At 40.2% G+C, this 72,089-nt stretch overlaps 2 non-coding genes across 2 annotated transcripts; both read right to left on the bottom strand.

The window, feature by feature from the left end:
* Positions 1-27,969: 27,969 nt before the first annotated feature.
* LOC130978777 (small nucleolar RNA R71) lies at positions 27,970-28,077 on the bottom strand. Its single transcript, XR_009086392.1, has one exon. It is a non-coding gene; the product is annotated as a small nucleolar RNA R71 (small nucleolar RNA).
* A 36,975-nt stretch (positions 28,078-65,052) lies between these two features.
* Positions 65,053-65,160, bottom strand: LOC130978008 (small nucleolar RNA R71). The gene has a single exon (XR_009085672.1). It is a non-coding gene; the product is annotated as a small nucleolar RNA R71 (small nucleolar RNA).
* Positions 65,161-72,089: the final 6,929 nt, after the last annotated feature.

Raw genomic sequence — 72,089 nt, 5'->3', positions numbered from 1 at the left:
CTGTAAACCCTAGGTTACTAGTTCACTATTAATAGGATCTTTTGACATTGTATCTGTACCTCATGACACTTTACACGTTTCTTTGTGTACCTTCCACGCTATGAGTCTCTAAACCCCATGGTTGGGGGTGAGGAGCTCTGCTGTGTCTTGATGGATTAATGCAACTACTACTGTTTTTCATTTAATCATGCTTGCTTCTATTCCAAGATATTACTTGTTCTTAAACCGGATGAATGTGATGATCCGTGACACTCATCATCATTCTCAACTATGAACGTGTGCCTGACAACCACCTCCGTTCTACCTTAGATTAAGTAGATATCTCTTGGATTCTTTAATCAGAATCTTTGTGGTATAAGCTAGAACTGATGGCGGCATTCAAGAGAATCCGGAAGGTCTAAACCTTGTCTGTGGTATTTTGAGTAGGATTCAATGATTGAATGACTGTGACGAGCTTCAAACTCCTGAAGGCGGGGCGTTAGTGACAGACGCAAAAGAATCACTGGATTCTATTCCGGCCTGATTGAGAACCGACAGATGGATAGCCGTGCCGTGACAGGGTGCGTTGAACATTTCTACTGAGAGGATGGGAGGTAGCCATTGACAACGGTGAAACCCTACATACAGCTTGCCATGGAAGGAGCCTTGCGTGTTTGATGAAGAAGACAGTAGGAAAGCAGAGATTCAGAAGGCCGAGCATCTCCAAAGCCTCAACCTATTCTCCATTACTGCAAAACAAGTACGTATTTCATGTTCTTTTGCTTTTCACAATCAATCCTGATAATTTCTGATATCCTCACTAAGATTTACAAGATAACCATAGCTTGCTTCAAGCCGACAATCTCCGTAGGATCGACCCTTACTCACGTAAGGTATTACTTGGACGACCCAGTGCACTTGCTGGTTAGTTGTGCGGGATTGCAAAAGTGTGATTGCAATTTCGTGCACCAAGTTTTTGGCGCCGTTGCCGGGGATTGTTCGAGTTTGGACAACTGACGGCTTATCTTGTTGCTTAGATTAGGACTGTTTTATTTTTGTTGTTTTAGAGTCTTTTATTTGAGTCTAGTTTCATATTTTAAGTTTGGTGTCAATTGCATGCCTTTGTTCTCTTTTAATTTTTCGAATTTGCATGTTTTTAGTCCTTTCTTGTTCTTTAAAAATTCTAAGTTTGGTGTCTTCCTTGTGTTTTTCCTTTAAAATTTTCGAAAATTTGTGTTTGGTTTTCTAAAAATTTTAAGTTTGGTGTCATTTTGTTGTTTTTCTCTTTCCTCATTTAAAAAAAATCAAATCTTTTTCAAAATAATTTTCAATCATATCTTTTCAATTGCTGATTTCAAAATCTTTTTAATTAACTAATTGATTCAGTTTTCAATTTGCTTTGATTTTATTTTTTGTTAATTTTCGAAATTTTATTTTATTTTCTATTTATTTTATTTTATATTTTTTTCGGTCACTTTAAAAAAATAAATAAATAAATAAATAAATAATTAAATAAATAATCTACTTGCAATCCATATCATTTCCCTTTCTCCATCATGGACCTGAGTGGAATTGAGCAGTCCAGAAGGACTCTGGGGTCATATGCTAACCCCATTACAGCTGCATATGGGAGTAGCATCTGTATACCTCCCATTAAAGCAAGCAGCTTTGAGCTAAATCCTCAACTCATTATCATAGTGCAGCAAAATTGCCAGTATTCCGGTCTTCCACAGGAAGAACCTACTGAGTTTCTGGCACAGTTCTTACAAATTGCTGACACATTACATGATAAAGAGGTGGATCAGGATGTCTACAGACTATTACTGTTTCCATTTGCTGTAAAAGATCAAGCTAAAAGGTGGTTGAATAACCAACCTACAGCAAGCATAAAGACATGGAAACAGTTATCAGACAAATTCCTGAATCATTTTTACCCTCCAAAGAGGATGACACAGCTAAGGCTGGACATCCAAGGCTTTAAACAAGAGGATAATGAATCCCTTTATAATGCCTGGGAGAGGTATAGAGGCATGCTAAGAAAATGCCCCTCTGAAATGTTTTCAGAGTGGGTACAGTTAGACATCTTCTACTATGGGCTTACAGAAAAAGCTCAGATGTCTTTAGACCACTCAGCTGGTGGGTCTATACACATGAGGAAGACAATTGAAGAGGCTCAAGAGGTTATAGACACTGTTGCTAGAAACCAATACTTATACTCTAGCAATGAATTCTCTCCAAAAGAGGAAGTCATGGCAGTAGTCACTGATCCTAATCCTCAAGAACAGATAATTGAGCTTAATCAACAATTGCTCCTGATGACAGAACAGTTAGCAGAATTTAAAGAGATGCTCCAAGAAACTAAAATTGCTAACAAGAACATAGAATCACAGTTGAATCAGGCAAAACAGCAGTTATCTAAACAGATAATAGAAGAATGCCAAGCAGTTCAACTGAGGAGTGGGAAGACATTGAATAACATTGCTCAAAATAGCAAAAAGCCAATAAAGGAACAATTGACAGAGGATCACCAAACCACTGTCCAAAATCCCTCTGAGGACAGTAAGAGCCCAGAGAGGAATACTCTTGGCGTTCAAACGCCAGAAAGGGGGGGAAAGCTGGCGTTAAACGCCCATTCCCTGCCCAGTTCTGGCGTTCAAACGCCAGAAAAGGGAGAAAAGTTGGCGTTAAACGCCCAATGGGTAGCCAAGTCTGGTGTTCAAACGCCACAAAGGGGTCAAACACTTGCAAGTGCTGATAACAACCCCCTTAAGCAGGCTTCTCCAACCACTTCTGTAGGAAATAAACCTGCAGCAACTAAGGTTGAAGAATATAAAGCCAAGATGCCTTATCCTCAGAAACTCCGCCAAGCAGAACAGGATAAGCAATTTGCCCGCTTTGCAGACTATCTAAGGACTCTTGAAATAAAGATTCCGTTTGCAGAGGCACTTGAGCAAATACCCTCTTATGCTAAGTTCATGAAAGAGATCTTAAGTCATAAGAAGGATTGGAGAGAAACTGAAAAAGTTTTTCTCACTGAAGAATGCAGTGCAGTCATATTGAAAAGCTTACCAGAAAAGCTTCAAGATCCAGGAAGCTTTATGATACCATGCACATTAGAGGGTAGTTGTACCAAGAAAGCTCTATGTGATCTTGGGGCAAGTATCAACCTAATACCTGCATCCACTATCAGAAAGCTCGACTTGACTGAAGAGGTCAAACCAACCCGGATATGTCTTCAACTTGCTGATGGCTCCATTAAATACCCATCAGGCATAATTGAGGACATTGTTGTCAAGGTTGGGCCATTTGCCTTTCCCACTGACTTTGTAGTGCTGGAAATGGAGGAGCACAAGAGTGCAACTCTCATTCTAGGAAGACCTTTCCTAGCAACTGGACGAACTCTCATTGATGTACAAAAAGGGGAAATAACCCTGAGAGTCAATGAGGATGAGTTCAAGTTGAATGTTGTCAAAGCTATGCAGCATCCAGACACATCAAATGACTGCATGAGCACTGATATTATTGACTCTTTGGTGGAGGAGGTCAATATGACTGAAAGTCTTGAATCAGAGCTAGAGGACATCTTTAAAGATGTTCAGCCTGATCTGGAGGAACTAAAGGAAATAAAAGAAATTCTGAAAATTCCTCAAGAAGAAGATAAGCCTCCTAAACCGGAACTCAAGCCACTACCACCATCCCTGAAATATGCATTTCTGGGAGAAGGTGACACTTTTCCAGTGATCATAAGCTCTGCTTTAAATCCACAGGAAGAGGAAGCACTAATTCAAGTGCTAAGGACACACAAGACAGCTCTTGGGTGGTCCATAAATGATCTTAAGGGCATTAGCCCAGCAAGATGCATGCACAAGATCCTAATGGAGGATGATGCTAAACCAGTGGTTCAACCACAAAGGCGGCTAAATCCAGCCATGAAGGAGGTGGTGCAGAAAGAGGTCACTAAGTTACTAGAGGCTGGGATTATTTATCCTATTTCTGATAGCCCCTGGGTGAGCCCTGTCCATGTTGTCCCTAAGAAGGGAGGCATGACAGTGGTTCATAATGAAAAGAATGAACTGGTTCCTACAAGAACAGTTACAGAGTGGCGCATGTGTATTGATTACAGAAGGCTCAATACAGTCACCAGAAAGGATCATTTTCCTTTACCATTCATAGACCAGATGCTAGAGAGACTAGCAGGTCATGAATACTACTGCTTTTTGGACGGCTACTCAGGTTACAAACAAATTGCAGTAGATCCTCAGGACCAAGAGAAAACAGCATTTACATGCCCTTCTGGAGTATTTGCCTACAGAAGGATGCCTTTTGGTCTGTGCAATGCACCTGCAACCTTTCAGAGGTGCATGCTCTCTATCTTCTCAGATATGGTAGAGAAATTTCTGGAAGTCTTCATGGATGACTTTTCAGTGTTTGGAGACTCATTCAGCTCCTGCCTTAACCATCTAGCACTTGTTCTCAAAAGATGCCAAGAGACCAACCTAGTTTTAAACTGGGAAAAATGTCACTTTATGGTGACTGAAGGAATTGTCCTTGGGCATAAAATTTCAAACAAGGGAATAGAGGTGGATCAAGCTAAAGTTGAAGTAATTGAAAAATTACCACCACCTACCAATGTTAAGGCAATCAGAAGCTTTCTGGGGCATGCAGGATTCTACAGAAGGTTTATAAGGGATTTTTCAAAAATTGCCAAACCTCTGAGTAATCTGCTAGTTGCTGACACTCCATTTATTTTTGATAATGAGTGTCTGCAGGCGTTTGAGACTCTGAAAGCTAAGCTGGTCACAGCACCAGTCATCTCTGCACCAGACTGGACATTACCATTTGAACTAATGTGTGATGCCAGTGACCATGCCATTGGTGCAGTTTTGGGACAAAGGCATGGTAAGCTTCTGCACGTCATTTATTACGGCAGCCGTATTCTAAATGATGCACAGAAGAACTACACAACCACAGAAAAGGAGTTACTTGCAGTGGTTTATGCCCTTGACAAGTTCAGATCTTATTTAGTAGGATCAAAAGTGATTGTGTACACTGACCATGCTGCTCTTAAATATCTACTCACAAAGCAGGATTCAAAACCCAGGCTCATAAGATGGGTGTTGCTTCTGCAGGAGTTTGATATAGAAATAAGAGACAGAAAAGGGACAGAGAATCAAGTAGCTGATCACCTGTCCCGGATAGAACCAGTAGCAGGAGCATCTCTCCCTCCTACTGAGATCTCTGAAGCCTTTCCGGATGAGCAATTATTTGCTATTCAGGAAGCTCCGTGGCTTACAGACAATGCAAACTATAAGACTCAAGGTTCTCCTTCTGTAACCATGGAGTGGAAGCATAAAGATCTTCTCTCAAAGCAGAGTCAAATAGATCCTCCACAGTCAAACTCTAAGTTTGGTGTTGGGAGGTCACAACCAAACTCTAAGTTTGGTGTTGGATAGGTTCCAACATTGCTCTGAACATCTGTGAGGCTCCATGAGAGCCCACTGTCAAGCTACTGACATTAAAGAAGCGCTTGTTGGGAGGCAACCCAATGTTATATTTTATCTATTTTCTTTTGTTATTTTATGTTTTTTGTAGGTTGATGATCATAAGAAGTCACAAAATCAATTGAAAAAGCAAAAACAGAATGAAAAATAGGAAGAAAAACAGCACACCCTGGAGGAAGAACCTACTGGCATTTAAACGCCAGTAAGGCTAGCAGGTGGGCGTTTAACGCCCAGTCTGGCACCATTCTGGGCGTTTAACGCCAGAAAGGGGCACCAGACTGGCGTTAAACGCCAGGAAAGGGCAAGAACCTGGCGTTAAACACCAGAAATGGGCACCAGCCCGGCGTTTAACGCCAGATTTGGCTCAAAACGCATTTTTGCATGCCATTTGGTGCAGGGATGACTTTTCCTTGACACCTCAGGACCTGTGGACCCCACAGGATCCCCACATACCCCACCACCCTCTCTCTTCTTCTCTACCCACCAATCACCTCTACCACTTTTCCCCAAAAACCCCTCACCTATCAAATCCTACTATCCTCTTCACCACTCACATCTCTCCTTCATTTTCACACACCCTAAACACTACTTCTTCCCCCTTTGGCCGCAACATAAGCCTCCTACATATCCTCCATTTTCTTCTTCTTCTACTCTCTTCTTTCTTCTTTTGCTCAAGGACGAGCAAACCTTTTAAGTTTGGTATGGTAAAAGAATTGCTTTTTGTTTTTCCATAACCATTTATGGTATCCAAGGCCGGAGAAACCTCTAGAAAGAGGAAAGGGAAGGCAAAAGCTTCTACCTCCGAGTCATGAGAGACGGAGAGATTCATCTCAAGGGATGCACTTTCCTCCACAAAACTATTGGGAGCAAATCAACACCTCCCTAGGAGAATTGAGTTCCAACATGGGACAACTAAGGATGGAGCACCAAGAACACTCCATTCTCCTCCATGAAATTAGAAAAGATCAAAGAATCATGAGAGAGGAGAAACAAAGACAAGGAAGAGACATTGAGGAGCTCAAGCACTCCATAGGATCTTCAAGAGGAAGAACAAGCCGCCATCACTAAGGTGGACCCGTTCTTTAATTTCCTTGTTCTTTGTTTTTCTGTTTTTCGAAATTTTCATGCTTATGTTTGTCTATGTTTGTGTCTTATGATCATTAGTGTCTTAGTGTCTATGCCTTAAAGCTATGAATGTCTTATGAATCCATCACCTTTCTTAAAAGAAAACTATTTTTATCACAAAAGAACAAGAAGTACAAGATTTCAAATTCATCTTTAAAACTAGCTTAATTAGTTTGATGTGGTGACAATACTTTTTGTTTTCTGAATGTATGTTTGAACAGTGCATATGTCTTTTGAATTTGTTGTTCATGAATGTTAAAATTGTTGGCTCTTGAAAGAATGATGAGAAAGGAGACATGTTGCTGAGGATCTGAAAAATCATAAAAATGATTCTTGAAGCAAGAAAAAGTAGTGAATATAAAAAAAACGAAAAAAAAGAAGAAGGAAAAAGAGAAAAAGAAAGAAATAAAGTGTGATCCAAGGCAAAAAGAGTGTGCTTAAGAACCCTGGACACCTCTAATTGGGGACTCTAGCAAAGCTGAGTCACAATCTGAAAAGGTTCACCCAATTATGTGTCTGTGGCATGTATGTATCCGGTGGTAATACTGGAAGACAGAGTGCTTTGGGCCACGGCCAAGACTCAATAAGTAGCTGTGTTCAAGAATCATCATACTTAACTAGGAGAATCAATGACACTATCTGGATTCTGAGTTCCTAAAAGAAGCCAATCATTCTGAATTTCAAAGGATAGAGTGAGATGCCAAAACTGTTCGGAGGCAAAAAGCTACTAGTCCCGCTCATCTAATTTGGAGCTAAGTTTCATTGATATTTTGGAGTCTATAGTATATTCTCTTCTTTTTATTCTATTTTGATTTTCAGTTGCTTGGGGACAAGCAACAATTTAAGTTTGGTATTGTGATGAGCGGATAAATTATACGCTTTTTGGCATTGTTTTTAGTATGTTTTCAGTATGATCTAGTTAGTTTTTAGTATATTTTTATTAGTTTTTAGTTAAAATTCACTTTTCTGGACTTTACTATGAGTTTGTGTGTTTTTCTGTGATTTCAGGTATTTTCTGGCTGAAATTGAGGGATATGAGCAAAAATCTGATTTAGAGGCTGAAAAGGACTGCAGATGCTGTTGGATTCTGACCTCCCTGCACTCGAAGTGGATTTTCTGGAGCTACAGAAGCCCAATTGGCGCGCTCTCAACGGCGTTGGAAAGTAGACATCCTGGGCTTTCCAGCAATATAAAATAGTCCATACTTTGCCCGAGATTTGATGGCCCAAACCGGCGTTGCAAATCAGCTTCAGAATTCCCAGCGTTTAACGCTGGAACTGGCATAAAACTTGGAGTTAAACGCCCAAACTGGCATAAAAGCTGGCGTTTAACTCCAGAAAGAGGCTCTACACGAAAATGCTTCAATGCTCAGCCCAGGCACACACCAAGTGGGCCCGGAAGTGGATTTTTCTGTCATTTACTCAATTCTGTAAACCCTAGGTTACTACACTACAAGAAAAAGGAACATTTGTAACAAAAAATTTGTATCAAAGTTAAAATTGTTACAAAAAAATGGTTTTTTGTAATAATAATTAATGATTGTTACAAAAGAATAATGTTTTGTAACAACATTACAAATTGTTACAAAACATGATAATATTTTGTAACAACCTATTTTATTTTGTTACAAATTATGTTAGTTTTTATAACGAGATGGTGTTTTGTTACAAAATATTGCAATATTTTGTAACAAAAAAAAAGAAGTTGCAAAAATTCGAAATATTTTGTAAAATTTTTTTTTTGTTTCAAAAACTCCAATTGTTTTGTAACAAAACAATTTTTTGTTTCAAAAACTCCAATTATTTTGTAACAAAAAATTAATTGATCACAAAATTCAATATTATTGGTAACAAATTATTTATTTGTCACAAAATCCAAGAATTTTGCTAACTAAAAAAATTAATTTAAAATATTAAATCTTTAAGATAAATTTATTTTGTTTTAAAAATTTAATTTTTTAAAATATTATTTATATTAATTAATTATTTTTTATTAAAAATTAAAGACTAAATGATGAATTTTTTAAAATGGTATATATTATTTTATATTTTTTTATAAAACTAATATATAATTTTTACTAATTATCAAGTCTTAAATGTTGATTAAAATTAATTTTTAAATTAAAAAATTAATTGTTAAACATAAATAAAAATAGTTAAAATTAAAAAATACAAACAAAAGTAAAAAATAAAAATCTTAATTCTAACCCTCATTTTCACTCTTCATTGTACTGTTCGCTACCTTCATCCACTCTCAAATTTTTTTATGACTTCACTTCTCACACTCAAGGTCACGCTATCTTATTGCAGAAGGTAAAATTGCTCACTGGATTACCCTCTTTCTTTTATTTAAAATAAATTTATAGAAAATATTATTTTTTGTTTCATTACCACTCTAAAATTTAACATATTTATATATTTAAATAAATTTTTAAAAAACTTCCTTAAAAATAAAATATAGAATTCTAATTTTTTCTTTTTCTCTACTAAAATCTTAAACCCACCATAATCCAACACTCATTATTAAGCTTGTAAAATTTCTGGTTGTTAACAAATAAATAATAAACTATTTGTGATTTATTATAGTTATTAATAATTTTATTTTTAAAAAATTAATTATCAAAAAATAATTAAATCAAAGTGATAAAATTTTAAGTTTAAAATTAATTAAAATCTATATAATTTGCATAAATATTTAATACTTTATACCCTAATTTAATTAAAATGACCAATTATTAATTTATCCAAAAGTCTCTAATTTTACATTTTCTTCCAAAACAAATACTAATTCTCAAATTAAAAATTTTAACGCTAATTTTATCCTAATCCTACCCACACACACTAACTCACCCTCACTCATCCTAACCCTAAACCCTCCCAGCCACCACACAACACAAAAACGCACAAATTCACAATTGCCCAATTACACACACACAACACAAAAACGCACACACACAGTACAGGGAAAGAAAGGAAAAGAAAGGGAGCAGCTGGAATCAAAGAGCAAGAGAATGAGAGGGGGAAGAGGGAGGACGGCGCCGGCGGGCATCACTGCCGCCGCGCCGTCGTGTCGCCGTCAGGAAGGGGGAGACGTTGAGCGAGAGGAAGAGCTGAGCGAGGAAGGAGTGCCGCTGTGCCTCCGTCACCGCCGTTAGTTCGCGTTCTGCTATCGCCGAGGGAAGCCGCCGCCTTCCTCGTCTTCATCGCAAGCGGATCATTGCTAGCTTCCACCGCGTCGCATCTCGCATCACGGGCGACGCTGAGGACGCGCAGGAGAGACAGATGCGTGGAGGGAGAAAGACTGAGGAAGAAGGAGGAGTCGCTGTTCACGCTGCTGCGCCCAGTATCCGTTCGTGGAGTCACCGTCGTCGCCGCTATTCAGGGTTGTGTAACTGAGCCCCTGTTGCCGGAAAATAGCACTGCCTCGCTGGGATCCACTTCCGGTAAGGGCGTTCTCCCCTCTGATTTTGATTTCCTTTCATTTCTAGGAATATTGTTGTCATTGATTTTCTTTTTATTTGTTTTATAACTAGTTAACTATAAATATTTGTTATGAGGTGATTATGTTTTTAGCTGTCAGTGGCAGGGTAGCTTTACGGAGCTTCCATAAAATTTAAAGTTGCTTTCATTTATAGCTACTGAATTGTATAGAATTAGGAGTGTGTTTTGTGTTGGTACTGGATTATTAGATTTGGAATTATCACTTCAAGTTAACTGCAATTGATTGTATTGTATCTTCCATCCTGGGGTTGGAATATTTACTATTGTATGATTGTATAATATCTAGTTTAGTATGTCTTGATATGATAAAATTTTTTGCTTCAATTGTAGGCATAGCAAAGTCAAATAAGTTACTTGATAACTTATATACGTTATTTGGTGTTTCATATCTCTATTTGGTAGTTGCTTTTTTATGTTGAAGATATTTTGTACTGGAAATTTTAACTATTATTATTATTTTATTTCAGTTTTAATTAATTATAAATTTATAAGTTGTTTTACTTTAACTTTAGACTTGAGAGCATGTAACTAAGCTACATTGTTTGTGAGTGAACCTAAGATGCTCGTGAGAGTCATGACTTAGTTATGTAAATAAAACTAGAGAAAGTTGATATGATGAATATGATTGAAATTTACATATAGGTGTTTATGTATTGTTGATGTTAGATTATTAGTTTGGCTTATCTGTGTTGGAGAATATATCTTTAAATAATGGCTTAGTGTTTAGTTATATTACATTGCATGAGGCCTGAGGGTATAGACTCGTAAGTAACGGTTTAGCCGATGATGTTAAAATTATTCTTGATTTCTTGAAAATCTGTTTCTTTTGTAGATACCCAAATTTTAAGATTATAAAGGAGCTAATCTATAAGAAGGGACACATGAAAATAGAGACGCAGAAAGTTCCATTGACAGATAATAACATTATTGAGCAGGTAATATATGGTATTCTTGGTTTAACTGTGATTTTTCCCTTAATTATACTTGCGATTCATATTCTTTTATTTGTAGGAATTAGGGAAGTATTTACTGTTTATTAATGAATAATTATACAAAAAAAAGTTCTGTATTTGTTCATGTAAATCATCTAACTGAATTATTTAAGTATGTGATAATTTAGATGAAGGTTGTCAAATTGGAGGAGACATTAACTTGTTTGGTAGATATAATAAACTGAATTTAATACATATTCATAGATGATTCATATATTATTAATATAGTTTAATTGTATATGGATCTATGTATTACATTTTACTTGTGTCATAGTTGATAAATGGCAAGTGTCCTATTATTTGGTTTGATAAATTTGGTTGTGTATTTGGAAAATCCTCTCACTCCAAATGAAGCTTTTCTACTTGTGAGAGGTGAGAAAAGTGATGCAAGTTATGACATAAAGGCTCCAAAGTCTAAGTTAAGGATTCAAGCACAATTTTAAGAGGCAATGCAAGACCGTGAGGAGCTAACAAAGGAAATAGATGTGCTCAAAGAAAAACTTGAAGAGCAACGAACACGGCAAGAGGAAGAATTAGCTCAATTGGAAGCTCAACAAGCTGTTGTGAACTCTCTCATAGCGCGCTTTGACAATGAAACAAAATAGACCCTAAAGGTACTCCTAAAGTTGCTTATGGTTTTAATACATTTTCGTAGATGATTCCCATTTTATATTAGTATACTTTAATTTGTATATGGATCTATTTATCACATTTTACTTATGTCATGGTTGAAAAATGACAAATGTCCTATTATTTGGTTTGATAAATTTGGTTGGGTATGGCTGAGACATAAGTTGTGAATTGGTTGTGTTTGTTGGAACCGTGGACGGTGGAAATATCCAAGTTTTAGGGGAGATTTTGCCGAAATTTTTCTAAACATTTTGGATAAAATTTAGTGAAAAAATTATAATTAGTGTTATATCTTGTTTCTAACTTTTTTGTTTCGATTTTTCTTGTTTACAGGAGTGCTGAAATAGTGACCATATGCTACCTTGAGGGCTCAAGAATGTTTTGATGCATAGAGACACTAATCTGTGTTAGAACTTTTATGTTAGAACTTTTATGTTTTGGTTGAACTAATCAATGTACTCACTAGTTAATGTTATTTTGTTTCAAGACAATTTTAGCTAAAAGGATCTTGTTTGACTTATGTATGTTTTTGCATATTATATACATGTAAACTTGCTTATTAAAAGCGTTAATATATTAGTTAATTTAAAAAATAATTTAGTAAATTATGCATGTAATTTGTAATAAAAAAAAAGTTGTTACAAAATAATTAATTTGCTTTCGTAACTGAAGAAAAAAAATGTTACCAAATCATGTTACATTTTGTAACAAATTTTTTTGATAGAAAAAAAATTGACTGTCACGAAAAATACCTTCAAGATCGAAATTTGTTACCACTTTTGTAACGGTTTCTGGTTTTTTGTATCAGAAAAAATTGTTACAAAATATGCTATTGAATTGTAACAGTTTCATTTTTCGTTACAAAAACTTTTTGTAACGGGACTTACTGCAATGGACCCTTTTTTTGTTACAAAAAACTTTTGTGTCAAAATATCGACGTTTTGTAACACTATTTTTTGTTACAAATGTGCCTTTTTCTTGTAGTGCTAGTTCACTATTAATAGGATCTTTTGACATTGTATCTGTACCTCATGACACTTTACACGTTTCTTTGTGTACCTTCCACGGCATGAGTCTCTAAACCCCATGGTTGGGGGTGAGGAGCTCTACTGTGTCTTGATGGATTAATGCAACTACTACTATTTTTCATTCAATCATGCTTGCTTCTATTCCAAGATATTACTTGTTCTTAAACCGGATGAATGTGATGATCCGTGACACTCATCATCATTCTCAACTATGAACGTGTGCCTGACAACCACCTCCGTTCTACCTTAGATTAAGTAGATATCTCTTGGATTCTTTAATCAGAATCTTCGTGGTATAAGCTAGAACTGATGGCGGCATTCAAGAGAATCCGGAAGGTCTAAACCTTGTCTGTGGTATTCTGAGTAGGATTCAATGATTGAATGACTGTGACGAGCTTCAAACTCCTGAAGGCGGGGCGTTAGTGACAGACGCAAAAGAATCACTGGATTCTATTCCGGCCTGATTGAGAACCGACAGATGGATAGCCATGCCGTGACAGGGTGCGTTGAACATTTCCACTGAGAGGATGGGAGGTAGCCATTGACAACGGTGAAACCCTACATACAGCTTGCCATGGAAGGAGCCTTGCGTGTTTGATGAAGAAGACAGTAGGAAAGCAGAGATTCAGAAGGCCGAGTATCTCCAAAGCCTCAACCTATTCTCCATTACTGCAAAACAAGTACTTATTTCATGTTCTTTTGCTTTTCACAATCAATCTTGATAATTTCTGATATCTTGACTAAGATTTACAAGATAACCATAGCTTGCTTCAAGCCGACAATCTCCGTGGGATCGACCCTTACTCACGTAAGGTATTACTTGGACGACCCAGTGCACTTGCTGGTTAGTTGTGCGGGATTGCAAAAGTGTGATTGCAATTTCGTGCACCAACTCTCCAAGAATTTTGTACTCTTGTTGCTATAAGTTCACCACTTTCGTTTTTGATTGTTGTCACCCTGGACTTCTTTGGCACTACTTGGACCGGGCTTACCCATTCGCTATCCGAGATAGGGTAGATGATGTCCGCTTCAAGTAGCTTAGTGACTTCTTTCTTTACTACCTCAAGAATAGTTGGATTAAGTCTCCTTTGAGGTTGTCGGACCGGTCTTGCTCCTTCCTCAAGAAATATGCGGTGCTCGCATACTTGTGGGCTTATTCCCACTAGATCCGCTAAATTCCATCCAATTGCCTTTTTGTTCTTCCTCAATACATTTAGCAATTTTTCTTCTTGTTGAGGAGTTAACTCTTGTGCAATTATTACGGGTAGCTTTTGGGCTTCATCAAGGTATGAATACCTTAAGTGAGGTGGTAGTGGCTTCAATTCCATCTTTTTGTCATTCTTTGAAGTTTGAGTTTCCAGATGGTTTGTATGATGTGTGGTGTTTAGTTCGCTCGAACTTCCATTTGCTTCTTCAACCATGTATTTCTCATTTAACTTTGCAAGGTGCACTTCGGCAACCATGTTATCAATTAGGTCACACCGGAATAGAGAGTGATTCTCCGGTGGATGTTTCATTGCTTCTTCTAGGCTAAAGCTCACAACTCTCCCATCTATTTCAAAAGAGTAGGTCCCCGAGTAGGCATCTAGCTTGAATCTAGAAGTTCTCAAAAATGGTCTTCCAAGGAGAATATATGATGCTCTCTCGGTTTCACTTGATGGCATTTCAAGGACATAAAAGTCAATCAGAAACACCAATCCTTTTATGTTCACCAATACGTCTTCCGCAACACCCATCACGGTTATTATGCTTTTATCCGCTAGGACAAATCTTGCCGTCGACCTTTTTAGTGGTGGCAACTTCAATACCCGGTAGACAGAGAGTGGCATGATGCTAACACATGCTCCTAGGTCACACATGCAATCTATAGATTGAACTCCATTAACGGTTGATGAGCGGATAATTTATACACTTTTTGGCATTGTTTTTAGTATGTTTTTGGTATGATCTAGTTAGTTTTTAGTATATTTTTATTAGTTTTTAGTTAAAAATCACTTTTCTGGACGTTAATATGAGTTTGTGTGTTTTTCTGTGATTTCAGGTATTTTCTGGCTGAAATTGAGGGACCTGAGCAAAAATCTGATTCAGAGACTGAAAAGGACTGCAGATGCTGTTGGATTATGACCTCCCTGCACTCGAAGTGGATTTTCTGGAGCTACAGAGGCCCAATTGGCGCGCTCTCAACGGCGTTGGAAAGTAGACATCCTGGGCTTTCCAGAAATATATGATAGTCCATACTTTGCCCAAGATTTGATGGCCCAAACCGGCGTTCAAAGTCACCCTCAGGAATTCCAGCGTTAAACGCTGGAACTGGCACCCAAATGGGAGTTAAACGCCCAAACTGGCATAAAAGCTGGCGTTTAACTCCAGGAAGAGTCTCTACACGAAAATGCTTCATTTCTCAGCCCAAGCACACACCAAGTGGGCCCGAAAGTGGATTTTTATGTCATTTACTCATCTCTGTACACCCTAGGCTACTAGTTTTCTATAAGTAGGACCTTTTACTATTGTATTGAGATATCTGGGTAGCTATCTTCGTGTTTTATGCTATCTTAGATCATTGGGAGGCTGGCCATTCGGCCATGCCTAGACCTTATGCTTATGTATTTTCAACGGTGGAGTTTCTACACACCATAGATTAAGGTGTGGAGCTCTGCTGTACCTCGAGTATTAATGCAATTACTATTGTTCTTCTATTCAATTCCGCTTGTTCTTTGTCCAAGATATCACTTGTTCTTCAACTTGATGAATGTGATGATCCGTGACACTCATCATAGTTCTCACCTATGAACAAGGTGACTGACAACCACTTCTGTTCTACAAGCACCCAAGGCTCTAGTGAATATCTCTTGGATTCTTTAACCGGAATCTTCGTGGTATAGGCGAGAACTGATGGCAGCATTCAAGAGAATCCGGAAGGTCTAACCTTGTCTGTGGTATTCTGAGTAGGATTCAATGATTGAATGACTGTGACGTGCTTCAAACTCCTAGCAGGCGGGGCGTTAGTGACAGACGCAAAAGAATCGATGGATTCTATTCCGGCCTGACCGAGAACCGACAGCTGAATTCCGCGTGCTGTGACAGAGCATATGCAATCGTTTTCACTGAGAGGATGGAAGGTAGCCATTGACAACGGTGAAACCCTACACAAGCTTGCCATGGAAGGGAATAAGAAGGATTGGATGAAGACAGTAGGAAAGCAGAGAGACGGAAGGGAAGGCATCTTCATGCGCTTATCTGAAGTTCCTACCAATGAATTACATAAGTATCTCTATCTTTATATTTTATGTTATTTTCGTTCATCACCATATCCATTTGAGTCTGCCTGACTAAGATTTACAAGATGACCATAGCTTGCTTCATACTAACTGTTCATACCCTGACCGAGGTCCTCCAACCCGGCAAATCCATAAGAGGTCCGACCTTGTCCTAAAGCTCACACCTAAAGGTCGGACCTCGGACAATAAACAAGGAAGGCCCATCAAAAAGGAACGAAGCCCAAAACCTAAAGGCCGAAAAGGCCTAGGAAAGGCGGTTCCACAAAGATAGAGATAAAACTCCCAAAGATAAGATAAGATAAGAATATCTTATCCAGGGGAGATCACCGCCAACTACTATAAATACACTGGAGCACCCAGGTATGGCATTCATTCCAAATCTACACATATCTGCTTGGACCCATGCTAACTTAAGCATCGGAGTGTCATTGCAGGTACCACCACCAACCATTCTGCATATCAAGCTCGGGTCACTGAACCCCCCACCTCGGGCCTCTCCAGACGACCGAGCTACACGTTTCAGGCAAACCCTCGGAACATTGGCGCCGTTGCCGGGGAACCTGGAAGTCATCTCTCTACCATGGCAGACGACCCTCTCAACAATGACCACGCTGCATCTGAACAAGAGGACGAAATTGACACCGGAGAACGACCGGACAGCCCTCTATCACCACGCACTCCAGGGGGAAACAAACAGAATCGCCCAAAAACATCACTCCCAAACAAAGATCCACAAATTTCCGAAAAAGAGAAGAGCTCGGAAATTCTAGAAGCAGTCCGAGCACAACAAAACCGACTAAAACAACTCGAGGAGGACATAAAAAAGCAGAAAGAAACTGAACAAGATCTGAAAAGGGAAGCTCGAAAGCGCAGAGAATTAGAAGAAAAACTGCGGAAAATAGAGGCCAACCTGAAAGACCAGACAGAACGCGGCACCACCACCGAGGGCAACCACGATCCCTTCACGCAAGAGATCATGAAGGAGAAGGTACCGCGAAACTTCAAACCACCCGATATGGACCTCTACGACGGCACCACCGATCCAAGTCATCACCTCAGCAACTTCAGAAGCAGAATGTACCTAGTCGACGCCTCCGACGCGATTCGGTGCAAAGCCTTCCCCACCACTCTCACCAAGTCAGCCATGAAGTGGTTCGACAACCTGCCACCAAGATCAATCACTAGCTTCGAAGACTTAACCAAAAAATTCCTAACAAGATTCTCTATTCAAAAGGACAAGACAAAACATGCCCCCAGTCTACTCGGGATCAAACAAGGTAACCAAGAAACTCTCCGAGAATACATGGAGCGATTCAACAAAGCCTGCCTGGACATACAACACTTGCCCACTGAAGCAGCCATCATGAGACTAGCAAACGGCCTAAAAGAGGGACCGTTTAGCCAATCCCTATCCAAACGATACCCGACCTCCCTATACGAGGTGCAGGAGCGGGCAGAAAAATATATCAACATGGAGGAAACTTCCCAGCTAAGAGACTTTTCTAGGAAGGAATCAACCTACCCACTCCGAGATCGAGATCGGGAACAGAAGAAGAAAGAAGAACCCAACTCGGACAAGCCACGGAAGTACCACAACTACACCCCCCTCCGAGTCTCGCTGGTAGACGTCTACAGAGAAGTATGCCACACCGAAAAGATCCCACCGCCCCGACCGCTAAAACACAAGAAAGCGGGGAGAGATCGGTCCGAATATTGTGAATATCACAAGCTCTACGGTCATTCCACTAACGACTGCTACGACCTAAAAAATGTTATAGAAAAGCTAGCCAGAGAAGGAAAACTCGACAGATACATAGCAGAGAAAGGAGAAGAGACCAGGAAGAGAAGGCGGGGAGACAACGAAGATCGGGCCGAACAAACCCCACGAACCCCTGAAAGACATGTTCACATGATAAATGGAGGTTTTGCAGGCGGAGGAATATCCAAATCCTCACGAAAAAGACACCTCAAAGAAGTCTATCACGTCCGAGAAGACAGTCCCCTGCCCGACTTACCTACTATTTCATTCACCCGAGAAGATGCTCAAGGGATAACTCCCGGACACGACGATCCAATGGTAATCACCATTATCCTAGCAAACGCCAACTTGCATCGAACCCTGATTGACCAGGGAAGCTCAGCAGACATCCTGTTCAAAACGGCCTTCGACAGACTCGGACTTGAAGAAAAGGAACTAAAGGCCTACCCCACCGACCTATTTGGACTAGGGGATACTCCGATCCATCCCTTAGGATACATCTCGCTACACACTACCTTTGGAAGAGGCGAGCAATCTAAAACATTAAGCGTAGACTACATTATAGTCGACGTCACTTCAGCATATAATGCCCTCATAGGGCGACCAACCCTAAACAGACTGGCAGCTATAGTCTCGACCCCACACCTCTGTATGAAGTTCCCTACCACAAAGGGAATCGCTACTCTAAAAGGCGACCAAAAACTAGCACGACGATGCTACAACGAAAGCCTGAGCCTAAAAGGGAAGGAGGTCAACACGATAGAACTCGGACGAGTTCAATCCCGAGAAGATCTTCGGCCACAACCAGAGGGAGAGACCGAAAAAGTCCAGATTGGGAACACACCTGAAAAAATAACAAACGTAGGAGCAAACCTCGAAACGGGCCTAAAAGAGGAACTCATAACCCTCTTAAGGGAGAATTCCGACCTCTTCGCCTGGAAAGCCTCCGATATGCCAGGCATAAGTCCCGACCTGATGTGCCATAAGCTATCGGTTTACCCGGGATCCCGGCCTATCCAACAAAGACGCCGGAAGCTCGGACCCGAGCGCATGCAAGCAATAGAAGAACAAGTACAAGCACTGCTAGATGCAGGGTTCATTAGGGAAGTAAAATACCCCCTATGGCTCGCAAACGTGGTCCTGGTAAAAAAGCCCAACGGAAAATGGAGGATGTGCGTCGATTACACAGATCTCAACAAAGCTTGCCCCAAAGACCCATATCCACTACCAAACATCGACGCCTTGGTAGACGCAGCCTCAGGCTATAGATATCTCTCCTTCATGGACGCATACTCGGGATACAATCAAATCCCGATGTACGGACCCGACCAAGAAAAGACCTCGTTCATAACCCCAAGGGCAAACTACTGCTACGTAGTGATGCCCTTCGGGCTGAAGAACGCAGGGGCAACCTACCAGAGGCTAATGAACAAAGTGTTCTCAGAGCACATCAGACTACAGCTGGAGGTGTACGTCGACGACATGCTGGTAAAGACACAAGAAGACAGAAACTTGCTGACCGACCTCACCAGTATCTTCGGCACCCTCAGAAAACACAACATGAGACTTAACCCGACAAAGTGCACCTTCGCCGCAGAAGCCGGAAAGTTCTTAGGCTTCATGCTGACTCAAAGGGGCATCGAAGCAAACCCGGACAAATGCCAAGCGATACTCAATATGAAGAGCCCGACGTGTGTCAAAGAAGTACAACAACTGAATGGAAGGCTAGCCGCCCTATCAAGTTTCTTGGCAGGATCAGCAATAAAGTCACTACCTCTCTACTCACTCCTAAAGAAAGGGAAACCCTTCTCATGGACCCCGGAGTGCGAAAAAGCCTTCCAAGAATTCAAGGAATTCCTCGGGCAGCCACCAATCCTAACCCGACCTTTAAAAGGAGAAGAACTCGTACTATACCTCTCGGTTGGAAATCGAGCAGTCGCTTCAGCGTTAATACGAGAAAATGACCAGGGACAACACCCCATATACTTTGTAAGCAAGGCACTACAAGGGGCCGAATTAAACTATCAGAAGATAGAAAAATTCGCCTACGCCCTAGTGTTCACAGCTCGGAGGCTCCGTCCCTACTTTCAAGCCCACACCATCAAAGTCCGGACGAACCAACCCATGAGACACATCCTCCAAAAAACAGACCTGGCAGGACGAATACTGCAATGGGCGGTGGAACTGTCCGAGTTCGACCTCCGCTATGAAACCCGGACTGCCATAAAAACTCAGTATCTAGCCGACTTCATCGCAGAATACACTAAGACCCCTGGAACCCCACTCTCATGGAACCTGTATGTCGACGGGTCCTCAAACAAAACTGGAAGCGGAGCCGGGGTTATACTCGAAAGCGACCAAGGAACGCGGATAGAACTATCCCTAAAATTCGAGTTCCAGGCTTCGAACAACCAAGCCGAATACGAGGCCCTACTAGCAGGTCTAAAGCTAGCCGAAGAGGTCGGAGCTCAGAAAATCACGATCTTCAGCGACTCCCAGGTCGTCACATCACAAGTAAATGGAAGCTACCAGGCCAAAGACCCAACTATGAAAAAATACCTGGACCAAACACAGGCACAATTACGCCACTTTTCAGAGATACAGATCCAGCACATACCTCGGGAACAAAATGCCCGGGCAGACGCCCTCTCAAAGCTTGCCAGCACCAAGCCCGGAGGCAACAACAGAAGTCTCCTCCAGGAAACCTTACAATCTCCCTCCGTGCTAAGAGAGGAAGAAACGCTAAATATATCCAACCAACAGCAAGGATGGATGACCCCCATACTCAACTACCTGAAGTCGGGAACTCTCCCCGCCGAAAGAAAGGAAGCTAAAAGACTCACGAAAGACGCCCAGAATTATACACTAATTCACGACGTATTATACAGAAGAGGATTCTCAAACCCCCTCCTTAGGTGCGTCCCGACCTCAGAAACAAAAAGCGTCCTCGAAGAAGTCCACGGAGGCATGTGTGGGAACCACCTCGGAGCTCGGGCATTATCCAAGAAAGTAGTCCGAGCCGGGTTCTACTGGCCGACCTTGCAAAGAGACGCAACGGAATTTGTGAAAATATGCCCCCCTGCCAAAAACACGCCAATTTTCACAAGGCACCACCCGAAGACCTTATCAGCATCACCGCACCATGGCCCTTCGCAAAATGGGGACTTGACCTACTCGGCCCGTTCCCCCAAGGACCGGGGTAAGTCAAATACCTCATAGTAGGGGTCGACTACTTCACAAAGTGGATCGAGGCTGAACCCTTAGCCACCATCACGGCTCAGAAAAGCCGCAAATTCCTATACAAAAACATCGTCACAAGGTTCGGAGTCCCCTACTCCATCACAACAGACAATGGAACACAGTTCACGGACACAAGTTTTCAGAACTTGGTGGCCGAACTAAAAATCAAACAGCAATTCACCTCAGTCGAGCACCCACAAGCCAATGGACAAGCAGAGGCTGCAAATAAAGTCATCTTGGCCGGGTTAAACGAAGACTCCAAGAGGCCAAAGGGGCATGGGCCGAAGAGCTCCCCCAGGTGCTATGGGCATATCGGACAACTCCACACTCTACAACGGGAGAATCGCCATTCCGACTAGCTTATGGGATGGAGGCAATGATTCCTATCGAAATAGATGAAGGGTCACCTAGAACCATCTTTTACAACGAAAAAGGTAACCCGCAGACACAAAGGGAAGAACTCGACCTCCTCCCCGAGGTCCGAGAAAGAGCTCGGATCCGAGAAGAAGCCTTAAAACGGCGAACGGCCCTCAGATACAATCAGAAAGTAATAAAACGAAGCTTCTCCATTCACGACCTGATTCTAATCCGAAATGACATCGGAACACAAAAGTCGGGAGAAGGAAAGCTAGCTGCAAATTGGAAAGGGCCCTACAAAGTAACAGAAGTCTTAGGAACAGGCTATTACAAAATATCTGACCTAGAAGGCAATGAGTTGCCCAGGGCCTGGCACGCCTGTAATCTAAGACGATACTACAGCTAGAAAAAGATAAACCCGAGGTGTACTCTTTTTCCCTACAAGGGTTTTTTAATGAGACACCCGGTCAAGTAAGGCACCCGACCTAGTCGAGGGTAAAAACTCTGTAAATATTCTTTCTTTTTTAAATACTAATCAAATTTTTCTATTTTCTTTTCTTCTTCCTCGTGATGAAACAAATCCTGAAAAGTACCCCGCCAAGGCGCATTAATTTATGCTCGGCAAAACGCAAAAAATCATTGCCAAAAGACCACACAAGGTCGGCAAAGATAAAGCGACGAGGTTCAAATTAATGTGAGAAGTTATAAAGCAACTCTGAAAAGGCTCAAAGAGCCAAATAAAAGAGATTACAAAAATAACTTAAAAGGCCGACCAACGACAAGGTCGGACCCAACAAAGGGAAGTACTCGACCGCCCCACCCGAGGTCCGAGAAAGAGCTCGGATCCGAGAAGAAGCCTTAAAACGGCGAAAACAAAGATTTCGAAAACGCTTACTAAAAAGTTGCTATACAAAAACAACTAAAAAGTACAAGCGAAAAAACGAAATCAAAAGGAAAAAACAAAGTTTCACAGAAAAAGCGCTAGCTAAAAGGTTGTTATCCAAAAACAACTAAAAAGCATAAAGCGGAGCTAAAAGTCAAAACGCGAACAAACACCGCATAATAAGCTAAAAAGTTACTACAAGTAGCTAATAGCAAAAAGGTGTTCAAAGCATTCAACAGGAACCATCCAGAAAAGAGCCCACAGGCCGGGCAAAAAAAAAAAAAAACCAAAGACAAAAGGATTACAGGGAATCAAGATCCTTTCCGGAATCCACGTCGGTAGAAGGTTGCGGAGGAAGAACCATAGAAATCGGGACAGCCTTAACAGCACCGTCATCTCGGTTCAAAACCTCCACACCAGATTCCTCCTCGGCCAAAGGTAAAGCCGGGTTCGCAACCGGAACTTTGGGGTCAGACACCGGAACCTCATCCTCGTTGGGAGCAGGAACAATCTTTCCCTCCACAACAACATTATCTGTACTGAATAAACTCAGATCCAGGTCAGGAGCAAGAACCCGGACCTGAGCCTTCAAATTCTCAAACATAGCATCCATACCCTTAGCCACGTGTCCTTCTAACTCGTAAAAATCATCCTGAGCGGATTGCAACCTCTCCTTTGTCTCCACAAGCTCGGCATATGTTCGAGTATAACTCTCCTTCGCCGCCTTCGCCATCTCCTCAGATGCATTCGCTGCCGCCACAGCCGCGGTAGCTTTAGCTTTCTCCTTCTCCAAAGATGCTTCCAGCTCAGAAATCCTAGCAGCCTTCAGTTCACTAATCCTCTTGAACTCAGACTGAGCCTTCTCAAGTCGGGAACTGGTCGCACCAATGGGGGATTTCTTGAACTCCCGGGCAATAGCGGCATGAAGACTAGCCATCCGGACACAGCTCCGCGCCATATACTGAAAATGGTGCTCCATAGACACATCATCAGTAGAAATAAAAGTCTGAGGGAGAATATGCTGTTCAACCCAACCAAGAGCATCAAAATCCTTATCATTAAAACCAGCAAGCTCTTGAGAGGTCTTCTGCTTCTTGGGAGGAGGACCCGAGGACGAAGGAGGGGAAGAGTTACCGGGTCCAGAGGTCGGAGGATCCTGATTTATAGGACGAAACTGGGGAGTCGGAATAGTCTTCGACCGAGTAGTGACACCCACAGTAGTCTTCTTTGGAGAAGATCGGGCAGAAGCCTCCCCACCCTCGATATTTCGAGCAGCCACGGACTTCTTCGTCCGACGAAGGTACTTCATGGAATCCGCCTGAGAAGACATCTCTGCAGAAATAAAAGAAGAGGATTACCACAACAGAAATTCCACCAAAACAAGCAAAGTCAAAATACTAAAAAAGATGAATCTCGGAGAGGTCGGGAACTACCTAACTCGGAACGGAGAAGGCTTGGATCTCCCAACATTTTCTTCGTGTCCAAGTGAAGTGCCCGACCCCATAAACTGCTTACCACACCCACAAAAGCCTGCTCCACCTCATCTAGACTCTCAAAGGTATACTTAGTAGACACTACATTCTCCTGCCAACAAAGAGGAAAAGAAGGCTCCCCACTCTCATCTAGAAAGAAAGGTCGGACGTCTCCAGTAGCCCGGACCTTGAAATAAAAGTTCTTAAAATCATGAAAAGACTCATCATACAGGGTACAAAACTTCCTCCCCTGGTTAGCCCTAAAAGAGACCCAAGATACCTTTCCTCCACCCGACCCCGGCTTCGTCAACACAAACAAATAGGAAAAAAGAGAAATAGAGGGAGCAATGCCCAAAAATTGACACAAAAGTTGAAACAGCTTTAAAAACGCCCAAGAATTTGGATGGAGCTGCGTAGGAGCAAGATTACAAGACCATAACACCTCGGACTCCAGATCGGTAAAGGGAAGTCGGACACTCAGCTTAGAGAAAAAACAATCATAAGCATAAAAGAAGAGCTTCTCAGAACTATCTAGGGGCGGGAAGCACACTCTCTCCTCGGAATCTGGGGCTACTAGTTCATAATCCCTCTCAGACTCTCTATTTTCACATATGCTACAATGCCTACGGAACCTAGCTAAATACTCAGAATCTACCACAGAAGGGACTCTTAGAGGAAGAGGGTCTACCCAATCAAGACCACATGGAATTTTAGTCGACATCGCTTGAAGAACCTTTCGAGACATAAAATTCTTACCTACAAAGAAGAATACAACAGCAAGCAAAAATCACATAAAGAAGACAGCGAAAACCCATTCAGTAAAGCAAGGAACAAAAACACCAGAGAACAAAAAAGAGCCCCCCCCCCATATCAAAACAACAGCAATGGCGGCGCCTCTTTTTGGGGCAACCCAGGCATAAAGAAAAAGAAACAAACAAGAGCCACACAAAGAACAGAAGTATATTATCACAAGAAAAGAGAAACATGGGAACAAACCTGGAAGAAGAAACGAAGACGAAGAGCTCCGAAGCAAGGAGAACAAAACGACGGCACAGAGGAAACCCCGGAAAGACACACAGAAAGATTCGGGAAAGCAGAACAAAGAGAAAGAAGAAGCAGTGCTCGCAAAAACATAAGAAAGACAAAACGCAGAAAAGAGGAAAGGGAGCAAATAAATAAAGCCTTCACAGAGCCCGAACGGAAATCGAGGAAAAACGGTAAAATGCAATAAATGCAGAAACGGCCATTTTCGAATTTTGAAAAAACTACTATGCCCGAGCACGACCTCCCAAAAAAAGGACGAACTCGGGCAGGGGCACTGTTCATACCCTGACCGAGGTCCTCCAACCCGGCAAATCCATAAGAGGTCCGACCTTGTCCTAAAGCTCACACCTAAAGGTCGGACCTCGGACAATAAACAAGGAAGGCCCATCAAAAAGGAACAAAGCCCAAAACCTAAAGGCCGAAAAGGCCTAGGAAAGGCGGTTCCACAAAGATAGAGATAAAACTCCCAAAGATAAGATAAGATAAGAATATCTTATCCAGGGGAGATCACCGCCAACTACTATAAATACACTGGAGCACCCAGGTATGGCATTCATTCCAAATCTACACATATCTGCTTGGACCCATGCTAACTTAAGCATCGGAGTGTCATTGCAGGTACCACCACCAACCATTCTGCATATCAAGCTCGGGTCACTGAACCCCCCACCTCGGGCCTCTCCAGACGACCGAGCTACACGTTTCAGGCAAACCCTCGGAACACTAACAATCTCTGTGGGATCGACCCTTACTCGCGTAAGGTTTATTACTTGGACGACCCAGTGCACTTGCTGGTTAGTTGTGCGAAGTTGTGTAATGCCATGGAATTGAGCTACCAAGTTTTTGGAGTTCATGACCGGGGATTATGAGAGTTGTGAAAAAGTATTGTTCACAATTTCGCGCACCAAGTTTTTGGCGCCGTTGCCGGGGATTGTTCAAGTTTTGAGCAAGCTCTTTGTCCGGTAACATCAGTGCCAAAATCCGGCAACAGCACCAAGTTTTTGGCGCCGTTGCCGGGGATTGTTCAGTTTGGACAACTGACGGTTCATCTTGTTGCTTAGATTAGGTATTTTTTTTTCGAAATTCTTGAAGATGAATTCTAGAGTTTCATGATGATTTGTTGAAGTCTGGCTGGCTGAGAAGCCATGTCTAATCTCATTGGACCGAGGTTTCAACTTATCATCACAAGAGCTTGTTGATTTTTATCAATCTTGCTTTTGGAGCAGTGATCTGCTAAGGCTTGGCTGGCCTTTGGCCATGTCTAGTGTTTTGGACCGAAGCTTTCTTTGAAAGCTTGGCTGGCTGTGAAGCCATGTCTAATTCCTGGACCGGAGTCTTAGACTAGCATTGCACTGATTCCTGGAATTCTCATTAAGAATTTTGATACCTTTTTCCACTTAATTTTCGAAAAACACAACAAAAAAAAATCAAAAAAATCAAAAAAATCATAAAACCCAAAAATTTCTTGTTTGAGTCTAGTGTCTCATCTTAAGTTTGGTGTCAATTGCATGCATTCATTCATGTGTCTTAGTGATCTTCAAGATGTTCTTGATGATTTCCGTGCTCTGATCTTTGAATTCTATTGACTTGAAGTGTTTTGTGTGTCTCATATGCATTCTCATTAGTGTCAGTAGTATACAAACTACTAAGTTTGGTGTCTGGCATGCATTGTTATTTGATTTTAGTTGCATTTTGATTATTCTTTATTATTAAAAATCCAAAAATATTTTTAATTTGTGTCTTTTCAAGTCAATAATACAGAGAATTGAAGATTCAGAACATACAGCAGAGGAATTGCACAGAAAAAGCTGGGCGTTCAAAACGCCCAGTGAAGAAGGACAGACTGGCGTTTAAACGCCAGCCAGGGTGCCTGGTTGGGCGTTTAACCCCCAAAAGGGTATAGTTTTGGGCGTTAAACGCCAGAATGTGCACCATTCTGGGCGTTTAACGCCAGGATGGCACAAGGGGGAAGATTTTGTTTTCAATTCAAATTTTTTTTAAGTTTTCAGAATCTTTTCAAAATCAAATCTTTTTCAAATCAATTTTTCAATCAAATCTTTTTCAAAATCAATTTCTTTCCTTTTTCAAAGATACTTGCTAACAATTAATGATTTGATTGAACATTTCAAGTATGTTGCCTTTTCTGTTGAGAAATGTTTAATGTTTGAATCATATCTTTTCTTGATAGCCAAGTTATTAATTTTTAAAATCAAATCTTTTTAAAATTGTTTTCAAATCATATCTTCTCAATCACATATTTTTTTTAAACCCAATCATATCTTCTTAACCTCATCTTTTTCAAAATAGTTTTCAATCAAATCTTTTTGACTTCTAATTTGAAAATCTTTTTCAAAAATCACTTGATTTCTTTCCCACTCTTATTTTCGAAAATCAATTAGTGTTTTTCAAAATGTTTTCAAAGTCTTTTACTTAATTTTCGAAAATTACTTCCCCTCTTCTCACATCCTTCTATTTATGGACTAACACTATTCCTTAATGCAAAATTCGAACACCATCTTCTTTGATAAGTTCGAATTTTCTACTTCTGTCTTCGACTTTTCTTTTCCTCTGACACCTAAAGGAATCTCTATACTGTGACATAGAGGATTCCACATTTTCCTGTTCTCTTCTCTTTCATATGAGCAGGAGCAGAGACAAAGGCATTCTTGTTAAAGCTAACCCTGAACCTGAAAGGACCTTGAAGCGAAAGCTAAGAGAAGCTAAGGCACAACTCTCTGTAGAGGACCTAACAGAAATCTTCAAAGAAGAAGAACCCATGGCAGCCGAAAACAACAACAATGCAAACAATGCAAGGAAGGTGCTGGGTGACTTTACTGCACCTACTCCCGACTTCTATGGGAGAAGCATCTCTATCCCTGCCATTGGAGCAAACAACTTTGAGCTTAAGCCTCAATTAGTTTCTCTAATGCAACAGAATTGCAAGTTTCATGGACTTCCATTGGAAGATCCTCATCAGTTTTTAGCTGAATTCTTGCAAATCTGTGACACTGTCAAGACTAATGGGGTAGACCCTGAGGTCTACAGACTTATGCTATTCCCTTTTGCTGTAAGAGACAGAGCTAGGACATGGTTGGACTCACAACCTAAAGAAAGCCTGGACTCATGGGAAAAGCTAGTCAATGCCTTCTTGGCAAAGTTCTTTCCACCTCAAAAATTGAGTAAGCTTAGAGTGGAAGTCCAAACCTTCAGACAGAAGGATGGAGAATCCCTCTATGAAGCTTGGGAAAGATACAAACAATTGATCAGAAAATGTCCTTCTGACATGCTTTCTGAATGGAGCATCATAGGTATTTTCTATGATGGTCTCTCTGAACTATCCAAGATGTCTTTGGATAGCTCTGCTGGAGGATCTCTTCATTTGAAGAAGACGCCTACAGAAGCTCAAGAGCTAATTGAAATGGTTGCAAATAACCAATTCATGTACACTTCTGAAAGGAATCCTGTGAACAATGGGACTAATCAGAAGAAAGGAGTTCTTGAGATTGATGCTCTGAATGCCATTCTGGCTCAGAACAAGATATTGACTCAACAAGTCAATTTGATTTCTCAAAGCCTGTCTGGAATGCAAAATGCACCAAAGCAGTACTAAGGAAGCTTTATCTGAGGAAGAAGCCTATGATCATGAGAACCCTTCAATGGAATAGGTGAATTACCTAGGAGAACCCTATGGAAACACCTATAATTCTTCATGGAGAAATCACCCAAATTTCTCATGGAAGGATCAACAGAGACCTCAACAAGGTTTCAACAACAATAATGGTGGAAGAAATAGGTTTAGCAATAGCAAGCCTTTTCCATCATCTTCTCAGCAACAGACAGAGAGTTCTAAGCAGAATACCTCTGACTTAGCAACCATGGTCTCTGATATAATCAAAACCACTCAAAGTTTCATGACTGAAACAAGGTCCTCCATTAGAAACTTGGAAGGACAAGTGGGTCAGCTGAGCAAGAAAATCACTGAACTCCCTCCTAGTACTCTCCCAAGCAATACTGAAGAAAATCCAAAAGGAGAGTGCAAAGCATGGGAATCTGAGGCTCAAATTGAGACCATAGAGATTCCATTGGATTTACTTCTGCCATTCATGAGCTCTGATGAGTATTCTTCATCTGAAGAGGATGAGTATGTCACTGAAGAGCAAGTTGCTAAATACCTTGGAGCAATCATGAAACTAAATGATAAGTTATTTGGAAATGAGACTTGGGAGGATGAACCCCTTTTGCTCACCAAAGAACTGGATGACTTGTCTAGGCAGAAATTACCTCAAAAGAGACAAGATCCTGGGAAGTTTTCCATACCTTGTACCATAGGCACCATGACCTTCAAGAAGGCTCTGTGTGACTTAGGGTCAAGTGTAAACCTCATGCCTCTCTCTGTAATGGAGAAGCTAGGGATCTTTGAGGTACAAGCTGCAAGAATCTCACTGGAGATGGCAGACAACTCAAGAAAACAAGCTCATGGACTTGTAGAGAATGTTTGGGTAAAAGTTGAAGACCATTACATCCCTACTGATTTCATAGTCCTAGAGACTGGGAAGTGCATGGATGAATCCATCATCCTTGGCAGACCCTTCCTAGCCACAGCAAAGGCTGTGATTGATGTTGATGGAGGTGAACTGATCATTCAAGTGAATGAAGAATCCTTTGTGTTTAAGGCTCAAGGATATCCCTCTGTCACCATGGAGAGGAAGCATGAAGAGCTTCTCTCAATTCAGAGTCAAACAGAGCCCCCACAGTCAAACTCTAAGTTTGGTGTTGGGAGGCCACAACCAAACTCTAAGTTTGGTGTTGAACCCCCACAGTCAAACTCTAAGTTTGGTGTTGAGAGGTTCCAACATTGCTCTGAGAAAATGTGAGGCTCCATAAGAGCCATCTGTCAAGCTACTGACATTAAAGAAGCGCTTGTTGGGAGGCAACCCAATGTTATATTTTATCTATTCCTTTTGTTATTTTATGTTTTTTGTAGGTTGATGATCATAAGAAGACACAAAATCAATTGAAAAAGCAAAAACAGAATGAAAAACAGGAAGAAAAACAGCACACCCTGGAGGAAGAACTCACTGGCGTTTAAACGCCAGTGAGGCTAGCAGTTGGGCGTTTAACGCCCAGTCTGGCACCATTCTGGGCGTTTAACGCCAGAAAGGGGCACCAGACTGGCGTTAAACGCCAGAAAAGGGCAAGAAGCTGGCGTTAAACGCCAGAAATGGGCACCAGCCCGGCGTTTAACGCCAGAAATGGCTCAAAACGTGATTTTGAAAGCCATTTGGTGCAGGGATGACTTTTCCTTGACACCACAGGATCTGTGGACCCCACAGGATCCCCACCAACCCCACCACTCTCTCTTCTTCTTCACCCATTTACCAATCACCTCAATACCTCTTCACCACTCACATCCATCCTTCATAAAACCCCACCTACCTCACCCTTCAAATTCAAACCACTTCTCCCCCTCTTTGGCCGAACACAAAAGCCATTCCCTTCTTCCTCATTTCTTCTTCTTCCACTCTCTTCTTTCTTCTTTTGCTCGAGGATGAGCAAACCTTTTAAGTTTGGTGTGGTAAAAGCGTTGCTTTTTCATTTTTCCATAACCATTTATGGCATCCAAGGCCGGAGAAACCTCTAGAAAGAGGAAAGGGAAGGCAAAAAGCTTCCACCTCCGAGTCATGGGAGATGGAGAGATTCATCTCAAGGGTGCATCAAGACCACTTCTATGAAGTTGTGGCCATGAAGAAGGGTCAACTTTGATCAAAGGTTGGACCAAGTCCTCATAGACATTTATGAAGAGGGCGTTCAATGAAAGAGAGATTCAAGAAGGAAGCCGGTTCAACTGAGAAGGCATGACCTCAAGCCCATCACTAAGAAGAGGATGGAGCACACAAGAGACCCCACTCATCATGAGATCCCTGAGATGCCTCAAGGGATGCACTTTCCTCCACAAAACTATTGGGAGCAACTAAACACCTCCCTAGGAGAGTTGAGTTCCAACATGGGACAACTAAGGGTGGAGCATCAAGAACACTCCATCATCCTTCATGAAATTAGAGAAGACCAAAGAATCATGAGGGAGGAGCAACAAAGACAAGGAAGAGATATTGAGGAGCTCAAGCACTCCATAGGATCTTCAAGAGGAAGAAAGAGCCGCCATCACTAAGGTGGACCCGTTCTTTGATTTCCTTGTTCTTTATTCTTCTGTTTTTCGAATTTTATGCTTATGTTTATCCATGTTTGTGTCTTGTGATCATTAGTGTCTTAGTGTCTATGCCTTAAAGTTATGAATGTCCTATGAATCCATCACCTTTCTTGAATAAAAACGTGCTTAATTGAAAAACAAAGAAAGAATTGCATGAATTTTGAATTTTATAATAGTTTAATTATTTTGATGTGGTGGCAATACTCTTGTTCTCTGAATGTATGCTTAAACAGTGCATATGTATCTTGAATTTGTGGTTCATGAATGTTGGCTCTTGAAAGAATGATGAAAAAGGAGACATGTTACTGAGGATCTGAAAAATCATAAAAATGATTCTTGAAGCAAGAAAAAGCAGTGAATACAAAAAAAAAACGAAAAAAAAAGGGGGGGAAAGAGAAAAAGAAAGAAAAAGAAAGAATAAAGTTGGGATCCAAGGCAAAAAGAGTGTGCTTAAGAACCCTGGACACCTCTAAATTGGGGACTTTAGCAAAGCTGAGTCACAATCTGAAAAGGTTCACCCAATTATGTGTCTGTGGCATGTATGTATCCGGTGGTAATACTGGAAGACAGAGTGCTTTGGGCCACGGCCAAGACTCATAAAGTAGCTGTGTTCAAGAATCATCATACTTAACTAGGAGAATCAATAACACTATCTGGATTCTGAGTTCCTAAAGAAGCCAATCATTCTGAGTTGCAAAGGATAGAGTGAGATGCCAAAACTGTTCAGAGGCAAAAAGCTAAAAGCCCCGCTCATCTAATTAATACTGATCTTCATAGATGTTTTTGGAATTCATTGCATATTCTCTTCTTTTTATCTTATTTGATTTTTAGTTGCTTGAGGACAAGCAACAATTTAAGTTTGGTGTTGTGATGAGCGGATAATTTATACACTTTTTGGCATTGTTTTTAGTATGTTTTTGGTATGATCTAGTTAGTTTTTAGTATATTTTTATAAGTTTTTAGTTAAAAATCACTTTTCTGGACTTTACTATGAGTTTGTGTGTTTTTCTGTGATTTCAGGTATTTTCTGGCTGAAATTGAGGGACCTGAGCAAAAATCTGATTCAGAGACTGAAAAGGACTGCAGATGCTGTTGGATTCTGACCTCCCTGCACGCGAAGTGGATTTTCTGGAGCTACAGAAGCTTAATTGGCGCGCCCTCAACGGCGTTGGAAAGTATACATCCTGGGCTTTCCAGCAATATATGATAGTCAATACTTTGCCCAAGATTTGATGGCCCAAACCGGCGTTCAAAGTCACCCTCAGGAATTCCAGCGTTAAACGCTGGAACTGGCACCCAAATGGGAGTTAAACTCCCAAACTGGCATAAAAGCTGGCGTTTAACTCCAGGAAGAGTCTCTACACGAAAATGCTTCATTGCTCAGCCCAAGAACACACCAAGTGGGCCCGGAAGTGGATTTTTATGTCATTTACTCATCTCTGTACACCCTAGGCTACTAGTTTTCTATAAGTAGGATCTTTTACTATTGTATTGAGATATCTGGGTAGCTATCTTCGTGTTTTATGCTATCTTAGATCATTGGGAGGCTGGCCATTCAGCCATGCCTAGACCTTATGCTTATGTATTTTCAACGGTGGAGTTTCTACACACCATAGATTAAGGTGTGGAGCTCTGCTGTACCTCGAGTATTAATGCAATTACTATTGTTCTTCTATTCAATTCCGCTTGTTCTTTGTCCAAGATATCACTTGTTCTTCAACTTGATGAATGTGATGATCTGTGACACTCATCATAGTTCTCACCTATGAACAAGGTGACTGACAACCACTTCTGTTCTACAAGCACCCAAGGCTCTAGTGAATATCTCTTGGATTCTTTAACCGGAATCTTCGTGGTATAGGCGAGAACTGATGGCAGCATTCAAGAGAATCCGGAAGGTCTAACCTTGTCTGTGGTATTCTGAGTAGGATTCAATGATTGAATGACTGTGACGTGCTTCAAACTCCTAGCAGGCGGGGCGTTAGTGACAGACGCAAAAGAATCGATGGATTCTATTCCGGCTTGACCGAGAACCGACAGCTGAATTCCGCGTGCTGTGACAGAGCATATGCAATCGTTTTCACTGAGAGGATGGGAGGTAGCCATTGACAACTGTGAAACCCTACACAAGCTTGCCATGGAAGGGAATAAGAAGGATTGGATGAAGACAGTAGGAAAGCAGAGAGACGGAAGGGAAGGCATCTTCATGCGCTTATCTGAAGTTCCTACCAATGAATTACATAAGTATCTCTATCTTTATCTTTTATGTTATTTTCGTTCATCACCATATCCATTTGAGTCTGCCTGACTAAGATTTACAAGATGACCATAGCTTGCTTCATACTAACAATCTCCGTGGGATCGACCCTTACTCGCGTAAGGTTTATTACTTGGACGACCCAGTGCACTTGCTGGTTAGTTGTGCGAAGTTGTGTAATGCCATGGAATTGAGCTACCAAGTTTTTGGAGTTCATGACCGGGGATTATGAGAGTTGTGAAAAAGTATTGTTCACAATTTCGCGCACCAACGGTGCAAGTGACCATACAAGGGCCCGGATCATCACACTTCTCGGGCAATGCTCCCATTAAAGCGGAAATAGAACTCCCCAATGGGATGGTTTCTAGTTCAAGAATCCTATCCTTGTTTATGCATAGATCTTTGAGAAATTTTGCAGATCTAGGAACTTGATGGATAGCATCAAAGAGGGGGATGGTTACCTCAACTTTCTTAAACATTTCTACCATTTTGGGGTCGAGTTCCATGCGCTTTCTAGCTTTCTTTGCAAGCGTTGGGAATGGGAGTGGTTGAGCAATTTCTTCTTCCAATGTTCTCTTGGCCTTGGTTGTTTCCTTTGTTGGCGGGGCTTCATCCTCAACTATGACTTGTGATGTCTTCTCTTCCACTATCTCTTCTATATCCATTTCCTCTTCCTCTTGGGTGGTTGTGATAGGACTTGAGTCCTTTGTTTCCTTCTCTTTTAGTTGCGTACCGGATCTAAGGGTGATGGCATTGATGCCCCCCTTTGGATTTGGTTGAGGTTGAGAGGGAATGACACTTTGGATTGGGGGTTGAGGAGTGGGAGTTGATGGTGTATCCATACGTGCAAGAAGAGCTTGTAATGTAGAGGTGAGGCCGGTGAGACCGGAAGCAAGTGTGTTTTGTAGTTCCTTTTGGCCTTGGATAATGGTCCGGAGTGTTTCGTCTTGGTTGGAGGGGTGTTGCATATGTGAGTTGGGGAGCTTGTGATTGGTTGGGTGGTGGTCTTTGATGTGGTGGTTGGTATGTTTGGTAGTTTCTTTGTGGGTTTTGTTGGTTGTATGGTTGGTTTTGTGAGTTGTATGGCCGGTTTTGTGAGAAGTTTTGCGAGTTGTTGCCCCATCTTTGACCTCCTCCATTGTTGTTGTTGTCCCTATTCCCTTGTTGATGGTTGTCTCTCCAATTTTGATTATTGTGTCCACTTCCTTGGTTGTAGCCTCCTCCTTGATATGGATGCCCTTAGTTAGAATTACCGCCTTGGTAGTACCCTTGATTGGGGCGGTCATAGAAATTATGGGTAGCCGCCAAGGTATTGTCTTCTTGAAGGCTTGGGCACTCATCCGTGTAGTGAGAGTAGCAAGAGCAAATGCCACATACTTTTTGAGGGACCAATTGTTGGTTGTGTTGTTGAGGTGGTGGAGGGTGTTGTTGGTATGATTGAGGTTGTTGTGGTTGTTGTTGGTTCAATTGGAGTTGCCTCAAGATGGATGTCATCTCATTCAAGGATTGAGTTAGAGCGGTGGTTTCACTACTAGTTGATACCTCATTCACGGTCCTTGGACGGTTGACTCTTCGCCTCATATGTTGATTGGATTCGGCTAAGTCAATGATAAGTTGCCATGCCTCCTCCGCGGTTTTATATTTGGACAAAGAACCATTGCTAGAAGTGTCCAAGAGGGTTCTATCTTGCTCTCGCATCCCTTGACATATGTATCCAAGCAATACTTGGGTGTCGATCATGTGATTAGGGCATGCATCTAGTAGTTTGCGAAACCGTTCCCAATACTCATAGAGTGGTTCCGTCTCACCTTGCACAATACAAGACATTTCCTTCCTTAGCCTATCCATCTTCTCCGGGGGCAAGAATTTATCCAAGAATCCTCTTCTAAGTAGGTCCCAATCGGAGGTGACTTCACTAGAGAGAGTGTAGAACCATTCTTTAGCCTTATCTTCGAGGGAGAAGGGGAAAGCAAACAACCATATAGCAACTTCATCGGACCCTTCCCGTCTAGTAGTTGAGCATATGCGATGGAAGTCCTTGAGATGTCGAATAGGGTCTTGTGCGGGAAGCCCGTGAAACTTGGGTAAGAGGTTGATCAAAGCGGTCTTCAATTCAAAGTTTGCATTCAAGTTGGGGTGAGTTACATGAAGGGGTTGAAGGACATAATCCGGTGCACCCGCTTCCTTGATGGTGACTCTCCTCGGAGCATCCATGGTATTAGTACCCACAGAGATTGTTGGTATGAAGCAAGCTATAGTCACCTTGTAAATCTCAGTTAGGCAGATTAAATTGGTTTATGGGTTTTCGAATAATTAATAATGAATAGAAAATAAAAAGGGATAGAAATACTTATGTAAATCAATAGTGGGAATTTCAGATAGGCGTGTAGAGATGCTAGAATCCTTTCGAATCTCTACTTTCTTATTGCTTTCATCCAATCCTTCTTATTCCTTTCCATGGCAAGCTGTATGTAGGGCATCACCATCATCAATGGCTACTTTTAATCCTCTCGGAAAAATGGTCCTATGCGCTGTCACTGCACGGCTAATCGTCTGGAGGCATCACCCTTGTTGATAGCTACATCCCATCCTCTCAGTGAAAATGGTCCAAATGCTCTGTCACAGCACGGCTAATCATCTGTCGGTTCTCAATCAGGTTGGAGTAGAATCCCTTGATTATTTTGCATTTGTCACTAACGCCCAGCCTTCAGGAGTTTGAAGCTCGTCACAGTCATTCAATACCGGAATCCTACTCGGAATACCACAGACAAGGTTAGACTTTCCGGATTCTCGGGATCCTACTCGGAATACCACAGACAAGGTTAGACTTTCTGGATCCCCATGAATGCCGCCATCTATCTAGCTTATACCACGAAGATTCTGTTGGGGAATCTAAGAGATATGTGCCCGGCCTAAGGTAGAACGGAAGTGGTTGTCAATCACGCGCGTTCATAAGTGAGAATGATGATGAGTGTCACGGATCATCACATTCATCAAAGTGTTGTGCAACGTATATCTTGGAATAAGAATAAAAGATAATTGAATAGAAAGTAATAGTAATTGTATTGAAACTTGAGGTACAGCAGAGCTCCACACCCTTAATCTATGGTGTGCAGAAACTCCACCGTTGAAAATACATAAGTGAAAGGTTCAGGCATGGCCGAATGGCCAGCCCCCTGAATGATCAAAAGACCGAGTGATCAAAGACTAAACAGTCCAAAGATTAAACTGTCAAAAGATGTCTAATACAATAGTAAATTATCCTATTTATACTAGAATAGCTACTAGGGTTTACATGAGTAAATAATTGATGCATAAATCCACTTTCGGGGCCCACTTGGTGTATGTTTGGGCTGAGCTTGGTCTATCCACGAGCTGAGGCTTCTCTTGGAGTTGAACTCCAAGTTATAACGTGTTTTGGGCATTCAACTCCGGATCATGACGTGTTTCTGGCGTTTAACTCAAGACAGCAGCATGTACTTGGCGTTCAACGCCAATTTACGTCATCAATTTCCGAATAAAGTATGGACTATTATATATTGCTGGAAAGCTCTGGATGTCTACTTTCCAACGCCGTTGAGAGCGCGCCATTTGGAGTTCTGTGATGCCAAGGCATCTTAGGCTAGTTTCACTAGCCTTTTTCTTTTATTTTTAGTTGTTTTATGCATTTTCTTGAGCCTTAAGTAATCATTTGGGCCAAATAGTCATGCTTGTCTTAAATCATTCAAACATGAAGATTTTGATGCAAATTCCATGAGTTTTTAGTTATATTCCTTGAATGCTATGAATGGAAGAATTCTCATGAATTTTTGCAAGACTTTGATGCAGTTGTTTGGATGATTTCAGGGAAGAAGAGGCTAGGCAAGGAAGCAACAAAATCAATAAAGGAAGCTTGAACATCACATGTGGAGTTTAAGCTCCAGTTTAAGCTTAAACTGGAGTTTAAACGCCAAAATCATGAAAGCTGAGGAAAGGGCTGAAAGTGGCGTTTAACCTCCAGTTTAACCTTAAACTGGAAGTTAAACGCCAGAAATAAAATGCATCAGGGAGCCATTCCACGTTTAAGCTCCAGTTTAACCTTAAACTGGAGCTTAAACGTGTTCGACATTCTCCTCCAGGGTTGCGTTTTGCATTTCCACGTTTAAGCTCCAGTTTAACCTTAAACTGAAGCTTAAACGTGCTCGAGCTTGTGCCTCCAGGGAGTGCCAGCGTTTAAGCTCCAGTTTAAGCTTAAACTGGAGCTTAAACGTGTTATATGGAACAGCTTGACCATGCCTTCTTCAAACATAAATAACTTGAGCTACAAAACTCCAAATGAGGTGATTCAAAATGCATTGGAAAGAAGCCATCTAGAGCTTTCCAAGCATATATGGCATGCATGGTGGATACTAAAAATTGAGGGAGAAAACAGCCCCGTAATGTGCATAGAAGAGCATAGTACCAACATGCAATCAGGCCAGCTGACCTCTTCACCTTCCATGGAGTATAACTCGAGTTGTAGAGATCCAATTGAGGTGCTTCCAGTTGCGTTAGAAAGCTGACATCCATAGCTTTCCAACGAGGTATAATAGTCTATATTTGGCATCAAATTGGCAAGGTTGACAAGAGAACAAAGTGACGACTCAAGAAAGGGGGGTGCAACGTTTGAGTGTAGTTTAATGGATCATTATCCTTTTTGGATCAATTATGTCACTCTACCCTTCAAGCAAGCAAGGCCCATCAACAACACCAAATCAAGGCCACAAGAAGCATCTAGAATAGTTTATTTTCATTTGATTGTAATTTGCTTTTAATTTCATTTTCATTTTGTAATTTAGGGAGCCTATTTAAAGGCCTTAGTTTCTGCATTAAAAAAAAAAAAGGGGATTGAAGGGGAATCCAGCCCCTGAGGGGGACTTTTTACACGGGGGGGAACTTTTTGATCATTTTGCTACTTTTCATATTTTGTAATTGAATTCAGAGCTATGACTCACTAAACCCCTTTCATTGAGTTAGGGAGCTCTATTGTAATTCAATGAATCAATAATAGTTTTATCTTCTTCTTCAATCTTTTCTCTTGAATTTTGTTAGAAAGCTTCTCGATCTAATTCCATTGGGTAGTTGTCTTGGGAAAGAAACTACCCATAATTGGAATCCTTCGGAACCTTGGGAAAGGAATGGAGGATTCATGCTAGAGAAGCTTTCTCACAGTGAATTGGATTGGGGTTTGGATGGATATTGTGACATGTAATCCTACCAAATTGTGGTTCATGAAACTGTGTGGTATAATCAGTGATCGAGCATCATCTCTTTATGAACATTTAAACCAAGGGATTGGGAATTTGTTTGTTTTAGAGAGAATTGGTGAGCCAAGGGATTGGGATCCAATCATATAAGATTGCCAAGCAAAATTCAATGAATGCATTGGTTGAGGAAGGGATAAGACGTTTTGATTCGGAGATCTCAATATCTCCTGAAACCCAATGAATTCCCCATTTCTGATCTACCACTTTCTCTTTACATTCTGTAATTAAATTCATGCAATCACCCCCATCCCTTTTAATTTCAGCAATTTAGCTTCTCGCTCTTTAATTCATGCAATTTTACATTCCGCAATTCTCATCTAAATCTTGATTCCGCTCAACTAGAACATACTTCTAATCCGAATTGCTCACTCAACCAATCCTTGTGGGATTCGACCTCACTCTATTGTGAGTTTTTACTTGACGATAACCGGTGCACTTGCCGGAAGGAATTTTGCCGATCGTGCAATTTCCTAAAATCGTAGCATATCAAGTTTATGCGCATCAAGTTTATGGCGCCGTTGCCGGGGATTGGTTTTCGATTGACAATTCTCAAATTGGAAGTTAACTAGATTGAGCAATTTTTCTTTTCTTTTGTTAATAGTTTTTGTTTCAGTTTATTACTGCTAATTTCAGCAAATTTTAATTTGTTTTCTTTGCTTATTCACTTGTTAGCATACTAACCACTAGCTGTTTGTGATATTGCCTCACTATGGAATTTCCACTATCTTTGGATGAGTATTGTTTGAGACTGAGCACATTGCAAAAAAGAGAGGAGTATCCATCATCTTTTGGTCAATCAAAATTCATGAGAAACTCTCCACCAATTCATTTCACTATCCACAAGACTCATTCCACTACACACAAGAGTCAACCACTACCAAACCCCAACCAAAGGCTCTATCAGCCCACACAAAACACATACTCCCCGCCACCATATCGCAGCCAAGATAATCAACCTCATCAACCCAATCCGAACCAATCACTTCATGATCAGTTAACCAGATAGAAGGAATGCTTGCAACTATGGGCAGAGATGTGGCCGATTTGAAAGGCTTTAAGGAAAAAGTGATATCCAACTTACAAAATCAAGGTGCGGCCATTCAAAAGCTAGAAGCACAAATTGGATATCTATCAAAGCAAATCCCTCCTACTAATTCTTCTAGTGATACCATGGCAAACCCAAGGGAGGAATCAGAAGAACAAGAAGGGAGAAAGTCAATCAAGGGAGATCACACTCCAATGAAAGAGAGTTGCAAAGAGAAGGGTTCATTGAACCACAAATTCAGGAAGCTTTTGATGAACAGGATACTCCAACTGTCCAAAAACAACCAGTTCTGAGATCAAGGATGTGAAGGCAGTAGAAACAAGCACCAAAATGAGGATTGTGACCGAGAACAAAGGACCATATCCATGAAGAAGAGAAGGTTGAAGAACAATCCAACTCCTGAGCCAACAAGCAAGTTCACTCAAGCCAATCACAAGGGAAAGCTTGCTGGAAAGAGCATTCACAACAAGGGGCACTAACTAGCTCCTTTATCCACTTGAAGTATTCCTCTTACAAACTGGAGGAAGAGGAAGAAAGTCAGGAACAGCATGTCAAGCTAATGACAGTAAACGAGCGCTTGTTGGGAGGCAACCCAACCAAAGGTAGTTTTTCTTTTCTAGTTATTTCAATAAAAGAGTTAAGTAGATTTATCTGTATTGCAAGGAGCTAAGTTTGGGTGTTGCACACCCAAAACAATTCAAGGGTGAATGTGAGATTCTAAGTTTGGTGTTCCACCAAAAACTTCATTAAAAGCACATTTCTACCCAGCATGACTAGTCACTAGCTCCAACCAATCAGGAAACTACTTAAACAATAGTTTAATTTCTAGTTCATAGATTTTTTTTCTAGTTCATAGTTATTTTCTTAATAAAAGCACATGTTTTCTGCATATGATCCAAATTGCTGCATATGGCAAGGAACTAAGTTTGGTGTTCACACACCAATCTAAGTTCAGAGGCTACAAACATACATGCATGCTAAACAATTCTCAAAGTGCTTGGGGAACAAGCAACTTCTAATAGCTTTGCAGGAAGACAATCAATCTCATGGAAGGAATATACATCATCATCAAAGAGAACACCAAGGCTAGGAAGGATGATGAACAACAAAGAAGATGCTAAAAGGTTGTATTGTCACTTAATTGCTTGTACTGTGAATTGCTGATATTGGAAGTTTGCATGCACCCTGCTTTAAGTTTGAGTTATTGCAGTTTTGTATTGTCACTTAATTGCTTGTACTGTGAATTGCTGATATTGGAAGTTTGCATGCACCCCTGCTTTAAGTTTGAATTGCAGTTGTACTTAATTGCTGAATTGTGATGGAAGTTTGAAACTTCACTAAGTGTCTTAAACTTCACTTGCTTAAATGTATGCTTGCCCTGCTTGTTCTGTTTCCAAAAATAAAAGAAATGTTTGAACAAAAGTACTCAATTCCATTTGGTAAGAATCAAATAAGATTAAGTGGTGGTATGCATGTTTGATTGAATAGTCAGCTCACTAAGAAATAAAGTTAGAATTTTCACTTTTAGTGGAAATTAGGATGCTGTCTATGGATCTTGATAAATAAATGTCCTTGGCCAAGGGAAAGAAAGAAAAAAAAAGCCAATGAGAAAGGTAACCAAAAAGCAAAAGAATTAAGAAAATAAAGCTAGGCACCAATGGTTTGAACTTCTGAGACATATGGCTGTGGTGTTTATGTACTAGGATCTACTTGGATGAATAGGTTCTGTAGAGTGTTTCAACACTTGGTAACTTGGATTAACTAAACCGGGATTATCAACCAAAAGTCCATTATCAAGAGCAACCTAGCTACAAAACATTTAGTTACACAAAGAGGTGCTGGGCACCAATATCTTGTGAAGAAATGTAAACTAAAGTGCCTGTGGTGGATATGTGTAGTGCACTGATAAGAAAAAGAAAATGCCAAAGGCTTGTGTAACACATGACACTGAGCAAACAAGGAGCAAAGGAGCTCTAAGAAAAAGAAAAATAAAAAAAGGGAAAAGTGCCAAGGACATAAGAATAACAAGAGGCCATAGCAGTGTTTGATGGATGCATAAAAAGTGACATTCTTACCTAAGAAACAATAAAGTGATGCTGCAACAACTTTCTGCATGAACACCCCATTAATCAATGTCAATTACTTACTGATATGGCTAATGAATTTACTTTCTGTTTCATTCTTTCTTCTCAATAATTCAGAACTTGCTTGAGGACAAGCAAGGATTAAGTTTGGTGTTGTGATGCCAAGGCATCTTAGGCTAGTTTCACTAGCCTTTTTCTTTTATTTTTAGTTGTTTTATGCATTTTCTTGAGCCTTAAGTAATCATTTGGGCCAAATAGTCATGCTTGTCTTAAATCATTCAAACATGAAGATTTTGATGCAAATTCCATGAGTTTTTAGTTATATTCCTTGAATGCTATGAATGGAAGAATTCTCATGAATTTTTGCAAGACTTTGATGCAGTTGTTTGGATGATTTCAGGGAAGAAGAGGCTAGGCAAGGAAGCAACAAAATCAATAAAGGAAGCTTGAACATCACATGTGGAGTTTAAGCTCCAGTTTAAGCTTAAACTGGAGTTTAAACGCCAAAATTATGAAAGCTGAGGAAAGGGCTGAAAGTGGCGTTTAACCTCCAGTTTAACCTTAAACTGGAAGTTAAACGCCAGAAATAAAATGCATCAGGGAGCCATTCCACGTTTAAGCTCCAGTTTAACCTTAAACTGGAGCTTAAACGTGTTCGACATTCTCCTCCAGGGTTGCGTTTTGCATTTCCATGTTTAAGCTCCAGTTTAACCTTAAACTGAAGCTTAAACGTGCTCGAGCTTGTGCCTCCAGGGAGTGCCAGCGTTTAAGCTCCAGTTTAAGCTTAAACTGGAGCTTAAACGTGTTATATGGAACAGCTTGACCATGCCTTCTTCAAACATAAATAACTTGAGCTACAAAACTCCAAATGAAGTGATTCAAAATGCATTGGAAAGAAGACATCTAGAGCTTTCCAAGCATATATGGCATGCATGGTGGATACTAAAAATTGAGGGAGAAAACAGCCCGGTAATGTGCATAGAAGAGCATAGTACCAACATGCAATCAGGCCAGCTGACCTCTTCACCTTCCATGGAGTATAACTCGAGTTGTAGAGATCCAATTGAGGTGCTTCCAGTTGCGTTAGAAAGCTGACATCCATAGCTTTCCAACGAGGTATAATAGTCTATATTTGGCATCAAATTGGCAAGGTTGACAAGAGAACAAAGTGACGACTCAAGAAAGGGGGGTGCAACGTTTGAGTGTAGTTTAATGGATCATTATCCTTTTTGGATCAATTATGTCACTCTACCCTTCAAGCAAGCAAGGCCCATCAACAACACCAAATCAAGGCCACAAGAAGCATCTAGAATAGTTTATTTTCATTTGATTGTAATTTGCTTTTAATTTCATTTTCATTTTGTAATTTAGGGAGCCTATTTAAAGGCCTTAGTTTCTGCATTTAAAAAAAAAAGGGGATTGAAGGGGAATCCAGCCCCTGAGGGGGACTTTTTACACGGGGGGGAAATTTTTGATCATTTTGCTACTTTTCATATTTTGTAATTGAATTCAGAGCTATGACTCACTAAACCCCTTTCATTGGGTTAGGGAGCTCTATTGTAATTCAATGAATCAATAATAGTTTTATCTTCTTCTTCAATCTTTTCTCTTGAATTTTGTTAGAAAGCTTCTCAATCTAATTCCATTGGGTAGTTGTCTTGGGAAAGAAACTACCCATAATTGGAATCCTTCGGAACCTTGGGAAAGGAATGGAGGATTCATGCTAGAGAAGCTTTCTCACAGTGAATTGGATTGGGGTTTGGATGGATATTGTGACATGTAATCCTACCAAATTGTGGTTCATGAAACTGTGTGGTATAATCAGTGATCGAGCATCATCTCTTCTTATGAACATTTAAACCAAGGGATTGGGAATTTGTTTGTTTTTAGAGAGAATTGGTGAGCCAAGGGATTGGGATCCAATCATATAAGATTGCCAAGCAAAATTCAATGAATGCATTGGTTGAGGAAGGGATAAGACGTTTTGATTCGGAGATCTCAATATCTCCTGAAACCCAATGAATTCCCCATTTCTGATCTACCACTTTCTCTTTACATTCTGTAATTAAATTCATGCAATCACCCCCATCCCTTTTAATTTCAGCAATTTAGCTTCTCACTCTTTAATTCATGCAATTTTACATTCCGCAATTCTCATCTAAATCTTGATTCTGCTCAACTAGGACATACTTCTAATCCGAATTGCTCACTCAACCAATCCTTGTGGGATTCGACCTCACTCTATTGTGAGTTTTTACTTGACGATAACCGGTGCACTTGCCGGAAGGAATTTTGCCGATCGTGCAATTTCCTAAAATCATAGCATATCAAGTTTATGCGCATCATTCTATAGCTTCAGAAAATCTGTTTCGAGTGCAGGGAGGTCAGATTCCAACAACATCAGCAGTCCTTTTGTCAGCCTTTTTCAGAGTTTTGCTCAAGTCCCTCAATTTCAGCCAGAAGTTACCTGAAATCACAGAAAAAAACACAAACTCATAGTAAACTCCAGAAATGTGAATTTAACATAAAAACTAATAAAAACATCCCTAAAAGTGGCTTGAACTTACTAAAAACTACCTTAAAACAATGCCAAAAAGCGTATAAATTATCCGCTCATCAGAAGGATGCTGAACAACAAACCCTAGAGCCATAAGTGGCAAGAAGGGGAGGAGCTGACAGAAGGTGAGTAAACTACAGTCCAGGGCACCCCTAAGGGCGTTGAACGCCCAGAGAGGAATGCTACTGATGTCCAACGCCTGGAAGGGTCAGTACCGTTGAACGCTAGGACGGGGGCATCAAGGGCGTTGAACACCCAAGCAGGGGTGATCAGACACGTGCAAGTGCTGATAACACTCTCCTAAGCAAGCTAATAAACCCCCTTCCAGTACTATAGGCACTCAACCTACATCAACTAAGGTTGATGAGTACAAGACTAAGATGCCATTTCCCTAAAAGCTCCGTCAAGTAGAAAATGATAAACAATTTGCCCACTTTGCAGACTATCTCAAGACACTAAAGATCAAGATCCCTTTTACTGAAGCTCTTGAACAGATGCCTTCTTATTATAAGTTCATGAAAGACATATTAAGTCACAAGAAGGATTGGAGAGTGGTAGAACCAGTCCTCCTCACTGAAGAATGCAGTACAGTAATTCGGAAGAGCTCACTAGAGAAGCTTCAGTATCCTGGGAGCTTCATGATACCATGCACCCTAGGGGACGCCTGCACAAGGACAGCCCTATGTGATCTGGGAGCAAGCATTAACCTGATGCCTGCATTATTAATAAAGAAGCTCTGCTGGACTCGAAAAGTTAAGGCAACCTGCATATGCCTTCAGTTGGCTGATGGCTCTGTCAAGTTTCCACTAGGTGTGGTGGAAGACATGATTGTTAGGGTTGGACCATTTGTTTTTCCCACAGACTTTGTGGTGCTGAAAATGGATGAGCACAAGAGTGCATCCCTCTTCCTAGCAATAGGTCGGACCCTCATTGACGTTTAGAAAGTGGAAGTAACCCTGAGAGTCAATGAGGATGAATTCTCGCTGAATGCTGTTAAAGCTATGCAGGACCCAGACACCCCAGAGAAATGGATGAGCATTAATGTCATCGATTCCCTAGTGGAAGAAGTGAACATAATTGATACACTCGAAGAAGAGTTGAACGACATCTTTTGTGATGCCAAGCCTGATTTGGAGGAACCAGAAGAAATGGAGGAGACTTTAAAAGCTCCTAAAGGGGAGGATAGACATCCCAAGCTTGAGCTCAAACTGTTACCACTAGCCTTGAAATATGTATTTCTAGGAGATGGGGACACTTACCCTGTGATTATAAGCTCTGCTCTAGAGCCACTGAAAGAAGAAGCCCTAATCCAAGTGTTGAAGACACACAAGATAGCTCTTAGGTAGACCATAAATGACCTTTAGGGCATTAGTCCAACCCAATGCATGCATAAGATCAGGCTAGAGGATGATGCCAAACCTATGGTGCAACCCCAAAGGCGACTAAATCCCAGCCTTGAAGGAAGTAGTGCAAAAAGAAATCACAAAACTTTGGGAAGTTGGGATTATCTATCCTATTTCAGACAGCCCCTGGGTGAGCCCTGTTCAAGTTGTACCCAAGAAGGGAGGAATGACAGTGGGTCACAATGAAAAAAATGAACTAAATCTACAAGAATAGTTACAGGATGGCGTATGTGCATTGACTATAGGAGACTTAACAATGCCACAAGAAAGGATCATTTTTCTTTACCATTCATAGATCAGATGCTGGAGACAATGGCAGGGCAAGCATTCTACTGCTTCCTGGATGGCTATTTAGGCTACAATCAAATTATAGTAGACCCTCAGGACCAAGAAAAGACAGCATTCACATGCCCATATGGGGTGTTTTCTTACAAAAGAATGCCATTTGGCCTGTGCAATGCACCTGCAACCTTTCAAAGGTGTATGCTCTCAATTTTCTCCAATTTGGTTGAGAAATTCCTTCAAGTATTCGTGGATGACTTCTCTGTCTTTGGTGATTCCTTTGATGCTTGCCTTGACCATCTGGCCTTAGTTCTGAAATGATGCCAAGAAACAAATATGGTTTTAAACTGCGAAAAATGCCACTTCATGGTGACTGAAGGAGTTGTTCTTAGACATCGGATTTCAAACAAAGGGATAGAGGTGGATCAAGTTAAGGTGAATGTAATTGAAAGATTACCACCACCAACTAATGTTAAGGCAATCAGAAGTTTCCTAGGATATGTGGGATTTTACAGGAGGTTTATAAAAGAATTTTCTAAAATTGCAAAGCCCCTGTGCAATTTCCTAGCCACTGACACTCCTTTTGTCTTTGACAAAGAATGCCTGCATGCCTTTGAAACTCTGAAAGCCAAGCTTATCACTGTACTCATCATTTCTGCACCCAATTGGGACTTGCCATTCGAACTGATGTGTGATGCCAGTGACCATGCCATTCGCGTAGTTCTGCGACAGAGACATGATAAGCTCCTGTATGTCATTTATTATGCCATTCGTGTTTTAAATGATGCATAGTGGAATTACACTACCACAGAGAAGGAATTACTTGCAGTGGTTTATGCCATGGACATGTTCAGATCTTATTTGATAGGATCTAAGGTCATTATCTACAATGACCATTATGCTCTCAAATATCTCCTCACCAAGCAGAGTTCTAAGCCAAGGCTGATAAGATGGGTGCTACTCTTGCAAGAGTTTGATATAGAAATTAGAGACAAAAAAGGATCAGAAAATCAAGTGGCTATAAGGTATCTGAAACCTTTCTTGATGAGTAACTCTTTGCAATTTGAACAACACCTTGGTTTGCAGACATTGAAAATTACAAGGCTATAAGGTTCATCCCCAAAGAATACAGTAGACAGCAAGCTCGGAAGCTCATGCACGATGCAAAGTACTACTTGTGGGATGAACCATATCTTTTCAAGAGATGCTCAGACGGAATAATCCACCGTTGTGTATTTGAATAAGAAGCACAGAAGATCTTATGACATTGCCATGGGTCAGACTATGGAGGACACTTCGGAGGTGAGCGGACAGCCACCAAAGTCCTTCAAAGTGGCTTTTACTGGCCAACACTCCTTAATGATGCCTGAGAGTTTGTACGTAACTGTGATAATTGCCAAAGGGCTGGCAATCTCCCTCAGAGCCATGACATGCCTCAGTAAGGGATCCTAGAGGTTGAGCTGTTTGATGTATGAGGTATAGACTTCATGGGACCTTTCCTACCTTCATATTCAAACGCTTACATCCTTGTTGCGGTGGATTACATGTCTAAATGGGTTGAGGCAGTCACATCACCCACTAATGATACTTGAGTAGTGATAAAGTTTCTTCAGAAACACATCTTCAGTAGGTTTGGTGTCCCAAGGACACTGATTAGTGATGGAAGAAGTCATTTCTATAACAGACAGCTTGACTCCTTACTACACCGTTATGATGTTTGCCATAGAGTAGCAACTCCATATCATCCATAGACAAATGGGCAAGTTGAGGTCTCCAACAGGGAACTGAAAAAAATCCTAAAAAGAACAGTGAACTCCTCTAGAAAATATTGGGCAAGGAAGCTCGATGATGCTCTATGGGCATACAAGATAGCTTTCAAGACCCCTCTAGGGATGTCACCATACCAATTGGTTTATGGGAAAGCATGTCATTTACTAGTGGAACTGGAACATAGGGTCTACTGGGCAACCCAATTTCTTAACTTTGATGCTAAAGCAGCAGGAGAAAAAAGGTTGCTCCAACTAAATGAGTTGGATGAATTCCAACTTGCTGCATTCGAGAATGCAAAAATCTATAAGGAAAGAGCCAAAAAGTGGCATGACAGGAAGATATCTTCTAGAGTGTTTGAACCTGGCCAAAAAGTTTTACTCTTCAATTCTAGACTCAAGCTCTTCCCTGGGAAGCTCAAGTCACGTTGGACAGGACCTTTTGTGGTCACTGCAATGTCACCTTATGGTCATGTAGAACTTCAAAGAAGACATTTCGATGAAAGATTCATAGTTAATGGCCAGATAGTGAAACACTACTTTGGTGGTGAGGTTGAGCAAGAGAGATCTACCCTACTACTGAATGAGTACAGTAAAGACCAGCTAATGACATTAAAGAACCGCTTGTTGGGACGCAACCCAACTATGAGTAGAGTACTTTTATTTCTCTTTCTTTCGTTCTTTTCAATTGAGTTCATTTTAGTTTATTTTCATAGTTTTCCCTTGCTTTTTAAATGTTTGTGATCATGTGTAGCACTTAGAACAGAGATAGAGACACTTGAGATGAAAAATAAAACACCCTGGGGAGATCCCCTTGCTGGCGTTGAACGCCAAACAAGGAGGAAGTTGGGCATTCAGCGCCCACTGAGAAGTACTTACTAGCATTGAACGCCAGAATAGGTGTAACTAGGGCATATAACGCCCATTCAAGAGGAGCACTGGACCAATTTTTGGTCCCCCTTTGGGCGTTCAACGCCCATTCTTGGCGTTGAACGCCAGAATTCTTCATCCCTTTCTAACACTCTTACCTTATGTTTTCCGTTTTCTTTGCTTGAGGACAAGCAAACTTTTTAGGTTTGGTGTTGCAGAGCGAGCTCTAAGTTTTTATTATCATCAATAGCACCAAGGGAAGTGACGAGCGGATTTCTATCGGTAAAGAAATTCACAAGAATATAATTGCGTTGTAAGTATAGTTTCTAAACCAACAGAGAATCCTTTCGTACAAAGTTTGGTTGTCACAAGCAACAAAACCCAATAAAATTTATAACTGAAGTATTCAAACCTCGGGTCGTCTTCTCAAGGAATTGCAGGGAAGTATGATTTATTATTGGTTATAGAAAACAATGTTTTTGGGTTTTGAAAGGTTGAACAGGGAAAATAAATTGCAGGAAAAATAAATTAATAACTAGAGAAACTCTTGACAAGATATAAAAACTGGACGTCCTATCCTAGTTATCCTTATCAATTATGATGAGAATTGGATTTTTGCTCCCACCTTATTAACCTCTAACTATGAAGGTAAGTTAAGTGGATGAATCAATTTGATTCCTCAGATCCTAGTCAATTCCTAAGAAAAGACTAGAGTTATTGGAATTCAAATTAATTAGCAAAGATAACAATTATCAATCACAATGAGTTTGATAACTCAAGTGTCTCCAATTAATCAATTCATCAATTAAAGCCAAGAATATAAAAAGCTAAGTAAAAATCATAAATCTAAAATACCTCAAATTATATTTAAACATAAATTCAAATCTAACATGAAAGAGTTCATAAGCCAATTTGGCGACATGAGTCAAATACAAGTAAAATCATTAGAGTATCTAAAAGTAGAAAAGAAACATAAATTAAAGTAACATTGAACCTGGAGTGAAGATGAAATAGCCTAAAACTAATAAAAATCCTAAATCCTAAATCCTAAGAGAGAGGAGGGAGCCTCCCTCTCTAGAAACTACATCTAAAAACCTAAAAATTCAATAATGAATGTTGTATGAATTCTCTTTGTTGATTCCCCCATTCTCTGGCTCCTATTCTATGTTTCCGGGCTTGGATTTGGACCGAAAAAGGGTCCAGAAAATGCTGGGGGCGACTTCTGCAATTTTCTGCACGTGGCGTACGTCACGCTTGCGCGTGGGTCACGCGTGCGCGTCATCTGGAGTTTTTCATTTCCATGCGTCCTCGTCAGTCACGTGTCCATGTCAGTTGTGTCTCGCGCTAGTCACGCGTTCGCGTCGTCCATGCATTCGCGTCGCTACCATTTCTTCAAAAACTTCATTTTGTGCGTTCTTTCCATTTTTACGTGTTTCCTTTCTGTCCTCTAAGCCATTCCTACCCTATAAAGCTTGAAAATACTCAACACACGGATCATGGCATCGAATGGTAATAAAGGATAATTAAAATTAACATTTTTAAAGCATAGGAAACATGTTTTCACATATATCATAAAATAAGGAAGGAATTGTAAAATCATGCAATTCATATGAATAAGTGGGTGAAGAATTGATAAAAACACTCAATTGAGCATAAGATAAATCATAAAATAGTGGTTTATCAGGAAGCTAAATCATCTTCACAAAAGCACAACTTGAGCAACCATCAATACTAAGGTAGTTGAGTTTCATTCCCCCTTTCTTTCTATTTTTCAGTATTTCATTCCATTTTTTATTTCTATTCTAGCTTTTGCATGATCACTCTTAGGATTCTGCTTTAGTTGTTTATTTTCAAGTACTTCACGGTTATAAGATATCCAATGTATCCCTCACCAAATTTAAAAGAATTTTTTTTGAGAAGTGGTGAATGCATGATTTTCGAGTACATCATGACTATGTTCTAATTATTTTGATGTGGTGGCTTTGCATTGATTTTCTGAATGTATGAGTTAACTATGCATATTTGATAGTGATGTTAACTGTATTGGCTCTTGAAGAACAGTGAATTAAGAGAAGTATTATTGATTCTTTGAAAAATAAAAAATAATTTATTCTTGGAGCAAAAGAAACAGCAGAAAAAGGCACAAAAAAAGAAAAAAAAAGAGAAGAGAAAAGAAAAATCAAAAGAAAAAGCCAAAAGAAAAAGCAAGAGAAAAATCCAATAAAGCTCAAAATGAAGGAAAAGGAGAGCTTAGATCCAAGACTTTGAGCATCAATGGTTAGGAGGGCTTCACAATAAAAAGGCCTAAAAGTTCAAATGAATTTCTTTCCCTCACTATATGCTTGTGGCGTGAAGGTGTCAAGTGAGAAGCTTGAGACTGAGCAGTTAAAGTCGTGATTCAATGCAAAAGAAAGAAAAGAGTATGCCTAAGAACACTGGGTACCACTGTTTGGGAATTCTAGCAAAGCTGAATTACAATCCAATTGGGTTCACCCAGTTAAGTGCCTGTGGCGTTTATATATCTGGTGGTAATACTGAAAAACAAAACGGTTAGGGTCACGGCTAGGCTCAAAGGTGCAAAGCACCAAAAGAAGCTGTGGGTTAAGAACCAAGAAAAACTCAACTAGGATAATCAATAATATCATCCGAATTCCAACTCCAAGAGTTGCCAATATCTCTGACCTTCAAAGGAAAGTGAGATGCCAAACCTATTCAGAAATCGAGAAGCTAATTTCGCCATTCAGATAAATGGAGCTAAGCTTCATTGAGAGCTCTGAGAGTCATTGTAATCCAGTCTTCTTTATCCTATTTTGTTTTTGGTTGCTTGGGGACAAGCAACAGTTTAAGTTTGGTGTTCTGATGAGCGGATATTTTATACACTTTTTAGTACCATTTTCTCATTGTTTTCAGTATGTTTAATTAAGTTTTATTAAGTTTTAGTAGGTTTTAGTGCAAAAATCACTTTGGATGCTAGTTTGAATTTTTATGGTTTTTCTATGATTTTAGGTGATTTTTTGGGTGATTCTGGTAATTTCTGGAAAGGTCTGATCCAGAGGCTGAGAAAGGACTGCAGATGCTATCAAATTCTGACCTCCGTGCATTCAAACGAGCATATCTAGAGATAAAGAGGTCCAAATAAGCATTCTTAACGGCGTTGGAAAGCTAACTTCTAGGGCTTTCTAGAAATATATAAGAGTCTTACTTTGCTCTAAAAATGATGGTCCAAAATGGGCGTTGAACGCCTATCTTACCATCCCTATCTGGAGTTAAACACTCAAAAGGGAGCAAGGCTAGAGTTTGATGCCCAAAAGGGAGCAAGGTTGCTGTCCAACGCCCTAAGGGGAGTCTCATCACGTGGACTCACTCAAAGCTCAGCCTAAACACTCAACAAGTGGGCCCAAAAAGTAGATTTTCGCACCAAGAGTCTAGTGTGTCTTATTTCTGTAATCTCGAGTTACTAGATTAGTATATATAGAACAAGGATCACCCTTGTTTAGGACTTTTGCCATATTTTCAAATTCCCCATTGTTTATCTGTAAATCATGAGCAACTAAACCTTCTAGGTTAAGGTTAGGAGCTCTGCTGATTCTCATGGATTAATAATATTACTGTTTTTATTTCAATCTGTGTTTGATTCCATTCTAAGATGTATCTTCGTTCTTCAATCTAATGAAACCGGGTGGAACGAGTGTATGACCCATTTTCTACATGGGTTCTTACGAGTCCTTAGCAGGATAGTATTAAACTACAAGCTTGATTATACATCTCTTAGACGGCTAATCCACAACTTCGTTGGGTACATGGAAACATCTATTCAGCCGAGTTACGGGGCAATTAGGGCCTTTTTGGTATAAGCTAGGATCATAAAGCTTCACTCTCTGAAAGATCTGACCTTGTCTGTGGCATTTCAAGTAGGATCTTCAAGGGACTGAATTGCTAAAGCTTCACCCTCATTCAGATTGGATGACAATTAGCACCGGGGTTTGATCTGAAGCATTGGAGATTAATGACCACTAGCCCCGGCGTTAATCACTTACAGCTTGCCATGGAATGAATCATCCATTGTTGAAGTAGACAGTGAGAAAAGTTGATCCAGAAAGAGAAAGCATCTTCGAAGCTTCAACCGCTCTCTTATCATTGATTTAACACCAATACGGTAACTCTTTTCTTATTCTGTTTTATGCGTTTTTCAACCAAACAACCATCTTTTCTAATCGCCTAAATGAGATCTGCAAGATAGCCATTACTTGCACAATCCGACAATCTCCGTAGAATTCGACCCTCACTCACCTGAGGTATTACTTGGACGACCCGGTGCACTTGCCAGTTCATCTGTGCGAAAGTTTACGGAGTCGATTTCGCACACTACCCACCGCGCCGCCTCCCTCTTCTCCCCTCTCCTCCATTTTGCGCGGCCCCCTTTTCTTCTTTCCCTTTCTTTCTTTCTTTCCTTCTTTCTTGATGCCGTTGGGTGGGGGTAAAGGTGGCTAGGGTTTGGATTGGAGAGTGTGTGAAAGAGTGTTGTGTTGTGGTAAGGTTAGGGTTTTAATTTGGGAATTTTGGGTTTAATTAGAATACAGTAATTTTAATAAAATCAGAGCTTAGAGTATAAATTTGAAAAACTAATTTAATCTCTAAAATTACTTTAAAATATTATTTGTGGTATAAGAATACTAATTGATTCTCAATCAATTTCTCTAATTGAAAATACATAGTAATATAATTAATTTTCTTTATCCCTAAAACTTAAAGTATTGAATTATGAAAATATAAAGTATTTAAATTAAGTCATATAAAATTCTTATTATTTGACAACTACTAACTTTATAATTTAAAAATAGAGAATAACTCAATAATTATAAAATTATATAAAATCCTAATTTAAATAGCCAAACCTTGTTTTTTTTATTTCTAAAACTTTAAATTGTAAATAGCAAAATAATCGATAATTATAGAGTTTATATCAAAATCCTTAATTTATTTCAAATCCAATTAATCAAAGCTGCCTTTGATTATCTTCAATAAAATAATTTCTAGAATTAAAACTGTAAATAAATATTTAATTTAAAATTAGTTCATAATAAGACATTTCAAAAGTCTTGGGTCTTACACTTGTGATTCCAAAAGGATGCGAGCAGGATACTCTGCCACAAACCTCACATCTCAACGTAAGCAGAACTAACCACCGCCCTTATGCCGCCGCCGCGACCTCGACAAGCAAGATTAACCAAACCGTCCTTGCTAGGTGCATAGCGTCTCAATGATCTCAGTATAATATAATATATTAATGGCTTTTCAAAAATGATTTTCAGTATTCAGTAAGGCCATCACTCCACTCCGAGTCCTAGACTCGTCTCAAGCATCATCAAATCCACAACTCCACAATTTCATCATATCAATCGTCTTTACAATACTCTACCACTTCACTCAACTAATCCACCCTCAGTACTCTAGAATCCTAAGACTCCGTCTTTTAAACATTTTACCTGAAACTATCTAGTTAACTTAGGGTATTCTCTAAGTTTTAAAGCCAAAAACAAGTTAAGACACCCTAGAAGAGCTTTATGGAAGTTCACAAGTTTGCCGGAAAGGTAAAATAGTTGAGAACAAGGTTTTCTTAAAAAATAGGCCAGTGTGCATACGCATATGGTTGTGCGTACGCACTCCCAAAAGAATTTTCGCAAAGTGTGCGTACACATAGAGGTGTGCATACACACATAAGATAAAAGTTTTCATTTTAAACGCACACACAGATACGTGTGAACGCCCTCAACAGAATGTACTTCCCAGTGTGTGCATGCGGAGGATGTTTTGTGTACGCACAACTTGCAAATTTCGCAGGCTTTGTGTGCGCACCAAAGTATGGTTTGCTCTCAATAGTAGGCATCTCCTTGAGTCTGCCTGCGCACCCCTATGTGCGCACGTACGTTTTCAAAATCTTTCAGGGTGTGCGTGCACTGTAAAACCCGATTAATTAACGGCTAATTAACCCATAAATGAGAATTTATTCTAGAAAGCCTAAAGTGTGATTTTTATGGCTAAATGTGATAGAGGAGACTGAGACGAGAATTTTGGTACCAATTTTATAGAATTCGGACCAAGATTGGACCGAACGGGCCAAACCGGGCCAACCGGACCCAAAGTGGGCCCTTGGCCCAACATAACTTAACCAAAACCCTAGTTTTCAGCATTCTCTCTCCTCATTTGTTACACACACAAGCTGAAATTAGAAAGAAAGGGAGGAAGAACACTCTCTCAAGTTCTCTCCCTTGGTTGATCTTCAAATCACCATAACTTTTGATCTAGAGCTCCGATTGCCGCCCCGTTTACGGCCACGCGTTCACCGCGGAGAGCTCTACAAAACTCATATAATCAATCTTGAGGTAAGCCACGTGTTGCTGTTCGAAATCTCAGCCCTTATTTTCGAGTTTCATGGGTGAAATGTTGAGATTTTGGGTTCTTTGATGTTATAGGACCAAACTCTCTTGAAGGAGAAGGTTAATCTTGTCTCCTTGGACCTTGGGTGTGGTAAGATTCTCAACCCTAGTGTATTTTGTTGTTTTATGATGCTTGGGTTTTGAGATGTTGTGTATGGGTATGATGGTTGTGGCTTAGGTTGTGTATGTGTGGATATTGGAGCTTGATTGGTGATTTTGAAAAGCTTGGAAAGGGGGTGGTGAAAAATCTGTTCTTGGAGGTATTGAGGCCTTGAGAGCTTGTGGATATTTGGTTTGGAAGTGCTCCGGTGGGGCTTGGGAAAATCGGCTAAGGTATGGTTTCGGTTTCCCCTATCTAATATGTAATGTGGTAGGAAATACTTAGGCTAGAGGCCCTAAGATAGGCATTGAATGGTTGATGTTGTTAAATGATTGAGATATATGATGTGGTCATATATGTGATGATGATTATTGATGCCTTAATGGTATGATGTATGAGAAGTATGCATGTTGTGATATATGCTTGATGATTGGTTATGGTTGAATTGTGGGTTGAACCATGTTGATGGTGAATATGATATTGATTATGTATAATGATGGTTAATTGGAATTGGTGTTGTTGAAAATTGGCATGAGGAATATTATATGATATGTCAATGTGTTTGGGTTTGAGCCACTTGGGTGAAGTGGGGTAAAGTGATGAGATAGTGATTTTGGTAAATTGTGATAATGTGTCAATGTGTGAGTCGAGGAGGCTTGACGTTGAATTTGACACATTTTGATTGATTTCAAAGAAAAGGGGATGAAATTGGCATGTTTTGATTGATTTTGAAAAGAGTTGAAAATGGTTTGTTTTGAAAATGGCATATTGTGGTTTTGTATGAAAATATGGTTTTTGGGCATACATTGACGGGACATAACTTGGACTACGGATCTCCGTTTTGTACCAAATCTGTTTAGAAATGAAATTGGATCCGGGATGTCCATACCGTTCGAAGAACGGGTGAAAAACGATTTAAAATGAGGAAGTTATGTCCGTTGGAAGATTGGGGTGTAAATCTGTGAAATTCTGCAGCTTTTAACTTAGAAAATTTTTAACAGAATGACCCCTTGCGCGTGGGCGCACCTGGCGTGTACGCGCCGATCTTCCGAGAAGTGCCATCCACGCGTACGCGTGATGTGCGCGGGCGCGCCGATTGTGCTGCACCCAATGCCCAGCCATTTTCCAGAGAGTTATGCCAGAACTGTGCCAGTGTTGTGCCTGGGGCACGAGAACACCCGCGCGTACGCGTGGTTGACGCTTGCGCGTCGATTGGCAAAGTTGTAATCCACGCGTTAGCGTGCATGACGCTTGAGCGTCGATGAGTTTTTGAGGCCATCCACGCGTGCGCGCGGAGTGCGCGTACGCGTGGCCCTGTTTTCATCCCAAAGTTGATTTTTGAGTTTTAAAAGCCAAATCTCATACTTCTAAGCCTCCGATCTCACCATTTATGTCTTAAATCATTATGACATGCCTAGCTATTAGAAAAGGAGCTAGTGAATGAAGTAACTTGCGAGTGAAGCAAGGGAAAAATGAATGATCAATGAGGATCAAGATGATTATGTGAGATGCGGAGGATGGTGGTGGAAGTGCTTGTTATGCCATGGGCCGAAAGGCTGTAATTGTTAATGGAATGGCTGGTTATGGATTTAACCGTGAGCCGGAATAGCTATGTATGCTATGAATATTGGCTGGTTCTGGATTGAACCATGAGCCGGAATAGCTGTGTATGCTATGAATATTGGCTGGTTATGGATTTAACCGTGAGCCGGAATGGCTAATATGGATGTTGATCCATGGATGAGGATTCATGCATGTTTATGCTGAATTATTGATAATTGTGATTTGCACTTCCACTATCGGAGATACGAGTTTCCCTGGGTAGTAGCAGTGGCTAGCCACCATGTGCTCCAGGTTGAGACTTGATACTCTGTTGACCCTATGTCGTAAGTGTGGCCGGGCACTGTGAAAGTCCCGGATGAGCTCGCCCCCGAAATATTCACCAGTGAGGGTGATGGATATGGATCATGTTTATGATCAAGTTTATGATGAGTATAACTCGAGTTGGGGATGCACGACAGAGGGACAGTCCAATGGTTAGCTACCAGGACTTGTCGGGTTGGCTCTATAACCGACAAGATGATATCATCAGCCACTAGGGACAGGCATTCATCATATGCATACTATGTGAATTGTTTGAGATTGCCTATTTGACTGCATATTACTTGCTAATTGTCTAAATGTCTTAACTGCTCCTATTTGTATATTCTTTGTCTGATATAACTGTGTTTGTTACATTATACTCCTGCTGGTGGTTGGGAGGTGAGAAGGAATTGGAAAGGGAAGTATTAGTTAGACTGAAGAATTTTTAGTCAGATGCCCTTATATGGTTTAGCTTGTTTATAAGCTTTGATATTATCTGGAGGAAGTTCTAGGATTGCCTTTGGCTTTCCTCTGTTATTATGTATTATATATGTGGAAGCTGTTACCATGCTGGGGACCTCTGGTTCTCACCCATGCGGATTTTGTGGTTTTCAGATGCAGGACGTGAGGTTTCCCGCTGAAGCATGCTGGAGACTTCTAGTTTCGCGAAGATTCCTTGTTCTTGGGGACTCTGTTTAGTTTATATGTTTTTCTTAGATACTCTTATCTCCATTAAATAATACAAACTGTGATGACTCCTCATATGGGAGATTTTGGAGAATAGGTTTTATGTATTTGTGTCCCTTTGGGTTTCCTTTGGGGTTTTCCTTATTTTATCATATGTATATATTGTTATGCTCGGACCGGTTATCTTTGCAGCCGGATTTTGAGCCTTGATATTCCTGTTTTTGACACTCTCTTGTATATATATAATCTCGCGTTGGTTTATCCTTGTTCGTTACGTTATCGATCGGAGTGTTGCGCTTTCAAGTTGCGGTTTTTGTTTACCCCTTTTTCTACAAAGGCTCCTAGTTATAGTCAATCATTCATACTACTATACGTACTAAATTTTTATTTTAGAGGTCGTAATACCTTGCCATCTCTGAATTATGACTTAAGCATAAGACTCTGTATGGTAGGGTGTTACATGCACACAAGTCAAAATATAGTCACTGTTCAGAGCATGCGTATAGTAGTGGGTGTGCGCACAAACCAGAAATCACAAATTCTGCAATATCACAAAATTCAGATTTTTGACCCCAACTTCCCACGAGCATATCTTTTTCTACAAAAGTTTTCTTTCTACAGAATCTATACCATTTTAAAGCTCTTTGAATTATCTTTAAAAATCATTCAATTTCAAAAACTGTAGCTCAAGATATGATTCGTCAAAATTCATCAAAAATCAAGTTTCCACAAAATCTAACAAGACTCTCTAAATTTCATGACTTTGGACCAAAACAATTCTAAACCACAACACATACGAATTCTCTTTGGAACTTATCATTTTCATGTCAAACTACCATTATTATCAAATTTTCTGTTACCTTACATTATCTTCATAATTCTTAACCCTAATTTACCAACTCCATCATACTAGAAACACTTCTCAACCAATACACGCATCAATTAGCATCCTATCACTACCTTCCATCACAATTAGCATCATTCAGCCTTAATCCTCAAGATTCAATACTGTTCATCAATATCCATAACATAGTTCATCACAATTATCATAATTCATCAATTTTATTACAATCACCAAAAATTATTATAACTCATCAACAATCAAAACATATCTATGGTAAACTAGCCTAAGTGTCCAAAAATATTATATATTACATAGAGAAAACCGAACCAAACCTTGATTGATTCCTAATATACACCCAACACTAAAATTGAACCCAAAGTAAGCCTCTAGTCACCACAATTAACCAACTCAAATCCAAGGCTCCGAATCAACACCAACAATAACAATTTCAAACACAAGCAATATACCCAAAATGAATATCTAGGATCCAAAAAATACCAAACCACAAGGATTTCGAAGTAACTCACCTTACCCAAAGGAAATAGGGGTGAAACACACTAATACTCCAACGCTAGATCACCCCTAAACAATCCAAATCACAAAACTCCTTCAATACCCAAACCTAAAAATGTGAAAACTATTAGGGCTGAGAAACAAAGTATGAAATGCCATTTGTTACCTGCAATACTTAGGTAGAAATGACGGGCTCAGTAGGAGCTTCGTGTGGCCGCAAACGGCACGTGAATCGAAGCACCGTAGCTCAAGATACAAGCAAATGAATGTGAATGTAAATAGTGCCACTCTCCTTCTTTTCCTCTCAATTCTCAGCTGTGAATTTGTGTTGGTGGAGTGTTATGAGGCTGAAAGGCATCATTAATTAAGTGGTTATATATATGTTAGATTTTGGCCCAACTTAGTCCCGGTCCAACCCGTCAGCCTTTTTGGCTCGTTTGGCCCAACTTTGGACCAAACTTTTTAAATTAGTGCCCGATTTTTAACTTTTACTATTTTCCAAAGTTTTTCTATAGTTTTTACTGCTTTTACACAACGCCGGACAGATTTAAGCCGGTACTGCTAATTAATTTATTGGTTCGCGTTTTTACGCAATTTCTAGAGAAAATTACATTTTCCAACTCAGAAAAATCTACTGAGTCTAAAAATCATATTTAAATTTTCTAATTAATATTTTGAATTTTTGGAACCTGTTTTGGGCAATTAAATTATCTTAATTAAACGGTTAATTAATTGTGATTCTTACATTCTCCCCACCAAATAAGAAAATTTGTCCCCAAAATGTAGTTTACTCACCATCATCGTTAAATTGTCTTTCAACTTAAATCTACCTCTCATTATTCATCTTTTCGTTCCTCCACATCAGCTCCAATTCCTATTTACATTCTTCATTCTTATTTATTACTCCATATATTAACCGAATTCAAGCCTATGTTGTATTCATCCTTCTCACTCTTAGCTCCATTTCCGTTAACCTCAATACAACATCAGTTTCTCAATTCAATGTTCTCCAATTCTATCTTACAAAACCAATAATTCATCTATTACTATCTACGCATAAATCCAATTACACTTGTAATCATCTCCAAAACCTACCCCGTATCAATCTAATCTTATAGCCACCATTAAACTTAGTTCCATAGAAATATTTACTTACATTAACCCACTAGACTCTTCAAGTATTCAAGCCTAAGATATGTCTAGTCACCATTCTACTATCTCTATTCATAACTATCATGTGCATATTGCATTCCACCAGCTTCTACTGCGCCATTCTGATTTTCAGCCGCTAATTAACTAACTAATCCAACTATTCAGTCAAGTCATACATCATTAGCAGATTATAAAACTTAGGCTTACTTCTGAACTCCTTCAACTTGACCTGAATAGGATTTACACTCTTCCTAAGATTAAGTCATAACTTAGGGCCTTATAGCATCTCTAGGCCTAAATCAAGATCTCATTCAATCCTCAATCTCAATAATCGTATTACCTAGGACCTCAACAACAACCAGGGTACCTAGTCAGGTTATTCATCTTTAAGAGCGATACTACAACTTGACATACTAAACAACTAATGAATTTCCACTTATCATAATTAAAATCAAATGCCACTCTATGTCAAACCTAATCAAAATTCAAGCCTAAATTCATACCCACTTATTTTTCTCCTTTTCTACGTACCTCTACACTTAAATAATTTACTAGGTACCAAATGGTATATCGGAATGTACTCCACGATTTCCCACGAGCGTCATCGTAGATCCCAACTCGTTCATGGGGTTCCAGCAACACAAACATTAGCTCTGTAGTCAATCTTTCTTTCAAGTCTTTGAGAAGTTTCTCCACAGTTTGACGTTTGTACCAACGGGGCCTCTTTATGTTTCAATTCAATTATAGGTAACGTCATTTGCAAAAAAGTAAAGATTCACAACTCCTCGCGATGTTGCACGCTCGCAAGTTTCGTCCTTCAGGTTTATAATTCGTGTCCTAAGGAACTCACATATCGATGGTTACGTCTAAGGATTGCATGCAATATCAAAATGAGCTTAGGTTATTAGAAGGAATACCAAGCTTAGAAGAGAGTAAACAATTTTGAATGGTATCCATAAGAAATCGAAAAGATATATTGTGTTGGGATCAGACAAGGTTGGAGAAAATAAGAAAATGTACCAGACAGAGAATTAGTGTGCACCTCAAAAGGAATTGCTAAGTAAGGATCTTTGGAGGAATCAATAAAGCAGATTGAATCAAAATATGTTTTTACCTATTTTTAGAGGATCACGAGCCCTCGAATAAAGTCGGTTCAATCCAACAGTACACGTCTAGGCTCACATCAAGGAGTACAAGGTTCGCGCAAGGATATGTGCAAATAAGGAATAGAATTGGAAAAGGTTCAATTTATTAACCAAGAGGGATTCCAAAATAAAGAGCTCTAATGCAATTTACAAGGAAAAATATAGATCGGTTCACAAGGATGTATTGGTGCTCTCATTCGTACAAAACCTCGCACTATCATCAAGATCACCGTACTTCCGCAGCGTTACTCTGACTTGTTGGTCTTTGAGAATTGGGTTATTTGCCCAGGTCAACCAAAAACGTCCCTAAGTTCTATCAGCTCTAGCAGCAATACTCTACGCGACACAAGTGAGTTTGGTCCAAAATTTGATACTAAGTATAACACCTCTATTCTCAAACCTTTCTCTCCATCATAAGCTAGGTGTAACACGGTGTTCCAATATCACACAATGAAGTTAAATCTTTATAACCAATTATACACCTACTTATTATCAAAGGATCTGCCATTAGCAGCATTACTGGTGTTCACAGCGGACACTCTTCCTTAGTGTTGATTCCTACCCGTATTCAGGTTCCTCCCACGTGTACAATCCCTCGCCATGTGACCAGGCAATCCGCAATTAAAGCAATCACCTCTTCCTCTCGTCGGGTGATACGGATCAAAAGTGGCTCTCCTAATATTGCCTTGACCTTGAGTTACATGTCCTCCCCTCTTGAAGTTCTGAGCTCTGGATGAAAGTGCTTTTCATGCCCATGGTTGTTGTTCTCCCCATGAGTATCTCTTGATGAAGCCACTTTCTTCGCACACTCCTCTACAACTCTTGCCTTATTCACAAGCTCGGAAAAGATCCGAATCTCCAAAGGAGCCACAGCCATCATAATAGCATCCCTTAAGCCTCTTTGATATTTAATGCACTTCCAGCTCTCGTACGACATCGGGGCACCCTGGCATACCCTAGAGAACCTACAGATCTCCTCGAACTGACTAATGTAATCAACCACGGATAGTGAGCCTTGTTTTAGCTGCATAAGCTCTAACTCCCTAGCCTCTCGTACTAATTCAAGAAAGTATTTCTTGTAGAAGGCCGTCTGAAATACATCCCAAGGAATGTCAGCATTCTGAAGCTACCGTAAACGGCATTCCTCTTACCGCCAGTGTTGAGCCTCTCCTAACCGTTGATACGCCGCAAACTCAACAAATTGGTTAGCCGGGACATGCTGAGCTTGTAACACCCGCTCCATAGCTTGGAACCAATTGTCCACTTCCATAGGGTTAGTTGATCCTATGAAATTTGGTGGATGAACCTTCAGAAACAAAGCCAAAGTCATTGGAGCACCTCCCAAGTCATTATCGATTGCGTCTTCATTTTCGTTCCAATTTCCATCACTGTTTCTGTTCCCTGCCAAATGACCCAACCTCTGTATAGCTTGCAAAGTCACAGCAGCATTCGCCTCCATGGTATTAGCCAAGTTGGCCATCGCCGCTATGAACTCGGCATGGTTGTCAGCCGGTCAGTCATTCTCAGTTTCTCTACGTGTACGCGTACAACCTCGTCTGCGAGTAGCCATTAAGGTTTATGTCTACACCAAACAATTGATATCAAGTCAATTAGACTCAATATCAAAAGTCTAGAGCTTCAATTATCCTCCCAAAAAGGCACTCACAAACAAGCATGCTATGCATATATCAAGTAGATAACCTAAATAGCACGAAAAAAAAGACAAAGTATGCAATGAAGTACAATCGGTCCATCCCTCAGGCTCACTAGGACGAACTGCTCTGATAGCACTAAATGTATACCCTAATTACACTAAGCCTTACCTCATGCCATAAAATAAAGGTTAATCAGAGGTCACGACAATCCTAAGGCTTATATATATATATATATATAGAAGGAATAATAATTCTAGAAACCCGATGAAGAAATAAGCTCAAATACAGAATTACAAAAGCACAAAACATTCATACGAAGCTACATACTTAAGGCACAAGGTAAAGATGTAAGATAACAAAAATATAAGTATATAAAAGGATATAATAGTCAAAAGGAACTAGCTTCAGCCCGTGGAGTTTAGGCCGACTAGTGTTATACAGACTTACAGAGTTTTAAAAAACTAAAATAGCATATACAATATTTCTCTTAAAGTTAGCCTCTAAGGTAAAATAAAATACAAAAGGGAGAGTACTAAACAAAATATACAAAAGACTCTAAAGGATAATCCAGATCCTCCGCTCTGTCACCGTCTTGCAACTCAGCGAGGTAGGTTACGACCTGCATCTGAAAAATGACAACAAAGTATGGAATGAGAACCGGAGGTTCTCAGTATGGTAACAGTGCCCAGTAATGTAAGATATAAGACCTCGGGACGTCAGAGGCAATCCTAGAGCTTCATATCAATCATAAGATTCAACTTAAAGCATAACTAAAATTAAAACCATAACTTTAAAACCATAATAAAATGAGGTATTCTATCTTAAGAAATTTCTAAACTAACAGATAGACCGCTGTCCCACAGCCTTCACCAGCCTAACTGCCATGCGATCCTATCGCCACCGCCTTCTGATCCTCCTCATTCCTAGTATAAAACACAAGTAATTCATACAAGTAAAGAACAAGTAATTATCAAGTATAGCAAGAAGCAATTAGGCATTGATGAGCGGATAATTTATACGCTTTTTGGCATTGTTTTTAGTATATTTTAGTTAGTTTTTATTATATTTTTATTAGTTTTTATTTAAAATTCACTTTTCTGGACTTTACTATGAGTTTGTGTATTTTTCTGTGATTTCAGGTATTTTCTGGCTGAAATTGAGGGACCTGAGCAAAAATCTGATTCAGAGGCTGAAAAGGACTGCAGATGCTGTTGGATTCTGACCTCCCTGCACTCGAAGTGGATTTTCTGAAGCTACAGAATCCCAATTGGCGCGCTCTCAATTGCGTTGGAAAGTAGACATCCTGGGCTTTCCAGCAATATATAATAGTCCATACTTTGCCCGAGAATATCTTTTTACTTAATTTTCGAAAATATCTTCCCCTCTTCTCACATCCTTCTATTTATGGACTAACACTCCTCCTCAATGCACAATTCGAACTCTATCTTACTTGATATGTTCGAATTTTCCTACTTCTTCCTTCTATTTTTCTTTTTCTCTGACACCTCAAGGAATCTCTATACTGTGACATAGAGGATTCCATATGTTCTTGTTCTCTTCTCTTTCATATAAGCAGGAGCAAAGACAAAAGCATTCTTGTTGAGGCTGACCCTGAACCTGAAAGGACCTTGAAGCGAAAGCTAAGAGAAGCTAAGGCACAACTCTCTATAGAGAATCTAACAGAAATTTTCAAAGAAGAAGAACCCATGGCAGTCGAAAACAACAACAATGCCAACAATGCAAGGAAGGTGCTGGGTGACTTTACTACACCTACTCCCGACTTCTATGGGAGAAGCATCTCTATCCCTGCCATTGGAGCAAACAACTTTGAGCTTAAGCCTCAATTAGTTTCTCTAATGCAACAGAACTGCAAGTTCCATGGACTTCCATTGGAAGATCCTCATCAGTTTTTAGCTGAATTCTTGCAAATCTGTGACACTGTCAAGACCAATGGGGTTGACCCTGAGGTCTACAGACTAATGCTATTCCCTTTTGCTGTAAGAGATAGAGCTAGAATATGGTTGGACTCACAACCTAAAGAAAGCTTAAACTCTTGAGAAAAGCTAGTCAATGCCTTCTTGGCAAAGTTCTTTCCACCTCAAAAATTGAGTAAGCTTAGAGTGGAAGTCCAAACCTTCAGACAGAAGGAAGGTGAATCCCTCTATGAAGCTTGGGAAAGATACAAACAATTGATTAGAAAGTGTCCTTCTGACATGCTTTCTGAATGGAGCATCATAGGTATCTTCTATGATGGTCTATCTGAACTATCCAAGATGTCATTGGACAGCTCTGCTGGAGGATCTCTTCATCTGAAGAAGATGCCTACAGAAGCTCAAGAGCTCATTGAAATGATTGCAAATAACCAATTCATGTACACTTCTGAAAGGAATCCTGTGAACAATGGGACGAATCAGAAGAAAGGAGTTCTTGAGATTGATACTCTGAATGCCATATTGGCTCAGAACAAAATATTGACTCAGCAAGTCAATTTGATTTCTCAAAGTCTGTCTAGAATGCAAGCTGCACTAGGCAGTACTAAGGACGCTTCATCTGAAGAAGAAGCTTATGATCCTGAGAATCCTTCAATGGAAGAGGTGAATTACATGGGAGAACCTTATGGAAATACCTATAATTCTTCATGGAGAAACCATCCAAATCTCTTAGGGAAGGATCAACAGAGACCTCAACAAGGTTTCAACAACAATAATGGTGGAAGAAACAGGTTCAACAATGGCAAGCCTTTTCCATCATCTTCTCAGCAACAGACAGAGAATTCTAAGCAGAGCCACTCTGACTTAGCAACCATGGTCTCTGATCTAATCAAAACCACTCAAAGTTTTAAGACTGAAACAAGGTCCTCCATTAGGAACTTGGAGGCACAAGTGGGACAGCTGAGTAAGACAGTTACTGAACTTCCTCCTAGTACTCTTCCAAGCAATACAGAAGAGAATCCAAAAGGAGAATGCAAGGCCATTAACATGATCCCCATGGCCGAACTAGGAAAGGAGGAAGAGGCAGTGAACGCCACTGAGGAAGACCTCAATGGATGTCCACTGGCCTCTAATGAGTTCCCTAATGAAGAACCATGGGAATCTGAGGCTCACACTGAGACCATAGAGATTCCATTGGATTTACTTCTGCCATTCATGAGCTCTAATGAGTATTCTTCCTCTGAAGAGGACGAATATGTCACTGAAGAGCAAGTTGCTAAATACCTTGGAGCAATCATGAAGCTAAATGACAAGTTATTTGGTAATGAGAGTTAGGAGAATGAACCTCCTTTGCTCACCAAAAAATTGTATGACTTGACTAGGCAGAGATTACCTCAAAAGAGACAGGATCCTGGGAAGTTTTCATTACCTTGTACCATAGGCACTATGACCTTTGAAAAGGCTCTGTGTGACCTAGGGTCAAGCATAAACCTCATGCCTCTCTCTGTAATGGAGAAGCTAGGGATCTTTGAGGTACAAGCTGCAAGAATCTCACTAGATATGGTAGACAATTCAAGAAAACAAGCTTATGGACTTGTAGAGGATGTTTTGGTGAAAGTTGAAGACCATTACATCCCTACTGATTTCATAGTCCTAGAGACTGGGAAGTGTATGGATGAATCCATCATCCTTGGCAGACCCTTCCGAGCCACAGCAAAGGCTGTGATTGATGTTGACAGAGGAGAATTGATCATTCAAGTGAATGAAGAATCCCTTGTGTTTAAGGCTCAAGGATATCCCTCTGTTACCATGGAGAGGAAGCATGAAGAGCTTCTCTCAAAACAGAGTCAAACAGAGCCCCCACAGTCAAACTCTAAGTTTGGTATTGGGAGGCCACAACTAACTTCTAAGTTTGGTGTTGAACCCCCACATTTAAACTCTAAGTTTGGTGTTGGGAGGTTCCAACATTGCTCTGAGTATCTGTGAGGCTCCATGAGAGCCCTCTGTCAAGCTACTGACATTAAAGAAGCGCTTGTTAGGAGGCAACCCAATGTTATATTTATCTATTTTCCTTTGTTATTTCATGTTTTCTGTAGGTTGATGATCATAGGAAGTCACAAAATCAGTTGAAAAAGCAAAAATAGAATGAAAAATAGAAAGAAAAATAGCACACCCTGGAGGAAGATCTTGCTGGCGTTTAAACGCCAGTAAGGGCAGCAAATGGGTGTTTAACGCCCAGTCTGGCACCATTCTGGGCGTTTAACGCCAAAAAGGGGCACCAGACTGGCGTTAAACACCAGGAAAGGGCAAGAAGCTGGCGTTAAATGCCAGAAATGGCACCAGCCCAGCATTTAACGCCAGAATTGGCATAAAGAGCATTTTTGCTCGCCACTTGGTGCAGGGATGAATTTTCCTTGACACCTCAGGATCTGTGGACTCCATAGGATCCCTACCTACCCTACCACCCTCTCTCTTCTTCTTCACCCATTCACCAATCACCTCAACCACTTTTCCCCAAACACCCCTCACCTATCAAATCCCATCTTTCTCTTCACCACTCACATCCATCCTTCAAAAAACCCCACCTACCCTACCATTCAAATCCAAACCACTTTCCTTCCTGCACTCAAAGTGGATTTTCTGGAGCTACAGAAGCCCAATTGGCGCGCTCTCAACGGTGTTTGAAAGTATATATCCTGGGCTTTCCAGCAATGTATAATAGTCCATACTTTGCCTGAGATTTGATGGCCCAAACCGGCGTTCCAAATCAGCTCAAGAATACCCGGCATTAAACGCCGGAACTGGCACAAGAATGGGAGTTAAACGCCCAAACTGGCGTAAAAGCTGGCGTTTAACTCCAAGAAAAGTCTCTACACATGAAAGCTTCAATGCTCAGCCCAAGCACACACCAAGTGGGCCCGGAAGTGGATTTTTATGTCATTTACTCATTTCTGTAAATCCTAGGCTACTAGTTCTCTACAAATAGGACCTTTTGCTATTGTATTCTGATCTTGGTTCTTCTGGTTCCCTCTCTGGGGCCGAAGCCAATGATCACTTTTGTTCTTATGTATTTTCAACGGTGGAGTTTCTACACACCATAGATTAAGGTGTGGAGCTCTGCTGTACCTCGAGTATTAATGCAATTACTATTGTTCTTCTATTCAATTCAGCTTATTCTTATTCCAAGATATTCATTCGCACTCAAGAACTTGATGAATGTGATGATTATGTGACGCTCATCATTATTCTCACTTATGAACGCGTGCCTGACAACCACTCCCGTTCTACAAGCAAACAAGGCTTGAATGTTTATCTCTTAGATCCCTTAATCGGAATCTTCGTGGTATAAGCTAGAATTGATGGCGGCATTCAAGAGAATCCGGAAGGTCTAAACCTTGTCTGTGGTATTCTGAGTAGGATTCAAGGATTGAATGATTGTGACAAGCTTCAAACTCCTGAAGGCTGGGCGTTAGTGACAGACGCAAAAGAATCAATGGATTCTATTCCAACCTGATTGAGAACTGACAGATGATTAGCCATGCTGTGACAGAGCATTTGGATCATTTTCACTGAGAGGACGGGACTGTAGCCACTGACAACGGTGATGCCCAACATACAACTTGCCATGGAAAGGAGTAAGAAGGATTGGATGAAGACAGTAGGAAAGCAGAGAGACGGAAGGGACAAAGCATCTCCATACGTTTATCTGAAATTCTCACCAATGAATTACATAAGTATCTCTATCTTTATTTCATGCTTCATTCATATATCATCCATAACCATTTGAATCTGCCTGACTGAGATTTACAAGGTGACCATAGCTTGCTTCATACCAACAATCTCCATGGGATCGACCCTTACTCGCGTAAAGTTTATTACTTGGACGACCCAGTGCACTTGCTGGTTAGTTGTGCGAAGTTGTGATAAAGAGTTGAGATTGTAATTGAGCGTACCATGTTAATGGCGCCATTGATGATCACAATTTTGTGCACCAGCTAGAAAAGACGAGTACGATACATTTCACCCGAGAGATATTCTACAGATTCTGAGTGTGTCTTACAAGATCTGTGCGATACTATATTGTGGATCGTCACAAAAGTGAGGATGGATGTAGTTTTATTGTACAGAAGTATCGTCAGCCTGACCAAACATGGCAGGTAGAGCATGTCCAAAGCAACAACCTGTTCAGTTGCAATTGTCTTCGGATAGAGTTGTTCGGCATACCTTGTGTGCTTATAATTGTCATCCTTATCTGCCTCGATATTGGTTCATTGCTATCAACACTTGTACTCTAGAGGTGGTCGAAGACTGCCAAAAGCGAGTTTGTTACTGATAGAATCATCACAAAAAAGGGGGATGCTGGAGCTATGTATCGAAGTAGAGTCGGTTCTTTTGTCCACCATTGTGGGCGCCTTGCAAAGGTTGCATGCTTGACGGAAGAAGACTACAATATATTCTTGCAAAAGGTCGTAAGGGATACCATGATCTTGGAAGTGAAGAATGGGGTATGTGTTGATGTTGATGCCGCTAGGGGTCCGGAGGTGTCTACGACAACTAGGGTAAATGATCCGTTGTGTGTGGGGATGATGAGCGGATATTTTATACGCTTTTTGGGGGTAATTTCATGTAGATTTTAGTATGTTTTAGTTAGTTTTTAGTATAATTTTATTAGTTTTTAGGCAAAATTCATATTTCTGGATTTTACTATGAGTTTGTGTGTTTTTTTGTAATTTCAGATATTTTCTGGCTGAAATTGAGGGAGCTGAGCAAAAATCTTATTTAGGCTGAAAAAGGACCGCTGATGCTGTTAGATTCTGACCTCCCTACACTCGGAATGGATTTTTTGGAGCTACAGGAGTCCAATTGGCGCGCTCTCAATTGGGTTGGAAAGTAGACATCCAGGGCTTTCAGCAATATATAATAGTCCATACTTTGCACGAAGATAGACGACGTAAACTGGCGTTCAACGCCAGTTCCATGTTGTAGTCTGGCGTTCAGCGCCAGAAATAGGTTGCAAGTTAGAGTTCAATGCCAGAAACAGGTTAGAACCTGGCGTTCAACTCTAGAAACAGCCCAGGCACGTGAGAAGCTTAAGTCTCAGCCCCAGCACACACCAAGTGGGCCCCAGAAGTGGATTTCTGCACTATCCATCTTAGTTTACTCATTTTCTGTAAACCTAGGTTACTAGTTTAGTATTTAAACAACTCTTAGAGATTTATTTTGTATCTCATGACATTTTTAGATCTGAATTTTATACTCTTTGACGGCATGAGTCTCTAAACTCCATTGTTGGGGGTGAGGAGCTCTGCAGCGTCTCGATGAATTAATGCAATTATTTCTGTTTTCCATTCAAACATGCATGTTCTTATCTAAGATGTTCATTCGCGCTTCACTATGAAGAAGGTGATGATCCGTGATACTCATCACCTTCCTCAATCCATGAATGTGTGCTTGACAACCACCTCCATTCTACATCAGATTGAATGAGTATCTCTTAGATTCCCTAATCAGAATCTTCGTGGTATAAGCTAGGATTGATGGCGGCATTCATGAGAATCCGGAAAGTCTAAACCTTGCCTGTGGTATTTCGAGTAGGATTCAAGGATTGAATGGCTGTGACGAGCTTCAAACTTGCAATTGTTGGGCATAGTGACAGATGCAAAAAGATCAATGGATCTTATTCCGACATGATCGAGAACCAACAGATGATTAGTCGTGCTGTGACAGAGCATTTGGACCATTTTCACTGAGAGGATGGGAAGTAGCCATTGACAATGGTGACGCCCTACATACAGCTTGCCATGGAAGGAACTTTGCACTTTTGAAAGTGAGGAAGTATTATGTTACAGGAATTCAGAAGACAAAGCATCTCCAAAACTCCAACATATTCTCCATTATTGAGTAACAATTATTTATTTTATGCCCTTTGACTTTTTACAATTAAAACTAAAAATTATTATTGATATTATATCCTGACTAAGAGTTACAAGATAACCATAGCTTGCTTCAAGCTAACAATCTCCGTGGGATTCGACCCTTACTCACGTAAGGTATTATTTGGACGACCCAGTGCACTTGCTGGTTAGTTGTGCAGAATTACATATTGTGAAGTAATTTTTGTGCACCAAGTTTTTGGCGCCGTTACCAGGGATTGTTTGAGTTTGAACAACTGACGGTGAATCTTGTTACTTAGATTAGGAAAAATTTGTCTTTTTAGTTTAGAGTCACTAGGATTGCATCTTCTATTATTCCTTTTAAAAAATTTTCAAAAATATTATTTTTCTTTATTTGAATTTTCGTTTTTTATGAGTTTAGTGTCATGTTCTAAGTTTGGTGTCAATTGCATGCTTTTCTTGGTCTTTCAATTTTTGAATTGCATGTTCTTTGTTTTTCCTTGATCTTCAAATTGTTCTTGTCAATTTTTCTTATTTGATCTTTGATTTTTCTTATTCTGTGTGTTTTCGTGTTTTTCTTGTGCTTTTTCAAAATATTATTTTTCAAAAATATAATTTTTTTATACAATATTAAAACACGTTACATTTATAAATCAGTTGGCTAGAGCGTTGGCTTATGTTCTTGGCAATTGGGTATCGTCCTTTTAATTTTTTTTTCAAAAATAATTTTTCTTTAATTAAATCTTGTGCCAAACTTTAAGTTTGTTGTTTTCTTGTTAATCTTTCTTTAATTTTCGAAAATTTTATTGTGGTTTTCCAAAAATTTTAAGTTTGGTGTTCTTTCTTTTGTTCTTATTATCCTTGTGATTCTTCAAGGTGTTCTTGAGTCTTCCTTGTGTCTTGATCTTAAAATTTTTAAGTTTGGTATTCCTTGGTGTTTTCCCTCCAAAATTTTCGAAAACAAGGAGCATTAGATCTAAAAAATTTTAAGTCTTGTGTCTTTTGTGTGTTTTTCTCTTTCATCATAAAATTCAAAATTCAAAAAATATATCTTCTAACTATTTTTAAGCCATATTTTCGAATTTTTTTTATAAAAATTCAGATTTTAATTTCAAAATTTTTCAAATCTTATCCTTTTAAGATTTAAAAAAAATTTTAATTATATCTTTTTCAAAAATATCCTAAACGTATAATGTGTACAATGGGCTAAATCTTTGGTTTATGAATAAAATGAAACTCTAATACCATGTCCTGAAACCACTCATCCCAAAAGCGTAACCTGATAGGATAATGTAACACTAATAATCATATCTCTAATACTTT

Source organism: Arachis stenosperma, chromosome 4 (genome assembly GCF_014773155.1).
Source record: "Arachis stenosperma cultivar V10309 chromosome 4, arast.V10309.gnm1.PFL2, whole genome shotgun sequence".
Taxonomy (NCBI): domain Eukaryota; kingdom Viridiplantae; phylum Streptophyta; class Magnoliopsida; order Fabales; family Fabaceae; genus Arachis; species Arachis stenosperma.
The sequence above is the reverse complement of the archived record's forward strand: the minus strand, read 5'-3'. Positions and strand labels throughout refer to the sequence as shown.